Source organism: Lampetra planeri, unplaced genomic scaffold, assembly GCF_965212315.1.
Source record: "Lampetra planeri unplaced genomic scaffold, kcLamPlan1.2.h2 scaffold_103, whole genome shotgun sequence".
Lineage (NCBI taxonomy): Eukaryota > Metazoa > Chordata > Hyperoartia > Petromyzontiformes > Petromyzontidae > Lampetra > Lampetra planeri.
The window spans coordinates 494,194-566,282 of NW_027613739.1; the positions used below are offsets into that span (position 1 = coordinate 494,194).

Here is a 72,089-nt window from a genome sequence, read left to right on the forward strand (position 1 = left end):
GTCGCGGTGTTTGCTCGCGGGTTCCGCACAAACCCAGCCCACACAGCCACCCTACAGTCCAACCAGACACAGGAGAATTCCTCCTATTTCACGGCCCTATTACCTATGGCAACTGTAGGGTCCGCGAAATATCCTTATCCGTTGCCCGATGTGGGTGGGTGCGGTTCTGCTGCTCACGGCCAACACCAGTGACGAAAATGTGGACCGGTCATGGGCCTCCCCAAGGTCGACTCTAACATTGCCATTAGGGAGACAAAGGTGGTGGGGCCTGGTGTACCGTGTCGGCCCTAATAGGTGTTTGCTAACATCACTTTATAGCAAAGTCTGTTAAGGCTATATGGGGGATCTTTGTCTTCGTGTGTCTCTACATCCGTCTCTGTTGCTTACACGGAGATACAGACTGACATGTATTTGAAGCAGATACGTGTTCCTTCTGCTTATCACCTGCCATTTCTTCGCAAAAAAATGAGCTGCTTGACAAATCTACCATATTACCCGCAGAGTTAACCGCGGGTACCAGAGGTTACGCACTTCAGTATTCGCAATTTTTTCAAGGATAAGAGGAGTACTGTGGAAAATCCGTCCTATTATTCAAGGGTTATTCCGCGAATTGTTACCCCGTGCATAAGAGGTATAAAATCGCGGATACCCCCACAGAAAATATAAACTGCAATATTGCTTCTTCATATCACTGCGGATGAGAGCTGTTCTCGTGTACATAACATAAACTAATCCTAAAATCACTACCATTTAATCAATCCAGCCTACCTGCTGATAAGACACTTTGTCCAGAGTTTGCTTGCATTGGTCAAAGTTGCTAAAATTATGTATCCTTAGAAGGCCGTGGGGCCAATGGTTTATATTTAAAAAAACATTTGGAGAGAGCGATCAATCTGAAATAAACATTTGGAACAACCAACACTCGGTCAAATTTTCTTATTTTTTTAGATGCATCCAAATCAGGAACAAATATCTGGGGGGTACGGATACATAGCTGTATCATCTCCCTTATGTAACTGTGTACAGGTGTGTGGGTTCAGACACACTGTGTAGCTGCTGATAGCCTACAAACAATTGGGAGAGACGCTCCGATCAGATCAACATGACTGATTTATTTCAGAATATATTGGAGGGTTTTTGTGTTTGCCAATGCAGGACGTGAACCTATTCAACACGAGGCCGGAGTGCGCACAAGCCTGTGTTATTTACAACACCACGCTGGGTCTGAGGGTCAAAGTAATGCGTTACAAACAGTCCCCTTATCGGGAAGCCGGTGTGCAGGTAAGTTAGAGACTTTCCGACAGTCGCAGTGTTGCTACCTCGCCTGTTCCTGAGAAGCCCAGCCCACACAGCCGCCCTGCCAGTCCGAGCAGATACAGCACAGTGCGTGTGGGCATGACCACCCCCTTATTAATCTGACGAAACGTGTGTGCAGTAGAGACACACAGCATCGCTCTTTGAACTTCCGTATGTACCTGCATATACAGTGAGGGAAAAAAGTATTTGATCCCCTGCTGATTTTGTACGTTTGCCCACTGACAAAGAAATGATCAGTCTATAATTGGAATGGTAGGTTTATTTGAACAGTGAGAGACAGAATAACAACAAAATCCAGAAAAACGCATGTCAAAAATTTTATAAATTGATTTGCATTTTAATGAGGGAAATAAGTATTTGACCCCTCTGCAAAACATGACTTAGTACTTGGTGGCAAAACCCTTGTTGGCAATCACAGAGGTCAGACGTTTCTTGTAGTTGGCCACCAGGTTTGCACACATCTCAGGAAGGGTTTTGTCCCACTCCTCTTTGCAGATCTACTCCAGTCATTAAGGTTTCGAGGCTGACGTTTGGCAACTCGAACCTTCAGCTCCCTCCACAGATTTTCTATGGGATTAAGGTCTGGAGACTGGCTAGGCCACTCCAGGACCTTAATGTGCTTCTTCTTGAGCCACTCCTTTGTTGCCTTGGCCGTGTGTTTTGGGTCATTGTCATGCTGCAATACCCATCCACGACCCATTTTCAATGCCCTGGCTAAGGGAAGGAGGTTCTCACCCAAGATTTGACGATACATGGCCCCGTCCATCGTCCCTTTGATGCGGTGAAGTTGTCCTGTCCCCTTAGCAGAAAAACACCCCCCAAAGCATAATGTTTCCACCTCCATGTTTGACGGTGGGGATGGTGTTCTTGGGGTCATAGGCAGCATTCCTCCTCCTCCAAACACGGCGAGTTGAGTTGATGCCAAAGAGCTCCATTTTGGTCTCATCTGACCACAACACTTTCTCCCAGTTGTCCTCTGAATCATTCAGATGTTCATTGGCAAACTTCAGACGGGCATGTATATATGCTTTCTTGAGCAGGGGGACCTTGCGGGCGCTGCAGGATTTCAGTCCTTCACGGCGTAGTGTGTTACCAACTGTTTTCTTAGTGACTAAAGTCCCAGCTGCAATGAGATCATTGACAAGATCCTCCCGTGTAGTTCTGGGCTGATTCCTCACCGTTCTCATGATCATTGCAACTCCACGAGGTGAGATCTTGCATGGAGCCCCAGGCCGAGGGAGATTGACAGTTCTTTTGTGTTTCTTCCATTTGCGAATAATCTCACCAACTGTTGTCACCTTCTCACCAAGCTGCTTGGCAATGGTCTTGTAGCCCATTCCAGTCTTGTGTAGGTCTACAATATTGTCCCTGACATCCTTGGAGAGCTCTTTGGTCTTGGCCATGGTGGAGAATTTGTAATCTGATTGATTTCTTCTGTGAACAGGTGTCTTTTATACAGGTGTAATGCGAGCAAGGATTGAGGGGGGCGGAGTCTGGGTCACGTGAGGAGAGGGAGCAGTTAGGGTCACGTGGGGGAGATAATTTAGGGAGAGGAACCGGAAGGGATCGGAGAGTTAAGACGGAGTGAAAACGGGAGGAGGCCACGCTGGGCAGTACTGGGAGGGTGGCGGGATCGCCACGTGTTGGGAGACCTCGGCACCGTCGGCCATCGGTGTCCGGGCGCAGGGGGGCTAGCGGGCTGTGGAAGGCTGGCCGTGAGCGAGGAGGAGCGGAGCAGCAGTGTGGCTGCAGAGCGGAGCAGCAGTGTGGCTGCAGAGCGGAGCAGCAGTGTGGCTGCAGAGCGGAGCAGCAGTGTGGCTGCAGAGCGGAGCAGCAGGATGACTGCAGGGCGGAGCAGCAGTGTGGCTGCAGAGTGGAGCAGCAGTGTGGCTGCAGAGCGGAGCAGCATGGTGGCTGCAGGGCGGAGCAGCAGTGTGGCTGCAGAGTGCTCGACGGAGGAGACGCGGGCCTGAGCGAGGACGCCGTGGGAGCGAGAATTACACGAACCCAAATAAAGGACAACGGAGATCGACACTGTGAAAGAGTCCTTTATTACACAGGTAGAAGCTGAGATTAGGAGCACTCCTTTTAAGAGTGTGCTCCTAATCTCAGCTCGTTACCTGTATAAAAGACATCTGGGAGCCAGAAATCTTTCTGATTGAGAGGGGGTCAAATACTTATTTCCCTCATAAAAATGCAAATCAATTTATAACATTTTTGACATGCGTTTTTCTGGATTTTGTTGTTGTTATTCTGTCTCTCACTGTTCAAATAAACCTACCATTAAAATTATAGACTGATCATTTCTTTGTCAGTGGGCAAACGTACAAAATCAGCGGGGCATAAAATACTTTTTTCCCTCACTGTAGGTGTATGGGTACTAGGGTGTACAGGAACATAGTGTAGCTCTGTGTACTCTCTAATATACCTGCGTATAGGTGTATGGGTACTAGAACCCAGGCACAGCGGTGAGTTATACACCCTATGCAAAAGCATTATGCCACTGCTGACAGCACTCATCTTAAAGGTTTGAGGCAAGAAATGCTGCAGTTTCTGTCACGGCGAGTATAACGTTACCCGGCTGTCGACTTCATACCTACGCATGTAATTTCAACAATATCCGTCTAACCTATGGCGGAGGTGTTTAAAATATTAGAAATATAAAAAAGAGTGAACGCATCATGTAGCCTGTACATGATGCATGGTGGAAAATTATTTGTTTATTCCCAAAGAATGTCGTGCCGCTCCCCACCCACCCTCCACCCCAGCTACGTATTTCGCGCAAGGCGATAGCAGAGGGAGGTGCGGGAGGGAAATAGAGGAGGAAGAAATGGAGAGGAATGGAGAGGAGTGTGGAGATAGTGAAAGGGCGTGAAACGGAGAGGAGAGAGAGGCAAAGCGACAAGCAGTGGGAGTGAGGATTAGGGAGAGGCAAGAGACATTGAGATGGGAACGGGAGAGGTGGGAATGACAAGAGCGAGGGTGAGAGGTGAGTAAGAAGGAGAAAGGTAGGAGAAAGAGAGAGCGAGATAGTGAGCGAGAGAGTGAGCGAGAGGTGGGGGTTTACATAAAACAAAGTTATTATTAAAAAAAAAAATAGGAAATGATGAACGAAGCAAAGTTTCGACTACACCGAGCATCTTCTTGTTTCCACTGATCGTAAAAAAGGAGAAAGAGAGCGGGGAGAAAAGTGGTGACAGTGGAGGGAGGAAAATAATTTAGGAGAGGTAGAAGAGGGGCAGGAGAAGAGAGAATCTGATTGATCCAGAGACAACGTGAGACATCTATATACATTGTGAATTACAGTACAGGGAAGGCACGTGAACGGTGGAGTGAGATGTGGTTCTATGTAAAAATCAAAGTTTTGCTGGCTAGCTGGCTAGGAGGGACGTACAGACGGTCACCTCCAAAAGACGTTGGGGTTGCTAGTTAAATATGGGTTCTGGGGCCCATCAAGTGAGGACATGTTCGATAATTCATAGGGCAAGTACCAGGTACCATGTTGACATAGTCATGGATTCATCAGGAAGGAAGCTTTGATAAGAGAAGTGGCAAGGCTTCTGGAGATTGGAGCAATTTCAGAAGTTCCAGGGGAAGAGAGGGGCTTGGGATCCTACTTGAGGTTCTTTACGGTCCTCAAGGGATCAGGCAGCACAGGGAGAATTTTGACCTTTGGTGATTGAACAAATATTTGTCATTTTTCATCTGGATAATAGTCTGGAAGAACATTGTAGAAAAAGATTGTGCTTCTGCGCATTTTATTTACCAATAACATTTAAAATAAAATAAAACTTTACCCAAATATTATAATTTGCAATGTTTATTTTATTGTGAATGACAATCGCTTGAGTCTAGTCTTTAATATACTGCCTTATATATTTTATCGACAATTTGGGCCGTTGCATTGGCAATATTAATGGAGTTATGGGCAAGGACTAGTCTACGATATGGTCTCAACATCAATTGACAACCAGGTTACTTTGGATGTGCTATGAGATATAAGTTGAGAACTTTTAATATAAGGTCTCTCAGGTTATTGGCTCCATAATGTGCACAGTCAGTCGTGCACCTAGTGCTGGAACACAACTCGTTTTCTCAGCACACATCCCCGTTCAGCATATGGTGTATTACAGACACACGTGAGAGGGTGAGGATAGGGGCCCACCACAGTCCACATACAACACCAAGGAGATCAGTGACATTTCTTCACCCCGTGATGTCGTGTTATTACCTCTCCACCTAATGTCCTTGTGACAAATGTGGACTTTGTCATGTGGGTTTACTTTAAATGAGTTGTTAAATGTTTGACGCGTTTAGGGTATGTGGCAAGTGCACTTTCCACACGAATGTTGTAAAGTTTGAGTGGTCATACAGGGCTAAAGAGGATGTATTCATTGCTGTGATGTTGCTATCTCGAGTTAATCCATCACGCGGTTTATCTGCAAATCCATCTTTATGCATTGATGATAACGTGCCTGTTCAATATGTATTTGGTTATTTTCGTAATTCATTTGAGTAGAGTTCCATTTCCTAATGTGTTTTATTATGTAGCTACACACAATGGTATTTGATTATAAGTAGTCTGTCCCAGAATAGAATTAATAGTATGTATGTGGTCGATGGGAAAGAAACCTTTCCTGAACTCAGTTTGTAAAATTTAGGTCAACAGAGAAATACATCTGGAAAACAATTCGAGTTTGAATACCTAGGACAGTTATTGAAAATTTGATCTCATGCTGAAAACTGAGAAAGCATGGAGATAGGCATTTAAAATAATAAATGAATGAGGAGACAGGAAGTGGACCATGTGTATTCGAGAAAATAAGAACATTGCGTGGATTGGGTAGGACAAATCAGTGGAAGGAATGCTGGCTGGTGGCCGAAACTAATTATGGAGTGGTAACGAAAGGGGGGAAAATGCATGAAAATACGTCCATCGTGGAGATGGTGCAAGGATATTGCATCGTGTGCAGGACCTAAATGGATTGTTGTATTGGAAGACCATGAGAGATGGTCACGGATTAGGGAGGCCTTCATTCAGCTGTGATCATGCATGACTGATGACTCATCTTGAAATCATAATAATAATTTTAGCTTGGTGACTGTCTCACACGCAACAGCTCTGGTGCTCTAGTCTTGCCTTGTAGCCCTGTTTCCTGTATCCTACCATTGCTTTGTCGTGGTACAGGAGCAGGCTGAGATGGTAAACGTTGATGTGAATAAATACACATAAATAATAGCCCAGATCTGTCCGTCTGTCAATCTGTGACTGTAATTAACGCCCCCGGATTGGTTGAAGTGCGTCACGTGACTTCGTGTTGTGTTGCACCCCGCACCTCGGAGGCCCGAGAAGCAGCAACATGACGGCCACAGCGCCGGAGACGCAGCCACGGAAAGCTGACGGTCGATCCACTCACACACGGCTCACTCACTCACACAGCTCACTCACTCGCACACAATTGCATGCACCTCAGAGGAGACGGGTGAGTGAGAGTGAGGCAGAGCCGTGCTCCGTCCACTGCTGCCCTGAGGGACCCCGTGCTCTCCACTGCTGGCTTGAGCGAGCCGCGCTCTCTCCACCAGAGGTGTGGACTCGAGTCATGTGACTTGGACTCGAGTCAGACTCGAGTCATGAATTTGATGACTTGCGACTCGACTTGGACTTGCATAACAATGACTTTGTCCCACCTATGAGATGTGGACTCGAGTCATGTGACTTGGACTCGAGTCAGACTCGAGTCATGAATTTGATGACTTGCGACTCGACTTGGACTTGCATAACAATGACTTTGTCCCACCTCTGCTCTCCACTGCTGCCCTGAGGGAGAGCCGTGCTCTGTCCATTACATTAGTACTCGAGTTTTTTTGGTGCTTAAATCCACTGCTGGATGAAGGCCCACCGCACGTTGTGTGAGTGGATCGTAAGGATTTACTTGACCAGTCTGTTGGGGGCCGCCGCAGGCGCCTTAGGCGCCCCCCAACAACCTCGTAATTGTAGAAACATTGAGTCATGAAAGCAGTCGTCATCACGCAAGCTATCAACCAATGCGCTGTCAAGGACAATGCTGCCACCTGCATTCTGTTGCCCTAAGTCTGGTCTTACAAGGTGAGGGATCGGATATGGAAGCCGGTAGCATGGTCTGACAAAACGTACTGCAAAGGAAAATAAATCACACAATTAGACATGGGAAATGTGTAATGTGAACCTTACCACTGGTTTAAACATTTCAAAATGTCCACATTACAGCAATGCCCTTTACTCAGTCAATTTTAGCTGGGCATAGACAGGAATTGATCTGTCTACTGTATCCAAGCGCTCTCCGTGGCAAGTGACCTCGTTGTGTGCCGGTGGCATGGTCTAGATTTGCCAACTTTGCAGGGTTTCCCACAGGTTGCACCTTTCGGGCTGCAGGTGGCAATAAAGCCTCCTTCTGCCAAAACTTGGCAGGACCCTGCTGAGAAAGAGTCATGAGACTCATTGAGGTTTTTCTGGGTAAACAATCATAACAATTAAATGAAGTTACTGCGAGGTCTTTAGTGTAGGACATGAAACCCCTGTGGCGAGTTTCTGTTTGAAGAGTGTGATTTTCATGCGTCAAAGTACTCATGTTAAATTCACAAACCATTTTGGAGTGTGACCATTTAAAACAAACAGCTGCGAGAGAGAGAGAGCTAATTTAGCGTCTAGAGAACGCCCAGTTACCCACACGCAGCATCGCATGCTTCGCTTATTCACGAGTGGTAGAAGGCTCGGCTGTGGGCCACGGTCACAGGACGTCACTCACAAGTGGAAGCTTGCCAGCTCAAGCCCCAGCTGGGCGGGTCAACGCATTTCGGTTCAGGACCCATAAAATTACTACCACGTTGCGGGAATCGAACAGTAGTAAACCCATTGAGAGGCTGATTCTCCGCCATGGGAACGTGGAATTTCTAGAACCGCCACATGACCACTCCGTTGCTCGAATGAGCAGGGATACACTTTGGTTTGACAATGACCCTGACCAACCCCATCCCTAGAATCATGAATGTGAGTCAGCTTTGTCACTGCTCTCAATGAGATGAGTGCGGCATTGATTACATCAGTCAGTCAAGTGTATCAACCGCAGCAGCGAAGTGAATGCGTGTAGACATCCCCGGCTGTGGTGAATGTGACTGTGCTGCTAAGAGTAAAGGAAATTGATAGAGGACATTGTGCATGTGGAATGACGACTTGACACACTTGTCTTGAGATGGTTTCTTTTATTGAGGAGATACATTCCTTCGAACAGGCGGAAACCCCACCAACAGCCCCGAGTCCCCTGCGCATCTCCCTAAAATACAGACAGAGGCCACGCCCCCATTTACACATTTTCTCGCTGGCTCTAAACGCTCGCTCCACCATCACACTCTACCGTCGTCTTTAGTCACCTGGCCACGCTTCTATTTTCGACCATTCCCATAACCACCAGTCCCTTCGTACTGCAAGCTGACACCACTGTCATTACCTCCCATAGTCACTAGTCCCTTTGCACTAGAGGCTGTCTCCCCTGTCATTACCTCCCGTGGCCACTAGTCCACTCACACCGCAGGTTGACTCTACTGTCATTACACATGTACAGCCGTTTTGTCAGTCCACTTGCTGGTAGATGACCATCCCAAGCTGTGCACATTGTGGGGGTTACCACGCTGGTTAGCGCGATTTCACGGGCAATGTATATTTATAACAGAACTTAATTGGAATACAAAACAATTAATGGAAACCCGGGATACAAAGGGGCTTAGGGGGACAATGCCCCCATCCTGAACATCAGTGCCCCCCATTCATAGCTCCTTGGGTTGGCTGGCGAGCCACTGAACTTCACGTTATGAGGTTAACATGGCTCCCGCTAGATAAGTTAACACGGGAGCAACCCCCCCCCTCTCCCGTATTTAAGCCCTGCCCCCCTATCTACTGGTGCGCTGGGATCGCCGCTGGGTGGCAATGTTGACGCGCATGCACCCCGCACCTGCGGGGGCTGCGCTTGGTGGTGATAGAGCCGCGACTCCGGCATTGGCGGTGCGCGTAGGGCCCCTGCAGGGAGCATCTAGTTCGGTGACCCCGACCGCCCGGCCACGCGGCACCGAGTGGCGGGGGGGGCAAGTCGCGCACAGCACGTGACTTGGGGACTGCTGCACGCCGCACCGACGCAAGACGTCAATGTGTGGGGGTCACCGCCTCTATTGTCAGACTCGAGATCTTCATTTAGACCGGAAGAATCCGATGACTTATGAAGCTCTTTTTCACAGATGTTCAGGAGGGGAGGGATCAGAAAGTTACAACAACAAACAATACACAAACTGTTAGGAGTGCAAAGTCTAGGAAAGCTAAGCAAGTCCATGAAATATAAATAAAATCAAAAGTACAAATTGCACAAGTACATGAATTGCTGCGACATTTTCAACACCAAATGCAAGCTTGGCAACAAAACCAAAAGAGTCACAGACCCCACCAAGACAACGCAGTCCTTCAACACAATTGCACATTCAGATTGAATTATCCATATGTAGTGACTCACTCGGAAACGATAAGACTTCGAGGCACTTCTTTATTTAGTGAGCACCATCGGGATTAACACACTTTATATTCAGTCCATCTAGTATCGGCTACACGTATTAGTTTGAACAGTTGGTAGGCTGTCTGACTAGCGGCGCCCCGAGATGGTGAAGATGGTGAAGACGACGAAAAGAATGGCGAAGATGGACTTGAACAGGCACGACGGGGGTCCCACTCCAACAACAGTCCCGAGGTCCCCCACAGAGCAGAGCGGGCAATGCTCGCAGCCACCACCGTGGGCACAAAACACAAACAACCCCCGGGTAGCCTCCGTAGCTACTGGGAGCAAGTGCGTTAAATAAACACAAGGCGGTGGTGCGACGAGCACTTCGAAGGGCCGCCTTTGAATCACAAGTACTGGTGTACACACGAACAAAATGACTTGGGAAAGCTCGAAACTGAGGGGCAAATAAAAGCCCCCAATTACAACTGAGATTGGTCATGGTCACGAAGCGTCGGGTTGTTCAGCCAGGTAATGTGGGTAATTATCGTGCCAAGGGGCCGTCCATAAATGACGTCACGCGAGTTTGGACGATTTTTGACCCCCCCCCATCGTCACAAAAAGTCAGACCCCCCCTCAAATATGACGTCACAAATCTCTACCCTCCCCCCTCCAAAAAATAAAACATGTTTCAAATCGCTTTAAATTATTGTCATTGTAATGCGTATTTAGAGTGGCGCTGCACTCTGATGTTGTAGGAAAAAATATTTATTAAAAAGTCTATTTAATTAAGTAGAACGTGTTGTCTATATTTATTTAAGGTTACGCATTGGGATGTGACGTCACATTTCTCCCCCCCCCTCCTCGTCACACATCATCACAAATGTCTGACCCCCTCCCCCTAGGTGTGTGACGTCATTTATGGACGGCCCCAAGCACTGAACAGACAACGCTGTGTTCAATATCCAGACAGCCACTTTCTATCCACTGCTGGATGAAGGCCATGCCATGCTGTCACCATCCCTCCTGGTCTCGATGTCTATCTCGCTCCCGCACAGCCCCTGCGCTGATTAAATCGCCGTCCCCGGGTGATGGTTTTATCCGTCTGAGCCCGGCCACCAATGGCTACAGAACAAGCGCCGTGATTTCTATTTGGCTGATCCCAGCAGCCTCTGTTGGCTCGGAGCGCCACGTGGTGCTGAGGGCTCCCGTGCTGCCATTGCCCCAGGAACATTCCATGGCGCTGTGCGAGGTTCCGCATCAATAATAATCACGATACCGTAAGAACACTGCTACTTAGTTACGATGGCCTCACCGAGTCTCAAGATGATTTACCAAGAGGGTCTTCGACTGGGATGTTTAACCAACCACTCCAGAATGAATGTTTAGTGAGTGAAAACCCACGCACAGGTGGGGATAACCCTCAAAAGTCCACACAGACGCGTTCACTAACTAACCTACTTTCTATATTAGAGGCCGTTCATAAATGACGCCCGCACCTAGGGGGGGGGGGGGGTCAGACATTTATGACGATGTGTGGCGAGGGGGGGGGGTTGAGAAATGTGACGTCACATCGAAATGTGCAACTTTAAATAAATATAGACAACACGTTCTACTTAATTAAATAGACTTTTTAATAAATATTTTCTCCTACAACATCAGAGTGCAGCGGCACATTAAATACGCACTACAATGACAATAGTTTAAAGCGATTTGAAGCATGTTTTTTTTTTGGGGGGGGGGTCCAAAATCGTCCAAAATCGAGTGACGTCATTTATGGACGGCCCCTTACAATGTCCTGGAGGGTTTTAGAGGTTCGCCAATCTGTGTGATCCACCAACCCTCGTTTCAGAAGGTCGCCTCTTAGCCTCGCAGAGGTCGACGATGAAGTCCGCCGTGTTCGTGTCTGCGCCTCTGCAGTGACTGTGCGACGGCTCTACAGGGGCAGCCCCCTCCCTCTCTCCCTCCCACGCCGTGAAGCCCGCGGGGCGCTGCTGCCCGGCGCTGTTGCGCAATTGGAGACGGCGACCGCGCAGCGCGCCGAGCGGCTTCCTGGAGACGGACGCACCGCACAGGCGCGGGGTGCCGGTCACGGCAGGCTCGCTGCTCATTTCCTTCCCACGGCTGGGCTCTACAAGGCGGCAGCAGCAGCATCGCACTGCGCACGCCTCGTGAGGTGCTGGAGGGGCGGCAGTCCCCGACCCCACCGGGCAATCGGCCGAGGTAAGAACGCGCGCGAGGCGTCGCTGGTTGCGGACGATCGCGACGCTGGCACCGGCGTTAGGCCTCGTCGAGTCCACGCGTAGAACGAGCTGGTGAACATCTTCTGTGTTAAACCTCGGCCTAGGACCCTTTATCACGCGACGGGTTTAACGGGCGCTGAGTCCAAGTCTAACTTCACGTGTTACGCAGCTATTGACTGGCGCTTTTCATAACGCCAGTGGAGAGCACGTGAAGTCCACTGCCAGTCATGATTAGAGGACACAACGGGGATTGTGATGTGAATCCAAATGATGTTCTCGAAGGGTTATGGAGCCTGAATTTGGCACAAGCACAGGCGAGTCTGCTTAAAACTGTCAATCAAGCTCAACACAATCATTTCGAGATTCGCCTCCCAAAAATGACAGACTCGAGGTAGATGGGTTCCAGTCCAATGAGCAGAATCAGTTTAAAGTTTTACACTGTTTAAAGTTCTACATTGTTTAAAGTTCTATATTGTTTAAAAATCTACATCGTTTAAAGTTTCGTGTTAAATACTTAAAAAACAATTCGCCTGCCGAGGGGTGTGACGCTAAAGCCGACAGAAACCGGCCAAAGTCATGGTTATGGTAACACAGTATGCAGTGTGTGATAACACGGTATACTGTATATAGCTTATTCTATCACTGTACAGTGTTTTCTAACATAGCATTGTATTATTACACATGGTGTATTCTAACAGATTATGCAGTGTATTCTAACAGTATCTTATGGGCCTAAGCTACTGACTGTTAAAACATGATAATACAACAAAAATCATGTTATTTGTCCATGAACAGCTGAGTCAAGATTATTTTTTCAGGAGAGTCCTGCATGTGGTGATTGGCAAATTCTCTTCTGGGGAGTGGTTTGGTTTCTTAACACCCCCAGAAACCCCAACGCATACAGCCGACAACACTCGCGGGTCTGCACGGATGGGTTCATGAACCCATTTGCTGCACTATCATCTCTCGCGGCGCAGGGTTTTTGGGAGTTTAATAATTATCTCTGTAATGCACCAACCCTGGCCTCCTCCCACGCTCCGTTTGGTCACAGGCGTGGCCCACCGCACCCCGCTGAGTGTCGCACGAGGAACAGCCAAAAGAACATTCAGAGAAATGTGACTCAGCCATCAGGACGCCTGCCCTGTAGGTGTCAATGTCTGCAGACACACAGTTAGGCAGAAATGCATCAAAGGCGTTGTTTTCACGAGAGCCCTGCACCGGATGCACGAGTCATTTCCTCTCTGGGAAACGCGCGCGTGGGAGGGAAACGCAGTGCACCGCATCGAAGGCACCGACACGAGACGCCAATGTTAGGGATACAAAATCAAACAATTAATTACGACGTATTTCTATCTCGAATTGATGTTTACAGGGCTGATGAATATTCGGCCAATTTCTTTTTCGTGGAATTCCATGTGAAATGGAATAAAATGTTTAGAGGTTGTGGTTCACAAGCACGACTAACAACACATCTCACCCATTCACAATCAACACGGCCCACGCGTGTGCAAGAAGACGCAGCACGTGCACCCCTCTCTGCAGGGTCACACCGCGGCGAGACTGCTTGAGCATGAGAATACAAACACAGCAAATACAAAGATTCCCCGTCTAGCCTGAACTGACTGTTGGGGCAAGTGGTGTTAGTGAGCACCTATGAAGTCGGGCACAGAACACGGGGGCGTGGGGGCTAGCACCACGCCTTCTCATTGCTGATGTTTTCACATCACACCTGGTATTCATTTAGGGCTGAGTCGACCTAGGAGAGGACCAGAACTAGTTCAAATAGTTTCCGCTCTTACTGATCGTGAGCGGGAATCGAACTCAGGTCACAGGGTTCATAGCGGAGTGTGCTTACCACTGTTCCACCGCTCCGCGCATGAGATAACAAATGCAAAGATAACCCGTTTAGCCTTAACATACTTGGGGCAGGTGCTGTTCGGGCACACACACATAGAATGCGTCTGTATAATTTGCCATGGAGAGGTGGTGAGCATGGCAGACTGCGCCAAAATGCCAACCAGAGTTCGATTCCCAGCCATGGCTTATGCCAGTGGGGAGCACGGTGGTGTATCCTGCAGACAGCATGATCTGATCTACCGTGCCTCCTACTTAACGTTGATTCTAGGAGGGGGCCCCCTAAAGCTGTGGCTTAATCGGTGCACGGGAATGGGTTCTCTGAAAGGACCGAGCCTTTCCTGAGCCACTGCTGGAAATTCCAGCGTCCCATTCCAAGTGCAGTCCACACACTGCTCCACAGGCGCTCAGCGTTGCCGAGTGAACGCCTGGGACACCCGCTCCACGCCCTCTCCTCCCTGGCCGAACGAGTTTTGCTGACACCGCTCACTCGCCCTCGAGCTAATTGTCTAGGTGTGTCCCGTGCAGACACTCACATTGAGGGGGGGGGGTAGCCTTGAGACGTGGCTTGTGTGCCGCACGATGAACGCAGTGTCCTGAGTTCAATTCCCGGCCTCTGCCAACATCAAAGGTGATTGACATCTGAGCCGGTTCTGGCCATCCCCAGTCATTCACCGACCACACTGACCAGTGTGAAGTATGGTCAAACAATCCTCATAACCATCACGGTGTTGAGAGGCCTTCATCCAGCAGTGGATAGATGCGGGTCTGTGAATAATGAACATGTTTTTAAATCCTTTATATTAAGTTCGCTTGCTTGCTTAGGACCGTGCAAATCTTTCGGTCGTTTTTTAACCCATTTCCAGTGATCCGATCGAGCTGACATTTTGCACAGACTCGTTGTGCGTGACAATGCACTTTCGTGAAAAATTTTACACTGTTTAGGGAATTTTTTTTATATTTAATTACCAATTGTTTAATGCTGCCAGACAATCATCTGACCCATAGGTGGCAGCCATCTCAAGCCAGAGGACGAGAGGACTCTAGCCGCCCCGATGCCACGCATATAAAGGATTTATAATGAAAAACTTTGTTTTTACGGGTTTACTTGTTTTAAGGTCGCGCTAAAATGAACCACAACACCTTGCTGATCTCGTCTATGAACATAATCCATCACGCGAATTCCGGTCATCCTCACAGCGGCCTTTGGCTGGCCATCGAACAAAGAAGGCCACTGCGTTGTGCGCTTTCAGATGCGTTTCTGCAGCCGTCTAGAACGCTCTTCCTTCCGATATTAGGAAGCCGCTGGAGATGTGCACTTTTACATTTCGATTGAAAACTCCTTGGAACTGTGTTTTGTGTTTAGTTTAGTAATAGGTTTTTACCCTTTCAACTGGTACAAAAACTGACACCTTTATATAAGGCATCATGTTTGCAATAACCACAACACAAGCAGTCAAACAATCCTCATGACCATCACGGTATGCCTTTTGGCGTCATCTGGTCCAACACCAATGGAGACTAGGCTCTAAGAAAAGCTGTCTCGGGTGTGGACCAATCAACTTCAAGGACAGTGCATATCATTATCATCATCAGAATTGATTCTTTTTGTTTGCATTTTGACTGCTTATGTTGTGGTTATTGCAAACATGATGCCTTGTATAAAGGTGTCAGTTTTTGTACCAGTTGAAAGGGTAAAAACCTATTACTATATTTTGCCACTGGTAAAGGAGGTCTCATTGTGTTTAGTTTGTTGTTCTTCCCCCGCATCTCCGATTAGCACGGTTGGCTACATACAGTGCGAAAGACGTTTAACATACATAGCATGACTTTTACCGCGCATGACAGCAACATATCAGCAGCGCCAGTCTAAAGTTCAGGTATCACTTTGGCTCCGAGCGGCTTCCCCAGCGACGACTTCTCCCACGTGCCACCGCTCGTCTCGCAGGCGGCGCGTGGCCGCGTGGAACCCCCCGCCGCCCCGCCCCGCGGTGGAGACGGAGCTCGCCGGCGCGGGCGTCGACGCGGGGATGATGGCAGACGCGGCGCAGCACGAGCCACGGTAAGGCGAGGGCACCGGGCATCAGCGCAATCCGGCCAGGTTACGCGGACGCGCAGTCGGTAGGTACACGGGGCCCAGTTCACGTCGCAGAGAAGTGGCGTCGGGGAGAGTCGCCAAACCCCGCACCGTGATGAACAATCGGCAACACGCCAATAAGCCCACGGGGCAGGCTGTCCATAGAGGCATCGTTTCTTTGACGTCAATCAGCCCCCAGCACTGCACCCTGCAGTTTACTGCGGTGCACGTAGTAGACGTAGTGGTGGTGCGGTGGTGGTAATGCACGGCCCTTTGTCACTGCTGCAGGATGAAGGCCTCCCCACGTCGTGCCGGTCATCGCGGCTGTTTAAACCATCTTCACCACCGTGGTCGGTGTGGGTTGGTGCATGTGGACCCAGGACCAGTCCAGACATCACCACTGATATTGGTCATGGCCAGGAGTCAAACTCAGGTTGCCGGTTACATTCCGGGTACAGTACACGTAGATACTCTGAAATGTTTGTCTTTGACTTCATGCAGGACATTCATAATTAAGCTATTTGAGTGAATGCGGCTATGTTAAATAGCCAAGTAACATTACTGAGCAAGCACTTTGCTGCTCGCAAGCGATAAGCATGGCAGCCAGCAGCCAAGTTGGTGGTTTGTGGTCAGCGTGTGCTGGGACACGGAGAGTTATTGGCGCACGCCTGAGATCCGTGGCTTTGGAGGCGAGGGTTGGTGGATCAGGCACGCTTGTGAAACTCACAAATTATCCGAGCTGCAAGGGGATAAGGAGATAGCAAATCAAGTAAACTTTTTGAATCCATCTGTGCGGAGCTCTGAGAATTGTCCCCTCGTATTTCGGCGTTTTCTCTGTCTACTCTGGTTTCCTCCCACAGACTAAAACTCTCATTAGACGAGTTGGTCAAACATCCCCTCTTGAATGCAGCTCTATTATAGAACTTCAAAAAACCCAAGCCCTTGAATTTGGTGGTGAGATGTTAACTACGTTGCCTGGAGGTTGTGGGTTCGATCCCAACGCTAACGCCTGTATATTTGGATTTTGCACACTCTCCCCGTGGTCACGTGGATTTTTCTCCGGGTCCTCCGGTTTTTCCCTCCACATTTAGAAACATGCGTTGAATGTTTGGCTGCTATAAATTTCCACCTGATAAGCCACTTCGTTGAGCTATCATTCGTGGCCATGTCACTTCTGAAAAAGAGCTATATAGCTCAGTGGGGCTTACCTGGTAAAATAAAACACTTGTGAGCATGTTAGACCTTTTATTCCATCCTCGTCAGTTTCTCTGCTCGTGATCTGTATGTCACAGCAAGTAGTCGACACAAACACTTTATAAGCGTAGTTTTCACTGAATGTGTGGCAAAGTTCAGCCCCCTAGCCCTTCAATAAGCACAAATATAATTAACAGCAGTCCCTCATTGGCTCAGCCATGGCCGTCTCTCTGTGTTCGATGACGCACACAGATGACCCAGCTGGGAGGCGCTGTGCTAGAGCACCACTCCCCTTACAAGCGCCAGCCTCAGGGTGCTGATCCCAGTGTGAGGCTGATGCAGCCCATCATTCCTCTGTGTGTCTGACGCGATAATAATGAAGTGAATACATCAGCCATTGTAATGAATACTAATTATTACGTGGTACCTTATGTTGCGCTGGGTGGCACTGCAGCAGCCAGCTCACATACCTCAGCCCATCATCACTCGATGGTTGCTGAAACAATTGTCAACTGCAAGGTCAACTGCGGTCGCCCTTTGTAAAGACTGATCCCCACGAGGGATGTAGAATTGGAGATGAAGGCCACAGGAAGGCATCTCGACACGGCGTTCTCTCGTGTTGACTGTCGTATAAAAGCTGTAAGCGCCGTGCGCTCAGATTGCCCATTGACACCGGTTTATTAACACTCATGCACCGTACTTTGCCAATCTGCAGCTGAATGAAGGAATCCACATGCTGTGTCAGTCATGGGGATTGTGTGACCATACTTCACCACACTGGTCTCTGTGGGTAAAGTGAGTGGGGGAAGGGAGTGCCGGTGAGACGCTGCTCATGTCTCTGTGTGTCACAGTGGGACGCTACTCCCATCTCTGTGTGCGTCACGGTGGGACGCTGCTCACGCGTCTCTCTGTATGCTGCAGGACCGGCTGCGTGTTCCTGCTGCTGCCCTGCGGTGGCGTCTACACGGTCGAGGTGAACGAGTGCGACCGGCTGAGCGACGTGGTGAGCCGAGCCAACGAGTGCCACGGGCCCCTGGTGCCGAGCGCGGCGACCTTACACCACCAAGGCAGGCGGGTGAGTGAAGCCACGCACTGCAGGCGATGCACTCACTCACTGTGCTGCTGCTGGGTAGCCGGCCTCTCCACACCACGAGGCCTGCCCCAACACCGTCGCCTCTTATGATGCCTCTCAATTGCTCTCTGTGAGCTGCTTCACATTCGTCGAGTATCAATTGTTGGTTTGCCATAAACAGCAGTGAGATGGTGGAGCCCTTCGTCATGAGGGGCTGCTTGCTGAGTGTGGGTGGGTCGTGCTTCCCCATTCATTGCGCATCCCAGATCGAGCACCCTCAGATCTGCCCTCTGAGCCCCTGCTGCCCTCTGAGTAGGCAGCCCGGCAGGCAGCCTCACCAGGGAGGCGGGCAGGGCAGTCGACGGGGCCAGGCTGAGAGTGAGAGCCGGTGCACAGATTGGGCTGTCTGTGCACTGCTACTATGCAAGTTGCTTGTTTGTAGAATATGGTCATGGAACAAGACTTTAACAATTTTAATTGTCATAATCTCCTGCTGGTTACAACACCCACATGCCTTACTGCATGTATGTTGAACTTCTATCACACCGTACATAGCTACTCGTGCTAATCATTCGCACCGTACGTAGCCAACCGTACTGCAGACAAAGTCAGCTGAGTTGTAGAGACGTAGACTGAGTGGCGTGCACTGGGAAGCAGCCTCTGTGGCTGACCATGGCGCTGTTCTCGTCAGTGACACGCGGCTGCCCGTGTGCCACCGTGGCTGCCATGGTGAAGGGTTGTGTGTACTGAGGTGCAAAGTCCTTGCAGGTCAACTCAGGCCAGGAAGTGTAACCCAGACGCCCACAGTCACTCAAACACGTGCACGATAATGATCACACTGAAGGCCACAGCGGTCTGTGGTGTAGTGCAGCTGCCGTTGTAACGTTTCTCTGAATCAATCGCGTGCCGATGTCGCTCCCAGTGTTGCCACGAAGCCTGTCTCTCGAAGCTGCGGTCCGTGTGCACGCTTGAACCACATACGGTGCCTAACAAATGAAAGGCACTACCTAGGAGAAGACATATCACGTGAGCTGGACAGCCGGTAGTGCTGCTGACTAAAAGCCGCCACAGCTCATCATCAATCCACAGCTGGATGAAGGCCTCCCCAAGCCATCTCTCTCTGTCACAGTCCTGCACTGTAATAATCCATCCAGCGCCTGCAGGCGAGCTGATTTCATCGCTCCATCTCCGCTCTGGACGTCATCTCGGGTGCGATCCCCCTCTTGGCTGTTCTTAGTCTCGAGCACGGCCATCGTCCCTTCTCGTGGCATTGTCACCACAACGCAGAAGAAGGTAAACGCCCAAAGTTGGTGAATGCCCGACTAGAGCCACCGAGGCGGAAGTCCATCCCTGCCGTCGAGCCCAGGGGTGTCCCGACGTTGCATCAAGGGCCGCGTTGACGAATGAGCAGAGAGCTGTGGGGCACAGCAATGCAACAAACAAATACAGAGAGAGAGGAGGTGGGATATGAGAGAAAGGATATATTAAGAAGAGTTATCCGAGTGATCGTGATGTCATGACAATACTACAGATTAATTATTATACATTGTGTGTTATACACACAATGTATTATACACATCATGTATTATACACACAATGTACTGAAGGCCACTTGCCATTAACGTCAGAGTTGGGGCCCTGGTCAACTCCATCAGCAGTCACGCATACAAACTGATGATGCATTGTGGTGCAGTCTTATTGGTAATGGTATAAATCAGCCTATTTTCACTTGGTATCTTTACATAAATATTATAAAAGTTATATTCTGAATATATATAAAAGGGGTGATAGGAAATATATAATATTCAGAAGATAGCTACAGTTCAGATGCAAACAAGGGTACATCGAGAGATATGAGATTCACAGATGTATTCAAAACAGAAATTATAAGATATGTGCATTCACAGCAGATGTATGAGAGGCAGACGACGTACAGTATTCAAAAATCATAAAAAGAGATGTAATAAAAAGGTAGAAGATGTATTCACAAGAGATATGAGAGAATAAATGCTTACAGAATAGAGTTATGAGAGCGGATGGAGCTGTGTCCAGGAGGTAGACAAGAAATCAAGTACAGCCATTTGTAGACTGCAAGCAGGGACCATAGAGCATGCACCACAGTACAGTACAACAATGGATTTGGTTTCATTGCCCAGTGGTGACAATGCAGATGAGGGAGCAATTGGAGAGGGGTGCAGAGAGAGGAGACTCTGGGGACAAGCTGGAGAGGCGAGGCGCGAGGCTGCAGCCCCCACGCGCCGCATCCCTGCGGGGCCCTCGAGCTGCCCCACACGGTGGCCTCAATGCCTCCAGGCGCTCTTCTTGTGACGCAGATCGCTTGCTTCTCTTCGGCTTGGGTGGCCACAGTCAGTGAGTTGGCCAGCCAGATTTCGTTTGTGTTGGGGCCAAGGTTTGGGCAGCTCTGGTCTAGTTTGTTTGGAAGAGAACATGCTAAAATGGCATAACTATATCTACACTACATCATTATTTACATGACACTCATAAAAAGGCACATAACCGGAAATGTTACGGGCAGCTTATATAGACAAAGCAAAGTTAAGGTAAAATGCCTGAATATTCACATGCACTATCTGAACATTCACAGAGAATGCATGAACTCTCATATCGACTGCATGAACACTCAGAGAGAGTTGTTGAAAATCCAGGCAGTAGTCTTAAGCTGCCAGAAAATGCAATAAATCTGCCTGAATGTTTCAGTTTTCCCTCAACCGCCTGATTTAACGTGGATATTTGAATACTGCAACGATGATGATCATTTCTCCAGAAGGAACGCTTTGATACTCTGTTACAAAGGGTCCTTTATTGGGCTGCTTGGCCAATAACATCCACGAGTGTTTGGCTTCATGCGGGATGCATCCAGATCACCCAGAAACACCCCACGCATGGCCTGATAGTAGAGTGGCGCTCAGCACTGCCGTCTCCTGGCCTCATCAAAGCCCCATACGAACCACACCTCGGAATCCCTGGTGGCCACCCCTCCCAGTACTCAACCCAGCTCAGCTCCCGAGGTCTGGCGGCATAGATACGATTCGGGTGATTTAGGCAACGCGTGCTACTCACGGCCATGGCGAGCAAGTGACACGCCACATGCGCACTGGACTAGTTTATACCGCACCGAGTCGCAAACGAAGCTTCATCTTCTACATACGTTGATATTCTGTTGCACCGTACGTAGCCAACCATGATAATCAGAGGTGTGCTGTTACTTGCAAGATGCGCACCACTTCCCTACCGTTTCAATAAAAGCCATGAGGCCGGGTGCCACGTTTTATTTGTGCACCGCAGGGTCATTCTCATGCCTAGCGACCGTGTGCATCTTGAATTATTTTGTCATTCTGTGACGTGTCACCAGTGCCCAGTGTGTGTTGGCACTGCACCGTGGGTACAGGAGCATGCGCTACCTCTCCAGAACCGGCGTAGCTTGCCGCCTGCTTGCCAATCGCCTCGGTGGTGACCGTGCAGCTGAAGGCTGCGTACCCCACGTGCATCCCGCGGGTGCGGAGGTGCAGCTACAGGGAACCGGGTAGAACGACAGCGGTGGCTGCAAGTCAGCCGGCAGCTTGAGATGAGTTTTGGTGAATTTGGCTGCGGGACATCTGTGGGACAGTCCTGGTTGAGCCTCCTTCATGGTGTAGAGGTGTGGGGGTGTGTACCGTACTCGCGTTACTGCGTTATCACGTTTCACATACACTACGATGCGAGGCTACATTTCACCGTGTGATAATTATCATGCTATCAGTTTCCCTTGACTTTGGAATTGTATTTCACGTAGTTATTCTGTTTGTGCTTTGTTGTGCTTATCGTGCGAATAAATAAGTATTTACTGCGTATGTGAATGTTGCAAGCTTAGCTGGCAGGTTCTCGAGGCAGTACATCCAACATTGCTTGCACGTTAGTTTACGGACAAGCACAGCCCTTTTGGTTAATCCTAGAAATAAATATGAATTGTGTGGGTTATTTAACCATACTTCACCACGCTGGTCAGTACGGGTTGGTGAAGGCAGGGAGCAAATATGTTGGAGCGTGGGGATTTTACTCCACTGCCCTCTTCTGACAACGCAGCCCCGCAGCAACCTACAGCACACGGGTGTGTGCAGTGGTGGTGGCCCATCCAAGCACGATCCAGGCTCAACCCGGCTGGGCTTCCCACACATTAGGAGTGTTTAGTGCGTGGGCCAGGCGAGCGCAACGCGACACCGCGACGCTCGCTCAAGAGCAAACAGAAACACCTGCCACTATTTGACTTTGCCGTCGAGAAAGGGGCTCACATCTGTAACCTTTACCCTCCTTGTGGTGAACGCGGCGCAGCGCTTCTTGCTGCAAGAGGCTGAAGGGAGCGATAGGAATCGTGAGTGTTGGTAAATGCGACGGGACCAGTTCTGACGCAACACAGGTGCCAACACATTTTACTCAACTCCATTCCTAACATTCCACCAAAGTCCGTCGTCAGTAACCTGTCCTGTCCGCTCTAATGCAGGTCAGGTTGATGTGTATTGTGTACATCTCACGAGAGGTAAACACAGAAGCCTGCACTGCGGTGAGGTGCGAATTAATTACGTTCATCATCAGCTGCCACAGAGACAGCGTAGCACTGAGACACAGTACATTCCACTGTGACACTCACAGCTCCCACAGAGATGGTGTATCACTGATACAACACATTCCACTATGACACAGCTCCCACAGAGACAGTGTATCACTGAGATACAGCACATTCCACGGTGACACAGCTTCCACAGAGACAGCGTAGCACTGAGACAGTACATTCCACTGTGACACTCACAGCTCCCACAGAGATGGTGTATCACTGATACAACACATTCCACTATGACACAGCTCCCACAGAGACAGTGTATCACTGAGATACAGCACATTCCACGGTGACACAGCTTCCACAGATACAGCATAGCACTGGGACATAGCACATCCCGCTGTGACACTCACAGCTTCCACATACAACATAGCACTGAGACACAGCACATCCCGCTGTGACACTCACAGCTTCCACATACAACATAGCACTGAGACACAGCACATCCCGCTGTGACAATCACAGCTTCCACAGAGACAGCACATCACTGAGACAGACCAACAACAACCGCCGCCATTCGTCAATTACTGGCAGTGACATCACCACAGTGCTTGTGCGATGCTAGGTACACTTTGGTCCACGTGAAATGTGCAAAGCTCAGTGGCAGGAGGTCATGGGACAGACCCATGTGCCATTGGTTGGCTGACTGAGATGGCAGATAAACCACCTGTTCCCCTACTTTGCCAACTTGCAGAATTCTATCTGCCCGGCATTCCGCTCATTGTTCTGAGCATCGTTCCTCTGCCCCATTGCTTAAGGGCGACTGCCTCCAACTGCTCAAAAGCGTCCTTCACAAGCCTCATCCAGAGACCAATCTTGACACTGCTGGTACCACTCTTCTGCAATTACAATCAGCTCCACATCCTCCTGTACCACATCACCCCATCACTTTCTTCCATTGCCCTTGCCATGTCTGTTTAGCCCCTCTATCCGGCCAAACAAAAGCTATTTGGGCATGCGATGGCTGGGCATGTGGACTATGTGACCCAGCCAATGCAGTCTTGTATGCCGGAGGAGCTCACTAATGAGACTGTGTCCAGATCTTTCAAGAATCCGTGAGCTCCTCACAAAGTCCTACCTGGTTAAACCCGAGATGCATTGTAGGCAGGCCAACTTGAAAGTCTCAAACAGGCATAGATGTGGCCATAACTGTGGCTGAGAAGATCCGAAGCTTCATGTGGAGAGACATGCCAAGTAGCTTCCACGCAGCATTACGCAACTGATGAAGTGATAATGCTGCTCAACTGACTATAACACACACATTTCCCACAGAGACGGAATAGCAACGAGACACAGAACATCGCACTGTATTGAATTGGACCTGGATCTTGTGTTTGTTTAAGATTTTGGAAATCTTTTTGGTAACACCTGCTATGTATGGTAACATGATGGTTTTGCTCGGCTTCTCAGGGGGTTGTTTCTCCATGGTTGGAGAAACAGCTTGGCGAATAATGTGGTCCGAGTACCCATTCATCTTGAGTGCCTGTTGTACGTGTTCCAGTTCACTGGCTAGGTGGTGTTGGTCGGAAATGCAGTGGGCCCTATGGTGTAGGTTTTTGATGAGGAAATTCTTCTGTGCCGGATGGTGGTGGGAATCAGGTTTCAGATAGGAATCTGTGTGGGTGGCTTTCCTGTAGACAGTGTCCCAACGAGCCGTCAGGTCTCTTCTCAAACAAAACATCCAGGAATGGTAGCTTACCATCCTCCACTTCCATGGTGAATTTGATGGATGGGTGTATGGAATTGATGTGGTTGAGAAATTGGTTAAAAGCTGGCAGGCCATATGGCCAAATGACAAACGTGTCATCTACATCAAAGCTGACGAGAAAATAATCTGGGGACAGTGAAATGTCCTTGATTAGAGAGACCAAGTGAGCTGATACTCTTAGGTTTTTTCGGTAAAATAACGTAAAAATATAAAAATAGAAATAATTATATAAATAAAATAATAAATCACGACGTTTCGGAGGCAACACAAGTCTCCGTCATCAGGTGGGACCATCACAGCTAAATTTACTGTATCAAGTGAGGCAAAATTCCAAGAGACAAGCTCTTAAATACAAGTTAAGGGGGAGGGGGGGTTATTTGAATGTGGTAGCCAGTGAATGGAACGTGTTGGGGGGGGGGGGGGGGTGTGGTCGGGGCTAAAAGAGAACAATCCATGTACCTCGACTTTGGGTTGTAACCGGTGTTGGCTGACAATCCAAATACAAAAAAGGCAGTACTGTTAACCGCTGAGGATATCAACACTCGGTAAAGTAGAATAGTACCTGTCAAATAAGATTGTACAAATATGTGTAGTTAAATCTTTTTTACATGGTTAATAACATCTTTCCAATGATTACTCAGTTTGTACCCATCATCACGGTTGAAGTTATGTCTGTGTTTGTATATCTGGATGGCTTCGTGTACAAACCTTTGATGGTAGCCAGAAGGTTTGCAGAGCACCTTGGTCTCGGAAAAGACAATATCACGAGAGCCCACAGCGTTGTAGCAATGTTTGGCAATGGCGGAAGACTCAATTTTGCCGTGTTTCAGATCTGACTTGTGCTTGCGGACACGATCGGAGACATGACGTTTCGTTTCTCCAATGTAATAATCACCACAGACAAACATAAGATCCAAGTCCGATTCAATACAGTACATAAAAATACGTGATCTAATCCCATCTGTAAAATATGTCATTCCTGACTTGCAATACCCTGGATTCTATAAACTGAGTTGCATTATTTTGATTATTATATATTTTTTACCTATGTGACTTTACCGAAAAAACCTAAGAGTATGAATCATTGCAGTCACGAAAGCTTCAAATCTAGAATCAAGTGAGCTGAGTTACGTACTGCTGAGGTAGTGTTGCCCGTGAATGTGTAGTGCCATAAGAGGGGAGGGGCTGCTGGGGGCTCTGGGACCCTAGACAGATAAGCCCTCGGCGCCAGGCGCTAGGATCCCAGGCACCCCAGACAGTTAAGCCCCTTGGCGCCACCAACGGGGGGGCTGTGTGCTCTGTGGAATATCTGGGGGCGCACACAACCCCACCCCTCGTTGGGGACGAGGCATAAAAGGGAAGCTCCCTGGCCGATCGGGGCCAGTCGCAGCTCAAGACCCAAGACCCGCCAGCCAGCCAGCTTAGGACCCTGGACCCCCTCGTCCCGCTTGTCCTTGTAAGGGCCGGGACGCTGTGAGGGCCAGTGGTGGGACTCTGGGACTCCCGGCTCTACGTCCTTGTAAGGGCGAGTTCCGAGGAAGCCAGAGTCCAGACCCGCACCTTGGCTGGGTCAGGTCAGGTAGCCTCCCCTAGAGTAATTGTAGCCGGAGGACCCCAGAGCGTAGCCAGAGTAGTGTATCTAGGCTGTGTACCCTGGCTGTGTACCTAGGCTGTAACAGAGTATCAGGACTGTTGGAGTGTTGTATTGTAATAAAGAAGTTACCTCTACAAGTGTCTCCGGAACCCATTACAAATGGAAGCAACAGAAAATGGGCCAGTTTGTAGATAGGTGAGTTGATAGTGGAAACGATGGGCCGAAGTGGAATTTCTCCCCCCGAATCCCCAGCTTTCTCGGCCTCCCACTTCCAGCCCTGCCCACTTCCCCCCCCCCAGCCTCACGTCCCCTCTCCTAGCGCTCACGCAGCGCTCCACTCCCCCCCGCCTCTCCCCCCTTGTCCCTCCCCCTTCTTACCTATATAACCTCTTGCCATGGCAGCTCTCTCTCCCACTTCAGTAAAAAAATTATTGCTGTGGTTTTCCCGCCTGATGATGATTGCTTGTGTTGCAATCAAACGTCGTGATTTGTTTTATTTTCATTTATTTCTAACTACGTGACTTCATCGAAAGAACCAAAGAGTATGGATTCCTGCAGTCACGAAAGCTTCAAATCAAGATTCAATTGCAGTTCCAGACTCTTTACAGACATTGAACCAGTTCAGGGAAAATGTAAGACAGAACGGTTTAATAGCGCTTAAAATGTATGAATATTGCACACTCGTGATAGCCTACAGTAGGTCATAAGAGTCGCACGTTGATAAATGCACTTATGCGCATCAGTGAATGACCTTGCCTCGTTTGTTTTCGAAGCTGCCTCCCTCCACGAGACTGTCTACGCACGGGGGCCTCCACGAAGCCAACCTGCACGTGCAGTACCCGCTGAGGGGTGGCAGCTCTCCAGGTGTGTGCACCGCTCTCCCCAACGTCTCTGACATCGTCCACCGGGTCTCCCACCAGGCGACGCACGCACCAGGCGAGGCGCTTCCAGGCCGGGCTGCTCACCTTGGTGCACGCAGCGCAGAGCTCCGTCTTTCCCATGCTGGGCCAGTGAGGGTGATTGTTGGGCCGTGCGAGTGTCAGGACTGTCATTTTCAGCAAGGTCATGTTTAGAAACGATTGCAACAAAGAGAACCCACGCATACGAGAGGGTAGCACGCTCGATCTCTACACAGATAGATTCAATAATCAATTGAGTCTTTGCTGTAACTGCAATCTCCCAGTCACATTATGGCCCAAGCTAACAACACTTGGTATTCACAGGCAGTCTGCTATCCGAGCACTAACCAGGCTCGAACGCTGACATTTACGAGACCGAGCACATTCACGATGCTTGTGCATAAAGACGATCGTACTGCTTCAGGTTTGGGGCGTTTTCAGCAGAGAAGAGCCTCCTCTTGTGAATTATATCTGAGGATCATGAATCTTCAAGATCATGGATATTGCTTGGAAGGCTGCTACCAGCCTTGTCAGAAGCAATGAGAGACAATGAGCATGCACTACTGAGCTTCGAGGTTCAAATACTGGGACTGGGTGTCTCTCTCAGGAAGTTCATAACATCATAAGTTTGGCGAGTTACTTAATTTCCAGCTTTTTATCACAAACCAGAGTACCCAGAGGCAGGGTAACCAACTGCAGATCGGGAGTCTCAAGCAGGTGATGGTCTCCGCATGACCCACCGATACCCACACCAACAACATACGAGAATACCCCTAGAGTCTGCGAGAGCGGGGGCGGAAGATGACTCATCGACTGACAACATGGTAATGACTGGACCGGAAACGACTACGAGTAATGAGAGCACAGCACAAGAGAACACCCCAGCAACTGTCACAAGTTCCGCTGCAACAGCAGGCCACAAACAGATGCAGGTATGTGTCTGTGGTTGGAGGAAAGTTACATCACACCATGGGTTGAGGATCCACCAGGGGAAGAAGGGGTGTTTGGGTAAAGAGAGACAGAGGCCTCGCATTGATTACTTTCTGCGAAAGCGATCAAATCAGTCGAATGAAGCACAGCAACTGGACGCAAACCATAGTTTGCAGTGCATCAGTACCACTGTCATGGAGGACGTAAACTCAAGCACCGAAGTAACAACTGAGGTGGAACCAACAACAGGAGTGGAACTCACCCAGCCTCCGAGACCTGCAATCGAGAGGAGACTACCAGGGCACAGACCGTATGTGAAGTGGCCTGGCGCCAGTGACAAGAAGTTGTGGGAAACAGTGAATACTGACCTTACCTTGACCCTCGAGAAACTTCGAGGCACAGTGGAGAAGAAGTTGGAGAGGATGGGGGAGATCATCTATGAGTACGGGGCAGAAAGCTTTGGAGTGCAAGAGGCAAAAGGCGGGAGAAAGGTTCCAACCCCACCAGTCTCCAGGAGGCAACAAGAAATCAAGCGCCTCGTTCAAGAAAGGAGACAGCTTAAGAAACAGTGGAAGAAAGCCTCGGAAGTGGAAAAGGAGGGCATAGAGGCACTTCAGGCTGACATCAAAACCCGGTTGGCATCCCTCCGTAGAGCAGAGAACCTACGGAAGCGCAGAAGGAAGAAAGAACAAACTAGAACTCGATTCTATAAAGATCCCTTCAAGTTCCTTAAAAGTCTCTTCACGAAGGAAAAAAGTGGAGTTCTAAAAACAACAAAGAAAGACCTAGAAGAGCACCTGAGAACAACAAACTTTGACTCAAAGCGACATGAACATCTGGCCATCCCATCAGATATCCCACCCATTGAACCCCCGGAACATCATATTGAGACCAGCCCTCCGACATGGAAAGAGGTGGAAAACACAGTTCGAAGGGCAAGAACAGCATCAGCCCCAGGGCCAAATGGAGTCCCGTACAAAATGTATAAGAACGCACCAGACGTCCTGAGGTTCCTCTGGAGCTTATGAGAACAGCTTGGCAAAAGAAGATAATACCCAAAGTGTGGCGTAGGGCAGGCGGGGTCCTGATCCCTAAGGAGAAGGATGCAGTGAACATCAGCCAATTCCGCCCAATCTCCTTACTGAATGTCGAGGGTAAAATCTTCTTTAGGGTCATTGCCCAGAGGATGGCCGAGTACCTGTAAAGGAATGCGTACGTCGATACATCTGTACAGAAGGCAGGAATATCAGGGTTCTCTGGCTGCTTGGAACGTTCCAGCATGATCTGGCACCAGATGCAAATGGCCAAGGTGAAGAAAAGGGACCTCCATGTAGTCTTCCTCGACCTCGCCAATGCATTTGGCTCTGTGCCCCATGAACTCCTGTGGTCTGCCTTCAGATTTTTCCACATACCGGACACCATCACAACCCTGGTGAAGTCGTACTTTCAGGATCTGCAGTTCTGCTTCACCACCTCAGAGTTCACCACCTCAGAGTTCACCACCTCATGGCAATGCCTGAATGTAGGTATAATGGCGGGATGTACCATTTCTCCATTGGCATTCATAATGGCAATGGAGGTTATCATCAGATCCTCAATGGGTTGCTGGTGGACAGCGAGTCGACTCTGGTTTTCGCCTCCCTCCACTCAGAGCCTACATGGACGACATTACAACATTGACCACCACTGTCCCATGCACCAGGAGACTGTTCAGAAAACTCGAGGAGAACATCAGCTGGGCCCGTATGAAGATTAAACCATCCAAGTCACGCAGCATCTCGATTGTGAAGGGAGTACTCTGTGACCTGAAATTCTTCATCAGAGATGAACAAATCCCAACAGTGTCTGAGCAGCCGGTAAAAAGCCTTGGAAGGTGGTATGATGCAAGCCTGAAGGACAAAGACCAGGTGCAACAGCTGCACAAAGACATCAGTAGTAGCCTACAGTCCATCGATAACACCCAGCTACCTGGAAAGTTAAAGGTCTGGTGTCTGCAGTTTGGTCTCCTACCCCGGGTGTTGTGGCCCCTAGCAGTGTATGAGGTTCCAATCTCAACAGTGGAGAAGATGGAAAGAGGAGTCACGAGCTACTTAAAGAAGTGGCTCGGAGTTCCACGATGCCTTACCACCATAGGCCTCTATGGAGATGGTGTCCTCAAGCTGCCCCTCACCAGTCTAACCGAGGAATTCAAGTGTGCAAAAACCAGGCTCCAGATGACACTGAATGAATCTCGAGACCCAGTGGTGAGCAACAACGCGCCGACCTTGGCAACTGGGCGCAAATGGAGGCCAGGAAAAGCAGTCCAGGAGGCAACAGCAGCCCTCAGACATGCTGACATTGTGGGTCATGTTCAGCAAGGGAGAGGAGGCCTTGGGCTAACTAGCCGTGCTGCTTGGAGTAAGGCCACTGCACCAGAGCGGCGGAAGATGGTAGTGCAGGAAGTACGCCATCAGGAGGAGGCTGCAAGGTGGGCCAAGGCAGTCTCTCTTGCCAAACAGGGACAGTGGACTCGATGGGAAAGTGTGGAGAAGAGGAAGATCAGCTGGAAGGATCTGTGGGCCATGGAAGCGAGGCGGTTGAGCTTTTCCATAAGAGCAACATATGACGTCCTTCCAACACCAGTTAATCTTCACCAATGGTATGGTGAAGATCCGGACTGTGCCCTCTGTTCCATGCCAGCCAACCTCAGGCACATTCTCACAGGGTGTAAAACAAGCCTCACCCAAGGACGCTACACTTGGCGTCACAACCAAGTCCTTAAAAACCTTGCGTCCGTCCTGGAGGACAAGCGAGCTGCCACCAACTCCCTACCACCCCCAGCAACATCACACCCCTTACGGACGACCTTTGTCCGCGAAGGGGCTAAACCACCGAAGAGCGGCTCTACACTATTAGAGCGAGACCAGCTGCGCTTGGCCCGCGACTGGAAAATGCTAGCTGACATTGGCCGGCAACTTGTGTTTCCTCCGGAGATCGCAACCACCACCCTAAGACCTGACATGGTGCTCTGGTCCCGTTCGCTCAAGAAGGTCTTCATCATTGAGCTCACAGTACCCTGGGAGGACTCAGTAGATGAGGCTTATGAGCGAAAACATCTGCGCTATGCCGATCTAGCTGCCGAAGCACGGCATCATGGTTGAAACACAGAAGTCCGACCAGTGGAGGTGGGCTGCAAAGGTTTTGTGGCAACATCTACAACCAAACTTCTTAGAGACCTGGGAATTAAGGGCCAGAGCCAGCGTTTGGTAATCAGAGCTGTATCAGAGGCGGCAGAAGGCAGCAGTCAGTGGCTCTGGATGAAGAGGAAAGACCCCAGCTGGGCCCCAAAGTGAGAGGGCCAGGAGGTATGCAGTCAACAATGCTTGACTAAGAGAGGAGGACGCCCCTGCCATGCATAGTCCCATGGGATGTTGGCTATCAACAACAAGGCAACTCCTATGACTAATTGGGAATGGGACGCAAGCGTAGGATTGATCACCCTGTCGCTGGCCGCCTTTGGGGAGGGTGTATAGTATGAAAGGCCGAAACACCCTAGGAACCAAAGGTTCACTACTGACGATGCGCTCCCCAAATTTCACCAGGCTCACTGTTCATGAACTCTTGGAAGTGCTTGCACAAAGGATAGTAACATCTCATCCTGTGTTTTTGGAATCTACGTGACCTTACCAAAAACCAAAGGATACGAATTCCAGCAGTCAAGAAAGCTTAAGTGGAAACTTAGTTACATCTCATCCCAGGACATTAAAATATAACTCGAGTAAAACAGCACAATCTCTGTATACAGATAGACAACAATGGTTAATAAACCCTAGGAATATACCTGGTAATAACCATGATAAATCACAAACTGAATATTAATTATTAAGTATTAGAAGCAAGGGTCATCCAGAAGAATAGAAAGGCAAAATAGGTCAACCACGCGCAACTAAGAGAAAATGTATTCCATAGAGAAGCCTTATCTCGGCCTCGCTGTGCGCTGCGTTGCACCGCTAGTCGAGTAGATAACCTTGCGTTCAATAAACCCTCGGAGCCAGGATGAACGTCCAACTCCAATCGTCATTTATTGACTGTAACAGGGTAAAACTGGTGAGAAAACACAGATACAGCATCTGTTATAATCCGGAAACACCCACACAATGAACACCACAGCATCAGAACATTGTCTTAGATAACAATAGATCCTGGAAGGACCAGGCCCCTATATTACCACTGAACAGCTAGATAAGAGCACAAGCCAGTGCGTTGCATACAACCACCTCGTGTATTCATCCCACTGCACCCCAAATGTACAGCATTACACTTAACACTAAACTGTGGATGAGATACTTCGTCATCTTTACTCTCAGGATTGCAACATAGGCACAAGTCTGACTCGACCTACTAAATCACAAGTAACATCCACAATAAGGAAAGTCGCAGGCTTCGTTACTAACTAGGCCTCGTATTTACTACAACAACTTAACGGCACCATAAAGGCATTTACATCACTATAACGGTCATTCCACCATTACAACAGCATTGCCAATATTATAGGAGTATAAACAACTTACAGATAATGCTTCTTAAGCTCCCACAATGGACGAGTGCGGCTGTGGTCTCACTGAGGTGCGATGCGTGCCACCATCTTGAGTTAAACAAAGAGGTCGTGATGCAGGCTGCGTTACTATAGCAACACAGCTATTCCTTACGAAATAATGTCTACTTCACGAGTTTTAAAATGCTTAAATGAAATTATAACATACATTTTGTAAAGAGCACGAACAATTCATCCCGATTATCAACATCGTTGGAAATCGCCGCTTAACATTTTCTCGTCCTGCGCCATACAAACTGTTAAATCACGAAGTGCGATGCGCGTTGGTGATTGTTCACTTTCATTGAGCGCCGTCGTTAAGGGGAGCGCCGTGCACAGTTTGTGTCAAGCTGAGATTGCCTCCGCTTCGGATTTGATGTCACAATAATCCAAGCAGCATGCTGGCCAGTGGATAGGCTGGTCCCTGTCATAGGGATGTGGAATTTCCATTGCGAGCTTAGGTCCATTAACCGAGTAGAGCACCACCCAATGCTTGCTTGAGCAGGCCTGTGACTGGTCGTTTGAATGGGCATGGTTCTTGTCCATGAGCTGCAGCAATGCAACATTATTATATTGGATAGCGAGCAGCTCAGATGCAATACACATCACGGTTTCCCAATATTTAAGGCAAGAGACAAGGGAATGTCTCTCTGTCCAAAGAGACAACATTTGTTTTCACAAAATTACAAAACCCTGAAGCAATCCCTACAAAACGTGAACGCACCATTTACCAACTTTGCCGGATTGAAAGATTTTGTAAAAAAAGGTGGCAACAAAATACATTCACAAAAGGTATTAAAGCCCCACCTCCAATGTTTTTTGATACAATTATATACAGTCCCTAACAGAGTGGAAGCTCTATTGATGTACACATGGTTTGTCAGCTTGTTGGTGCCAGGCAGCCCCACAACACACGATGATGTCACCTGTGGCAGACCCCTCAAGTTGAAATGCGCGATCGAGGCCACTGTGGGGTTCCTGAGATCGACTCGTGGCAGCGTGAGAACAGCCGCAATGAGGGGGAGACGGAATCGCCGCGTCCGTGAGATTCGAAGAACTGAGTGTGAAGCAAGCGGCGAGCGTAAGAACGGCTCCTGGTGCCGCGAGAGTGCAACCCGACTGCGAGACACGTGGAGCAGGAGGCCTGGTGCCCTCTAGGGGGCTCTTTGGAGATCCCTCCAGTGGAGGCTCTTCCTTCACCAGCACACGCATGACCAAATACACAGCTTGTTTCATTTGCTCAGTTTTATTTAATATGTACAAAAATATTGTGAGCTGGATATTATTATTTTCGAGAATCTATGTTGATCGATGAATTATGATATTCCTACCGTGTACAGCGATGCATACCCTGCACATAGACTTGCATAGATAACATTTCGTGTAAAGCAAGGTTTATTATCTCTACTAAAACGCGTATTATAACTAAAGTACAGCTAATGCTACGTGACATAATGTTAATCTACCACAACCGTATGGACTTACACATTTACAAAAAAATCTAACTTATTTGAGGTGGGTTATAATTTAGAACAAGTTCATAAATGAGTCGCTGTAATGTGGGCTTTAGGTGACTGTTGATCAAATTGGACTCACTAAACCGGTTTGTTCTCCTCGAGCTCTCCACTGAAATTTCCGCCAGGTTGGGGCCCCGCTGCTTGACCCCTCCCCTCACCCAGCGCCAGCAGCAGCAGCGCGAGGGAGCGGCCCCCAGCGCGAGGGAGCGGCCCCCAGCGCGAGGGAGCGGCCCCCAGCGCGAGTGAGCGGCCCCCAGCGCGAGGGAGCGGCCCCCAGCGCGAGGGAGCGGCCCCCAGCGCGAGAGAGCGGCCCCCAGCTCACACAGCCGCTAGGACTGCGGCACCGTCTCCTAGCAGTGCCATTACCCCTGCAGTAGCACCGCGCGTGAACTTCCTCGCGCTCCGACGCGTTTGATCGACAATGCAGAGAAGTGGCACCGTGAGGAAGTGATGCTGCTCAATCTGGAGGCCCTTTCTGTGAATCAACATTGGCGATGAGTCACAAAGGGACATTGTTTAGTATTCTGATTAAGGCCAGGATTGTGATTAGACCATTAAGCCTATTATAGATGAGGCCAAGATGACATGGAGGGTTATAGAGAGGCTTAGGGATCAGGGCTAGGGTTATGACTATGGGAAAGGTTATAATGTTAACATGCTGCTAGGCAGAGTCAACTAACCCCCACAATCCGCACCGGCGTAGAGAGGCCCTCATCGAGTCGTGGATTGGCACTGGCTGTACATGCACACGTATACAAATACAGGTGGCGTTTTATTCTGAAACACTGAGTTCAGTGTGCATCATTTTTCACGTCTTGGCATTTTTAAGTAAAAATTTAACACAACGCGAAGCCACAAAATCCTTCGAAAGCCTCGCACCAGACCGGAGCTCTGTGGGAGGGTGATACTGTGACACAGAGCTCGACTCGCAAGCAGAACGCCGCGAGTTACAATCCGATGGTTGACTCAGCCCATAGGCCTCGGCAAGGTAAGGTAAGAGGTAAAAACAACGAACCTACCCTTGCCCTACCTTTTACCTTACCACAATACAATCACTCTACCCTGACCTCTAACCCTATAGCAAGGTAAGGTAAAAGGTCAAAAGCAACGAGCCTACCTTTACCCTACCTTTTACCCTTACCCCATTCAAATTACCCGATGACAGGGTAATTACTGGGGTACTCCACATTAAAAAGGTTTATAACAGGTAAATGCTAGGTAGAGCGCTTTATTCATATAGAATACTCTCGATGATTCCAATTTTATATGGAGGCCACGAACTGCGCCACAGAGCTTTTAGCGAGCGGTAAACAAGGTATTTCCCGGGTAATATTTCACTCTACCTTTACCCTACCGGGTAATTCTTCCGCGCTACCTTTACCCTACCCTTTACCTTAAAGGTAAAGGTGTCGACACCTTTATCTTTACCATTTTACCCGGTAAAAAGGGTAAATTACCTTACCTTGCCGAGGCCTATCAGCCCATCATTGCTCCAGTGTGGTTAAAATGAGTACCGCATTGTGGGACGTCAACAGTCGTCGTTATAGCGAGGTACTGACCACCACCACCACCACAAAAACGTGGAATTTGTTTTCCACAGAGATAAGCACCGCTTGAAGACAGAGATTCTGACATTGAATTAACATTCGTGGGAGGGTTGTCGACCAAAGCCCTCATGGCCTTGCTTGCTCCCACCATTGTATGCATGCCCAGAGGTGATTGTGGTGACTGTAGGGTATCCTTGAGATAGCGTGGTGGATGTACCGTGTCCCACATACAATAGGGGTTTCACGATCCCTTAAAAGTGAACCAAATAGGCGAAATAATGGCGCTCCAGCAGCTCAAAAATATCACGGGGCACGACGCTACCTCGCCTTGAGTTGCATCTCCACGCTGCGCAGCCATGCATCAGGCAGCCCCAGTCAGCCACTGAATTGCCACTGCGCACCCTGCAGAACGTGCTCGTGTTTGCTGTGGTGGTCGCACCGATGTGGTTTTCTTTTCTGTTAGTGCATCACATATCTGACTTACGTCAGACTGAGCTACAGGTGGATTTGTGTGAAGGTCAGATTTGTGTAAAGGTCAGATATGTGAGCATCAATCGAAGATGACCGCTACACCGTGCACAAGCACAGCGCTGGGTGGTTAATTGGGCAAAGTGGATAGATGATGGTCAGATATGCAAGGTTGTACTGTATATACATTAAAAACAATATAAATAACATTTTAAATTAATAATGAGCACATTTGGCCTTAATGGAGAAAAACAGGGTACCCTACACAGGACGCACTGCAGCACCCAACACAGTATGAGTGTTCACGGTTTTATGATTTATGGTCAGACGTCATGAACGCATCTGCTAATACGCAATGAACGGCGCATGCTATTCTGGGGATTAACACCCCCACCAAGAAAATATGTAACTTCATATATCCATTGCAAAACACACTTTTCTTAAATATTACAAACTAATAATCTGACATTGGCTGACCAATATGAATGTCCTCAAAGTGACACGTGCCAGGTAATGTGTAACAGCTTTGGTGACATGTGGGATGTCGCTGTCGAACTCGCAACATCCTCACGATTTGTGCTTGTGGAGGGAAACGGCTGCCAGTGAGAGAGAGGGGAGGAGTAGAGAGGTTGGGGCGAGATGAGAGGGCACAGGGAGCGGTGGTTGACAACTGATAGGGGATGTTGGGTCGCTAGGTGGCAGAGTTATTGAAGTCAACTCCACTTGGAGAAATCCTGTTAATTCACGACAATTAATGCTGCATTCTCTACGTACGTATGCTTAACTTTTTTCGCACCGTACACAGCCAACCGCAATAATCGCAGGACGAGAAGTATTTAATCAGAACTGTAATGGTCTGAGACAATTAGCCTTGTGCCACGAGATGCCACGTGTGGTGAATTGAGATCTAATTTTACGATCAGATCCTGCTGCTTCCTGTGCCGGCTCACATTACCATAACGTCCTCAGTTTGCTTGTAATATTTTTTGAAACATAATGCTGTTGATATAATAATTTATATATTACTGTTGTCGATTGCATGAACAGTAGTAATTTACATTCTATAGCTGTGAGTCTTGGAATCATCTTTAGAGATGCGGTGCTTCCAACGACTACCACACACCGCCCATTGTTCGGGTGAATAACTTCGCGTGGAGGTGACATGACCATTAGGGGGTCAGTCACAGACGTTGACTGCGAGAGGTGGAAAGAGTTGAACGCCAAAGCATCACTGGAGCCCCCACAGTGCCACGGTTAAGGGACCGGTGGCGATGATGGTGCCGATATCCGACATGGAGGCATCCGATGGCATCGTGGTTTGAGAGCTCAACTCACCATGACAGGCCGCAAGTTGAAATCCTGTTCGGGCAGGAACTGAACGAATCTATATTCCCATTGGGGTTTGTAAAATTGGTTTGTAGGAAGTCAGTCGCGGTTGTGATATTGAGAAAGTGCTCCCTGACCTGTTACTGTGGAATTTACAACACTGGCTCAGGAATACCAACAGCAATGAGTGCTGTCGTGTGAGGATGGCAACATTCTAACTCAGACTTGTTATAAAATAAAAATTAGTAAATTTGGGGAACGCTGACCGAATAATATGAAAATGTAAAATTTTACGACAATAAATACAACATACGCCGGTGCCTTAACCTAAAGTTAACAACTAAAATAGTTAAACTCGAGCCTACAACTAAAGACTGAATCATAACAAAACTTTGAAAATAAGTTAAATTTAAACAACACCAACATTAAACCGCAGTGGGAGGAGGCACAGCGTGCTGCCAGCCGAGGCGAGTGGCTGGGACGGTGACTCAGATAGACATCACCACCATGGGAACTTATCCAAGCTCTTGTCTCCTCCTGGAGGTGCGGTGCTCGGTGAGGTTGCTTCTGAAGGTGATGGGCTCGGTGAGATTGCTCCTGAAGCCATGTTTCTCGGTGATGTTGTCGCTGGAAGTGCAGGGGAAGCACCGAATGTCCCGAGCAGTACAGCCTGTCCTGTTCGTGTGTGCACATGCACGTGTGTGTGTGCACATGCACGTGTGTGTGAGTGTGTGTATCTTTGTGACAAAGACACAGAGCGGCAATGCAACATCTGCGCTACAAACCAGGTGACTCAAGTTCGATTCCTGCTCACGGCCAACACCAGTGATGATCTGAACAGGTTCTGGGCCTCCCCTATGTCGACTCAGCCTCAAAGAAGTACCTGGTGCGGTGTGTAAACATCACCACTATGGAGACAAAGGTGTGGTGCTGGCCACCCACCCACCATTCGTGTGCCATCCCAGCCTTCATAGGTGTTCGCTAACAGCACTTGCTCCAACAGTCTGTTAAGGCTATACGGGGAATCTATGTTTTTTGTGTGAATACATCTGAAGCGCTGGTTCTCACGTCTTTGCAAGTAGAGGATGAGCAGAACCAGTACCACCGGAACCACCAGAACGAACACACACACAGAGTGTCAACACCCACAGAGTGTCAAAACACACACGTACATTCACACACACAGAGTGTCAACACACACACACAGAGTGTCAACACACACAGTGTCAACACCCACACAGTGTCAACACACACACAGAGTGTCAACACACACAGAGTGTCAACCCACACACGTACATTCACACACACACAGAGTGTCAACACACACACAGTGTCAACACACACGCATTCACACGAGCGCACCACCGTCGCGGCCAGAGTCGTTTTAAAGGGGGAGGGGCCCGGCGTGAGCCCCGCCCCACGCGCGGTCCCCGCTCAGCGCCGTGCAGCGACACTCGCCCTGCACTCTCCACTGCAGGGGAAACCGTTCCATGCAAGCGAGGAGTGGCACATCGACCATGGCAGTGAACAGCGCTTTGTCCGTCCACTGTTGGATGAAATGACCCCTGCGCCGTCGGTCACGGGGGTTGTTTAGCCATACTTCACCACGCTGGCCACTGCTGGTTGAATTGACGGGAAACCCAGTGCCGGGTCAGATGCCGCTCGCCACCGATGTTAGCCGTGGCTGGAAATCGAACTTGCCGGGTTACGTCGCGCAGTGCGCTAACCACTGCACCGCCACTCCACCTCTATACGCACATAATTTGGCTATATGACACTTCAACGATTCCCACGCGAACGCTTCCACGTGTGTGCAGAGAGCACAGTGATGGATCCTGTTCGACGAATCGTGAGCATTGACGGCGCGTGTTGTGTGTACTCGTGCTTGCGTGCGCTCCAAGTCGCGTGTGCGTGTGTGCGCACTCGTACCCGGCATGCTCGCCATGTCCAGGTGCTTGCAGGCGGCGATGTCCAGGGTGCAGTTGCGATGGTCGCACTCTGCACCGATGGACAACGACACCAAGAAGGAGACAGCACGAGCACGCGGTGAGGCACGACCACCGCTCAGCCACTCACTCCAGGCTTTCATCCTGGCCCGGGTGCTATGCTTAAGAACGTGGCTTAAGTTTTTAAAAACAAATACTTGGGTGTTGTCTGTGTGTCCCGCGTGGGGCTCGCGGTGCGGGACTCACCGAGTGGGTAGTCGGTGGAGACGAACGCGCACAGCGTGAGGTTGAACACCCGGTGAGACGCTACACACGAGGCACACACACACACAGGGCACCCAGTGAGATATATCCACACACACACAGGGCACCCAGTGAGAGATAGCCGCACACAGACATATTAATATATAAAAACACGAATTGTTATGCAAGCATATCGTGAGCATTAAGAGTCAGAATGAATCGATGGATTGACGCGGTGTATCTACAGCCCTAATCAGTCCCCCTGCCCTACACGGGAATCGCGCTCTCAGTCCCCAGGGCACTCACAACACGGCCCAGCCTCGGCTCACGGGGGAGGAGGTGGGGGGAATGGGAGCTGTGGAGGGGTGGGTGGAGGGTAGCGGGGGGAAGGAAGGACCCTCCCTGCTCACCGGGGTTCTGAGCGAGCTCGTGGTGGTAGTTGTGGAAGCACTCCGTGTTGTTGAAGCAGCTGCTGAGCGCGCATTCTGCACAGTGGACGCACAGAGACGCGACTGAAAAACGCTCACACACAGAGGCACTCACAGCAATGATAGCGCGCTCTCGAAGAACAGTGACAATTATTCAACCCAGGTAAACCTTGCTCAGTCTGGCGCTTATTCTTTAGGACGGTCCTGCTTTGTGATGTTAGCTCATTTCAAAACAATAATCCAATATCTGTGTACAATATCTCACAGACATAAATGTCCGTGACTCTGAAGCACGGGGGTTGTTATTGGTCAGGTGAAGTTTGGGAAGTGCTTTGATGGTTTTGGCGATGGTGGTGAGTTTGTTCAGGTTAAATAAACAGGTCCCTGCGGGGTGGGTTGGTAGGAACGAATAACCAAAGAATATAAACATAATGTATTATTACACTTGTTTAGCCAGGAAAGCCTCACTGAGTCTAAGGGTTTTGTAGGGTCCTGCCAAGTGTTTGCAGTAGGGGGCGATGTTGCTACACCTAATCGGACGATACGAAGGGAGAGTTTGAGGCCTAGTTCTAGGCTTTAGGCCTAGCTGTAGGCTTTAGGCCGCTGTGAGTAAATTTTTAATTTAAATGTTTTAATTATTAATGTAAAAGCTTTAAATGTAAATGTTTCTATTTAAAAACATCAGGGAATGTAACATTGTTAAACATTAACTCCCTTTCACACACGCGGGGGTATGATGCGAAGGGAGAGTTTTAGGCCTAGTTCTAGGCTTTAGGCCTAGCTGTAGGCTTTAGGCCGCTGTGAGTTAATTTTTAATTTAATTTTTTAATTAAAAGCTATGTCAGGGAATTATAAGGGAATGTTACACTTGTTTAGCCAGAAAAAAATTTAATTAAAAGTTATCTCAGGGAATTATAAGGGAATGTTACACTTGTTTAGCCAGGAAAGCATCACTGAGTCTAAAGGTTTTTGTAGGGTCCTGCCAAGTGTTTGCAGTAGGGGGCGATGTTGCTACACCTAATCGGACATCGGACGGACGGACGATATAATCTATTGTAGGCTGGTTCACTTCGTTCCTACCAGTAAGAGACCAACTGTCCTCTTGGCTCCTGTAAAAGACACTCGAGTTGGCCAGTGGTGGCCTTTACCAAGTTGTGGCAAGAGCCAGTTGCCTCTCAAGGCTTTTTTATTATGGTGGAATATGGGCCTGGGCAGTTGAGATGGCATGGGAACACCAACGGATGGGTCATGCTGGAGACACGACAGAGGAGGTGTGGATGGGTGGGTGAGGGTTGGTCAGCCGTAGTGGGATTGGAGGAGAGATACTCACCCACAAGGTCGTCGGAGGCGTGCGGCCGCTTCAGCAGGGCTTCAGCTGCATTGGGAGGAAGGGAGAACCACAAGCCACGCACCGCTAGTACAGCCGCCTATGAAGGCTGACGTGTCACATGAGTGGGTCGTGTGGCTCGCCAGTGCTGATGTTTACACATTGAACAACGGAGGCCCAGAACTGGTTCAGAGATTACTCCCCACTGATTGCTCCCGTGGTCGAGCATCAGTCTCAGGTCACCAGGTTCAGAGCACGGTGCGCTAACCACTGCACTATCACTCATCCAAACAGCCAGGCACCCCCGGTCTCACCCATACCCCGCTGTGACCCCATCTCCACTTCCACGTCCGGTGGGGCTCCCCTCCTCACACTGACCCACACAGCTCAGGCTATCACAGCGCGATGCAGTACGATACACGAGCGTCTCCTTGGGCAGTGGAACACACACCGGGAGTGCGTGCCGCTCTACTGCACGGTGCCTGACAATTTGCCTGAAACGCATGGGGAGCGGTGCTTCAGGCCGTATGGGAATTGTTCAAAACCCCTCAGTTCCTTGCAAGCCTCGCCAGAGCTCACGCAGCACACACATTGTGTTCACAGGAGCTACTGAATATGAATGCAACCCGTGTGGTGTTTTACATTTCACAGCAGCAGATGGAGTGGCACTTTTTGTTGAATCTCACAATGGCGAAGAAACACATTTTATCAACCACCATATTGTATCGACTTTTCTTATTCCTAAAGTACTTTATATAATGAACTTCAAGACTGTACTAATGACGACCCCTACGTAGCTGTGCGAGTTAACGACTTTATTTTATGGGAGACACAATTCAGGCATTACTGGGCATCATTTTGCGACATTCACAGTGGAAGGCTCTGTAATTAAGGGGGAGCTGAAGTGGATGCAAAACAATTTACAGTCAATTTGTGGACAAAGGTCTCCCCACGCCGTGTCGGTCATGGGTGTTGTTTGACCATACTTCACCACCCTGGTCATTGTAGGTTCGTGAAGGTGCCAGGACCGGTTGAGATGCCACTCGCCGCCGACGTTCGCTGTGGCGTGGGAATGGACCTCGGGCCGCAGAGTTCACATCGCGGTGGTGCGCCGATCACCGCTACGGCTACGACTACGCGCTGCGCCTGTGGCTATGGACAGCAGCGGCTTCTCCCCTGCGAGGGAGCGAGGATCACGCCGGATTGGCCCTGAGCGGTGCCACTGGGCAGCCAGCACATGGAGCACACTGACTATAGCGGGGGATCAGCCCCTCAATGCGTTTACTACTGTTCAATTCCCGCAACGTGGTGGTCATTCTATGGGTACTGAACTGAACTGTGTTGACCCGCCCAGCTGGGACTTGAGCTGCCAAGCTTCCACTTGTGAGTGACGTCCTGTGACCGTGGCCCATAGCTGAGCCCTCTACTACTCGTGAATAAGCGAAGCAGGCGATGCTGCGTGTGGGTAACTGGGCTTTCTCTAGACGCTAAATTAGCTCTCTCTCTCACGGCTGTTTTCTTATTTGCTTGTTTGAAATGGTCACGTCCCAAAATGGTTTGTGAATTTGACATGAGGACTTTGAAGCACGAACATCGCACTCTTCAAACAGAAACTCGCCACAGGGGTTTCATGTCCTACACTAAAGACCGTGCAGTAATTATAGATTTGAAGCTTTCGTGACTGCAAGGATTCATATTCATAGGTTTTTTTCGGTAAAGTCACGTAGGTAAAAAAAATATTAATAATAAAAATAATAGAAATAATAATAGAAATAAAATAATAAATCACGACGTTTCGGAGGCAACACAAGTCTCCGTCATCAGGTGAGACCGTCACAGCTAAATTTACTGTATCAAGTGAGGAATAATCCAAGAGACAGCTCTTAAATACAAGTTAAGGGGGAGGGGGGGGCTTATCTGAATGTGGTAGCCAGGGAATGGAACGATGGGGGGGGCGAAGGGGCTAAAAGAGAACCCCGAGTCAATGTGCACCATTGTTCTCTTTTAGCCCCCCCCCCCCCATCGTTCCATTCCCTGGCTACCACATTCAGATAAGCCCCTCCCCCCCTCCCCCTTAACTTGTATTTAAGAGCTTGCTTCTTGGATTTTTCCTCACTTGATACGGTAAATTTTGCCGTGACGGTCCCACCTGATGACGGAGACTTGTGTTGCCTCCGAAACGTCGTGATTTATTATTTTATTTCTATTATAATTTCTACTATATTTATTATTTATTTTTTATTTTTTACCTACGTGACTTTACCGAAAAAACCTAAGAGTATGAACCGTGTAGTAACTTAATTTAATTGTTATGATTGTTTACCCAGAAAAAGCTCAATGAGTCTCATGACTTCTAGATTTGAAGCTTTCGTGACTGCAAGGATTCATATTCTTAGGTTTTTTCGGTAAAGTCACGTAGGTAAAACATTAAAATTAATAAAAGTAAAATAAAATAAAAAATCACGACGTTTCGGAGGCAACACAAGCTTCCGTCTTCAGGTGGAACCGTCACAGCCACGACAGCTGTATCAAGTAAATGAGAGATTGTGATGCCGCCGCCACAAAGCCGTTCGGCAGGCGCCCCACCCCCGACCTCGCCACCACCAAGCAACGGAGCCAACCCCTCGTCCCCCTCACCTCACCTCACATGAACACACCCGCACGCATTCCCCCCCCCCCCCCCCATAGAGCTGGAAGGGAAGGTCATCTGATCGACCGGTTTTTATCCGAGAAACCCTTATCGGGATTAACTCTCATGGTTTCCGGCGATCAGGGAATTGGACGACCTCCCCCGACACTACTTTGCACCGCGGCGCTGCGACTGGCCTTAAGATGGTATGGCCACGGCGAGGGGCATTCGGCCACCGCGGTTGAAGCGCATCCCCCACACACACCACCCACGTGTCAACGGGGCAAGCAGGGGAGGGACGGGACAGCATGAATAGCGGGACCGCAGGGGCTCTTGCGCATAGTCATGGAGGGTTGGGATAATTATGCTTGAGCGCGCAGGCACCATTGTTAGGGGGGGTAAGGGATTAATTAGGATTTACGCCGCGCACGCCGCACATTGATTAGCATATCAAAAGCGCCCGGAACTGCCGTGCGCGTGCTAGGGGGCGCGAGCCAATTGTTAAGGAAAAACTCAGAGCCGCATCCCTTTGATGTAGGGAGGATAAATAGGGGGCGCAAAGGGGAAATCGCTCTCTTACTCCAGCGCCAGAGGACCAGACGCAGCTCCAGCCAGCGACCCGGACGTCCGTGCGACGCACCGAGGTACGCTGTTAACACAGGGAGCAGCAAACCGCCGTGGGCACCCAGCAGTGAGTAAGGAGGTGAAGTAGGGTCATAACCGATAAATAGGGAAATAGTACAGGTTTAGTGGAATAGGCCAGCCTCGTCGACTCACTGATTTAACATTAATTACCAGGTAGCAGATAATAAATCATTAATAGCGAATCGTGGCCTCGTGTGATCTCGTGAGCGGTGTGAACGCGTGTAGTGCTGCGGCTCGCCTCGGGGGAGCGCTGCGCAGAGCGGCTCGAGAGTGGGTGTCGCGTGTGGAGCTGCGTGTGTTCACTCCGTGTGTGATACAGGTGCGCGATCATAACGCGAGTATTCAGTGGTGAGTGAGTGCCGCGGGGAGCTGTGTGCGTGAGTGCGCATACGTTCGTTACGTGTCGGATACGGGTGCGCATTGGTAACGTGGTTATTCGACGTGGAGGTGAGTGCCGCACAGGGCTGTAGACGGGCACACGCTCGCAGCGTGCGAGAGCTGTACGTAGCGGTGTAAAGAGGGGGAGTATGGCGTTTGATTGATGATGCTGTGCGCATGTATGCTCGCAGCGTGGGAGCGCGGCGCGAGGCTGTAACAGTAGGGGCGTCGCGTTCGAATGCTGGCGAAACCGTAGCGGGTAATAGGGCGGTGCAGCAACGCAACCGGAATAGGGGATGCGTGAGGGAGAGACCCCGGGGGCCAACGGCCCCCACAAGATTGCAGGAGCTACCACTCCATTTATATAATGGTTGGAGAAGGGGGGGGGGTAAGGGCCAAGTACAGCACACTTTTTATTAATATGGTAAGGTGAGGCTTAAGAGGGTGAGCCTTTGTTATGGAGAGGTACGGTTTGAAACTCAACCTGTGACAAGGAGACAACCACTAAACATGGTAAACCTGTAATAGTTGTCTGTCAAATAAGATTGGCAAATAAGTGTAGTTAAATCTTTTTTGCATGGTTAATCACATCTTTCCAATGATTACTCAGTTTGTAACCATCATCATGGTTGAAATTATGTCTGTGTTTGTATATTTGTATGGCTTCGTGTACAAACCTTTGATGGTAGCCAGGAGGTTTGCAGAGAACCTTGGTCTCGGAAAAGACAATTTCATGAGAGCCCACCGAGTTGTAGCAATGATCGGCAACGGCCGAAGAATCAGTTCTGCCGTGTTTCAGATCTGACTTGTGCTCGCGGACACGATCAGAAACATGCCGTTTCGTTTCTCCAATGTAGCAATCACCACAAATGCAACTCAATTTGTAGACTCCAGGATACTGTAAGTCAGGAACGACATCCTTCACAGATGGAATCAAATCACGGATTTTATGCACTGTACTGAATTGGACTTGGATCTTATGTTTGTTTAGAATTTTGGAGATCTTTTTGGTCACGCCTGCTATGTATGGTAACGTGATAGTTTTGGTCGGAGTTTCATGTGGCTGTTTCTGTGTGGTGGGAGAAGCAGCTTGGCGGATAGTGCGGTCAGAGTATCCGTTCATCCTGAGGGCCCGATGTACATGTCTTAATTCACCGGCCAGGTGGTGTTGGTCAGATATGCCATGGGCTCTGTGGTATAGCGTTTTGATGAGAGCATTCTTTTGAGATGGGTGGTGGTGGGAATCCGGTTTCAAGTATTAATCTGTGTGGGTGGCTTTCCTGTAGACAGAATGTCCCAAGGATCCGTCAGGCCTCCTCTCAAACTGAATATCCAAGAATGGTAGTTTACCGTCTTTCCCCACTTCCATGGTGAATTTGATGGATGGGTGTCTAGCCTATCATTAATCTCGGAGAGAATAAGGTTACTCCGATCTGAACTCGATAATTTAGACAAGACTCTCTTACAAACACATTTAATGTTAACACAAAAAATGTCACCTTCCGATTGGAACCACGTTGATAACATGACTTCTGCTTCTGCTGACTCAATATCAGCCAAATGCAAAGCTAACCTGATTTCTCAATTCAACCTCCTATCTAAGAAGAAACCAGAGCCACACATCGCAAAGCTGGATGTTAACAAGACCGTGATTAATCAGAGTAACATCCCAATTTCTGACAATCTAAAAACGGTACTGGCCAAAGGACTAAATTTCGCCGTCACCCCTAAATATATACCAGTAGAGGATATAATTTCTCAGATTGATGTAGCCCTCAGAGGCATCGGACACATCCATGCGGATGTAGCAAGAGCTGAAATAGCTACTATTCTTAAGAATGTTAAGAAACCCACTAGTAACATCAGCAAAAACGAACGCTCTGAACTCGCGGACCTAAAAAAGAGAGATGATATAGTCATCCTCTCGGCAGACAAGGGCAATGCCACGGTCATCATGGATAAAGATTCATACAACAACAAAATCCTGGACCTTCTTAATGATGGGAGTTACTCCAAAATTAAAAACGATCCCACTAAAAGCCTAGCGACAAAAACCAACAGTATCATCACGAGTTCGACTTCCCTAATCGAACCAAGCAAACGTCCCTCTCTAAAACCATCGGCGGCTAGACCTCCCAGACTCTATGGTCTTCCCAAAATCCATAAAGAAGGCACCCCGCTACGACCCATCGTGTCGACGATAAACTCTCCTACGTACAAACTAGCCCGTTTTTTATCAGATACTCTGCTCCCCTTCACAGGCAAGACCTCTTCGGCAGTACTCAACTCAACCCAATTAGTCTCTATGGTTAAGAACATGGTACTATCTCCTGATGACATCCTCGTCAGCTTTGATGTAGTATCTTTGTTCACCAAAGTCCCAGTACCGGACACCCTAACAATAATTGAGGACTTAGTCCAACATGGATTGAATTTTGATGTACCTGCGCTGGTTAGGCATTGCCTCACCAACACCTATTTTACCTGGAATGGCACCTTCTACAAACAGAATGAGGGTACCCCTATGGGCTCCCCCTTGTCACCAGTTATAGCCAACATGTTCATGGAAAAGTTTGAATCAGACGCCATCCAGACATCCACCCTGCGTCCTTCCCTGTGGAAGAGGTATGTGGACGACACTTTCGTCATCTGGCCACATGGCCTCCCAGTATTGAACCACTTCTTGGACCACATCAATTCTAGACACCCATCCATCAGATTCACCATGGAAGTGGAGAAAGACGGTAAACTACTATTCTTGGATATTCTGTTTGAGAGGAGGCCTGACGGATCCTTGGGACATTCTGTCTACAGGAAAGCCACCCACACAGATTCCTACTTGAAACCGGATTCCCACCACCACCCATCTCAAAAGAATTCTCTCATCAAAACGCTATACCACAGAGCCCATGGCATTTCTGACCAACACCACCTGGCCGGTGAATTAAGACATGTACATCGGGCCCTCAGGATGAACGGATACTCTGACCGCACTATCCGCCAAGCTGTTTATCCCACCACACAGAAACAGCCACATGAAACTCCGACCAAAACTATCACGTTACCATACATAGCAGGCGTGACCAAAAAGATCTGCAAAATTCTAAACAAACATAAGATCCAAGTCCGATTCAGTACAGTGCATAAAATCCGTGATTTGATTCCATCTGTGAAGGATGTCGTTCCTGACTTACAGTATCCTGGAGTCTACAAATTGAGTTGCATTTGTGGTGATTGCTACATTGGAGAAACGAAACGTCATGTTTTTGATCGTGTCCGCGAGCACAAGTCAAATCTGAAACACGGCAGAACTGATTCTTCGGCCGTTGCCGATCATTGCTACAACTCGGTGGGCTCTCATGAAATTGTCTTTTCCGAGACCAAGGTTCTCTGCAAACCTCCTGGCTACCATCAAAGGTTTGTACACGAAGCCATACAAATATACAAACACAGACATAATTTCAACCGTGATGACGGTTACAAACTGAGTAATCATTGGAAAGATGTGATTAACCATGCAAAAAAGATTTAACTACACTTATTTGACAGACAACTATTACAGGTTTACCATGTTTAGTCGTTGTCTCCTTGTCACAGGTTGAGTCACAAACCGTACCTCTCCATAACAAAGGCTCACCCTCTTAAGCCTCACCTTACCATATTAATAAAAAGTGTGCTGTACTTGGCCCTTACCCCCCCCCCCTTCCCCAACCATTATATAAACGGAGTGGTAGCTCCTGCAATCTCTCATTTACTTGATACAGCTGTCGTGGCTTTGACGGTTCCACCTGAAGACAGAAGCCTGTGTTGCCTCCGAAACGTCGTGATGTTTTATTTTATTTTACTTTTATTAATTTTAATGTTTTACCTACGTGACTTTACCGAAAAAACCTAAGAATATGAGTCTCATGACTTTTTCTCATTAGGGTCCTGCCAAGTTTTGCCAGAAGGGGGCTTTGTTGCCACCTGCAGCCCCAAAGGTGCAACCTGTGGGCAACCCTGCGGAGTTGGCAAATCTCGACCATGCCACCGGCACACAACGGTCCCCACTCGCACGCATGACCCCAGGGGATTCCCAACGCCCGCCGTGCAGCAGACGGTGCGTAGCGTTTGTTTGGTGCATGTGTAGCGCCGTAGATGGGCTGCACTTGCCTGCAATGGCAGACAGCTCAGAAGCGGTTGGGGGCTGTGGGGGGTTCTAGGATCCCCCGAAGCCCCTCCCAATGGGTGGGGGATGCAGGGTGTTCTACGATCCCACAGAGCCCTGCCCCTCGGCTGAGAAGTGTATATAAAGCGGACCTCTGGAGAGGTTCGTGGCAGTTGAAGTTGAAGACCGAAGCCTGAAGACCTGCTGGTGTAGGACCCTGGACCCCTAGCTCCGCTGTCCTTTTAATGGCCGGGGCTCTGTGAGGCCAGTGGTGGGCCCTGGGACTTTCTTACCTGATGTCCTTGTAAGGGCCGGGTCTGAGGAGCCGGTGGTTGGACCTGTACCTTGGCTGGGTCAGGTCAGACAGCCTCCCGTAGGGTATCATAGCCGGGGGGCCTGGAGCGTAGCCAGGGTAGGCACGCTACGTAGGCGGCGTATGCTAGGCTGTGTGGAAGAGATACGTGAGATAGGCTGTACGAGTAGTTAGCGTACAGTAGTTAGTGTGGTGTGTGTAATAAAGAACGCTGCCTCTATAAGTGTCTCCGGAATTCACTACACATGCAGCGGGGCAGCCACGAACCTCCAGGGCGGCCTGCGATGCGAACCGCGAACCTCGGCAGCGATCCACCTTGTTAATCCCTGTGTAGTGCCTATTTACACATGGGTACTCCCTTGCTAGTCACTGTCTACGCGTTGAGAATCCCTGTGTAGTGTCTAAATAGACGAATGTGTATCCTTGCTAGTCACTGTGTACTCCTTTTAAATACTGTAGCTGCGTAGTGTCTAAGTAGTTACGTGTACTCGCATGATTATCGCTGTGTACGCCTTGTTAATCCCTGTGGAGTTTCTATGTAGTCCCATATACTCCCTTGCTAGTCGCTGTTCGCCCCTTGCTATTCCTCATATATGTTCTATATAGACACAAGTACTGCCCTGAAGCCGCTGTGTACGCCTTGTTAATCCCTGTGTAGTTTCTATGTAGATGCGTTTGCTCCTTTGCTACTTACGAGCTGTCTACTCCTGGTTAATCCCCGTGTAATTATTATCATTAGATAATAATAATAAAATTGCATGCATACGGTGCTACACATTGCATGAGTGTGATCATCGTGGTGCTTGGCAGGGTGGATTTTTTGCTAGAGCCCTCAACTCACCAATGGGCGGTTGAGAGTCCTCATCCGGGTCAAGGTGTTGCCTCATCACCCTCAAAGGTCGATAAAATTGCTATCACGTGGTAGAAAGCCAACAGTGGTCGTCTTTGGATAGACTGGCCATGGCAATAATGTGAGATTCCCGCTGCTGCTACTCACAGTTGCTGGTGTAGAGGAGCAGCACTGAGATTCAGCAAGAAGACCCCGACTATTCCGTATCAATGTGTGCTTTCGTGTTATTGCATGCACACAGAAACTTCAGTTGGACCCAAACAATAATTTCAAGTGACCGCACAACTTTACGATATGATGAGGTCACTTGCCACGGAGTGAGCTTGGATACAGTAGACAGATCAATTTATGTTTCTGCCCAGCTAAAATTGACTGAGTAAAGAGCATTGCTGTAATACGGACATTTTGAGATGTTTAAACCAGTGGTTTAAACATCCCATGTCTGATTGTGAGATGTATTTTCCTTTGCAGTTCGTTTTGTCAGTCCATGCTACCGGCTTCCATATCCGATCCCTCACCTTGTAAGACTAGACTTATGGCAATAGACTGCAGGTGGCAGCATTGTCGTTTACAACCACATGATTGATGACTGTCCTGATGACGACTGCTTTCATGACTCAATGTAAAACAATTATTTAGTCTCAGCCTGCTCCTGTACTACGACAGAGCAATAGTAGGATACAGGAAACAGAGCTACAAGGCAGGACTAGAGCACCAGAGCTGTTGCGTATGAGACAGTCACCAAGCTAAAGTGATTATTATGATTTCAAGATGGGTCATCAGTCATGCATGATAACCGCTGGATGAAGGCTTCCCTAATCCGTGACCATCTCTCATGGTCTTCCAATGTAACAACCCATTTAGGTCCTGCACACAATCCAATATTCTTGCTCCATCTCCACGATGGACGTTTTCCCATGCATTTTCCCCCCTTTCGTTGCCACTCCATAATTAGTCTCGACCACCAGCCAGCATCCTTTCCACTCATTTGTCCTGCCCAATCCACACAATGTGCTTATTTTTTCGAATACACATGGCCCTCTTCATGTCTCTTCATTTTTTTTTAAAAGCCTATCTCCATGCTTTCTCAATTTTCAGCATGAGATCAAATCTACAATAACTGCACAAGGAATTCAAACTCGAATGTGTTTCCAGATGTATTCCTCTGTTTACCTAAATTGTACAAACTGAGTTCCCATCGACCACATACATACTATTAATTACATTCTGGGACAGACTACTTATAATCAAATACATTATGAAAATGGAACTCTAGTCAAATGAATTACGAAAATAACCAAATACATATTGAACAGGCACTCTATCATCAATGCATAAAGGCGGATGCTTAAGGATTGCAGATAAATCACGTGAGGGATTTACTCGAGACGGCAACATCACAGCAATGAATACATCCTCTTTAGCACGGTATGCCCACTCAAATTTTACAACGTTCATGTGAAAAGTGCATTTGCCACATACCCGAAACGCGTCAAACATTTAACAACTCAATTAAAATAAACCCACTTGACAAAGTCCACATTTGGCACAAGGACATTAGGTGGAGAGGTAATAACGCGACATCACGGGGTGAGGAAATGTCCGTGGTCTCCTTGGTGTTGCATGTGGACTGTGGTGGGCCCCTATCCTCACCCCTTTCACGTGTATCTGTAATAAACCATATGCTGCACGGGGATGTGTGCTGAGAAAACGAGTCTTGTTCCAGCACCAAGTGCACGACTGACTGTGTGCACATTATGGAGCTAATAACCTGAGAGACCTTATATTAAAAGTTCTCAACTTATATCTCATAGCACATCCAAGGTTACCTGGTTGCCAATTCATGTTGAGATCATATCGTAAAATAGTCCTTGCTCATAACTCCATTAATATTTCCATTGCAACGGCCCAAATTGTCGAAAAAATATATAAGGAAGTATATTAAAGGCTAGACTCAGGGGATTGTCATACACAAGAAAATTAACATTGCAATTTATATAATATTTGTGGAAAATGTATTTATTTTAATGTTATTGGTAAATAAAAAGCGCAGAAGCACAATCTTTTTCTACAATGTTCGTCCAGACTATGTACCAGACGCAAAATGACAAATATTTTTTCAGTCACCAAAGGTCAAAACGCTACCTGTGCCGCCGGATCCCTTGAGCACCGTAAATAATCTCAAGTAGGATCCCAACCCCCTCTCTTCCCCTGGAACTTCTGAAATTTCCCCAATCTCCAGAAGCCTTGCCACTTCTCTTATCAAGGCTTGCTTCCTGATGAATCCAGGACTCTGCCCACACGGTACATGGTATTTGCCCTATGAATGATAGAACATGTCCTCACTTCATGGGCCCCAGAACCCATATTTAACTAGCAACCCCAACGTATTTTGGAGGTGACCGTCTGTACATCCCGCACAGCCAGCCAGCAAAACTTAGATTTTTACATAGAACCATATATCTCTTCACCGTTCAGGTGCCTTCTCTGTACTGTAATCCACAATATATCTAGATTTTTCACGTTGTCTCTGTCTATCAGCTTCTCTCTTCCCCTGCCCCCTCTGTACTGTAATCCACAATGTATCTAGATTTCTCACGTTGTCTCTGTCTCTATCAGCTTCTCTCTTCCTCTGCCCCCTCTTCTACCACTCTATTATTTTCCTCCTTCCACTGTCTTACCCACTTCCCTCCCAGCTCTCTTTCTCCCACCTTTCTCACTCTTCCTCACCTCTCACCCTCGTTCTTCTCATTCCCACCTCTTCCGTTCCCATCTCAATCTCTCTTGCCGCTCCCTAATCCTCACTCTCTGTTTCACGCCCTTTCACTCTCTCCCCACTCATCTCCATTCCCCTCTATTTCTTCCTCCTCTGTTCCCCTCCCGCACCTCCCTCTGCTATCGCCTTGCGTGAGGCACGTGGCTGGGGTGGAGGGTGGTGGGGAGCGGCACGACATTCTTTGGGAATAAAAAATAACATTTCCACCATGCTCCATATACAGGCTACGTGATGCGTTCACTCTTTTATATATTTCGATTATTTAAAACACCTTCGCCACAGGTTAGATGACTATATTTTTGAAATTACAGCCAAAACTCATGCGTGGGTATGAGGTCAAAATTGGTCGAACCTTTAAAACAAGTCCTGTCAGCAGTGGCATAATGCATTTGCACAGGGCGTATAACTCACCTCTGTGCCTGGGTTCTAGTACCCATACACCTGCACGCAGGTACATGAGATAGTCCATAGAGCTCCACGATGTTCTTGTACCCAAGGGTACCTATACAACTCCATTCAGGTACATACAAAAGTTCAAAGAATTACGCTCGGTATCCGTGCTGCACACACCTTTAGACAAATTGATTCGCGAGAGGTCATGCCCACACGCACTGTGCTGCATCTGGTCGGACTGGCAGAGCGGATGTGTGGGCTGGGCTTCTCAGAAACAGGCGAGGTAACAACACTGCGACTGTCGGAAAGCCCCGAACTTACCTGTGCACCCGGCTTCCCGATCAGGGGACTGTTTATAACGCATTACTTTGACCCTCAGAGCCAGTCGTGATGTTGTAAAGAACACAAGCTCGTGGGCACTCCGGCCTCGTTTTGAATAAGTTCACGTCCTGCATTGGCAAACACAAAATTCCACCAATATATTCTTAAATAAATCAGTAGCAGTGTTACGGTGGAGACTGACTACCACTCTAGGAATGTGGAATTTCCACTGCTGGCTCATGGCCACAAATGAAAATCAGTGCCACCGCAGTGCTCGAATAGAGAGGCATTTTTGACTTTGGCTTTTTGCTCTTGAGAGTTTCAACTGCATACCAAGGAACGTAAATCTGTCTTTTGCCTTGGTGACTCATGGCGACGCAAATACCCCAAAACTCGCTCTCAAGATATTTGTAATGTTTCTAATTTTAATTAATTCTGTAATGTTCGAGCATGACAAACGCATGCAATGTACGAGGTGTGCACAATGGTATTAGTAAATGACATTGCGGGAGAAACTATAATTGTTACTTATTTATCCAGGATATCCACAATGAGCCGTATAACTTTTTTTCAGGAGGATACTGCATTTAATTTTTATTTTAAGATGTTTAGGAAATTGACGAATGTTTATACACATTGGAAGACACCAGAGCATCAGGAGAAAAGCCACACGCACGAGGGGACAACACTATCCCTGTACAGATGGAAACAGATGGCGGTTAATCCACTTGCTGTACCGCCTTTTACTGGCGAGACAGGGTATGGCACCTTGACGCCCACGGGAAGGGAGTCTCACGACACTTGTTTGCTCCACCAACCCTTACCTCCGCAGTGCTAGATTACAGGCTGTCTAACTAAGATGTCCATCATCACCATGACAGAGACACTCGTCTACATGACAGTATCATACAGAAATATTTGTCATCCACTTTAATAATCGTGGAAAATGTTATAAATAGAATAAAAAATTATATATTTTTAAAAAATGTGCACGTCGAGTACCAGAAATTGTAGTAAATTAAAATATTTGATTCATGAAAACAGCCCAAACTCAACAGCGAACCGTGGTGCAGTCTTAGAGTCGCCACATCGCATGGCTGTCGACCCCACTCAAGGGAGCCATTGGGTGGCGTTGTGGTACAGTAGTCAGCGCACATTCACGTGAGTTCAATTCCAATACACGGCTAATATGAGTGGCGTGTGATATCTAAACCATCCCGAGGTGTCTCCTTCACAAACCCCACTGACTAGCGCGATGAAGTATAGTTAAAACTCCCTACGACCACATGGCATGGGGAAGCCTTCATCCAGCAGTGGATTATGCAGATAAGACTGTGTATCTCTACCCAAAGACAAAGATCCCCCATATAGCCTTAACAGTATGTCAGGGCGAGTGCTGTTGCTAGCATCTATGGGGCCGTCCATAAATGACGTCACGCGATTTTGGACGATTTTTGACCCCCCCCCCCCCTTCGTCACACGGCGTCACAAAAGTCAGATCCACCCTCAAATATGACGTCACAAAGCTCTGCCCCCCCCCCCCCCCCAAAATATATATGCTACAAATCGCTTTAAACTATTGTCATTGTAGTGCGTATTTAATGTGGCGCTGCCCTCTGATATTGTAGGAGAAAACATGTATTAAAAAGTCTATTTCATTAAGTAGAACGTGTTGTCTATATTTATTTAAAGTTGCGTATTTTGATGTGACGTCACATTTCTCACCCCCCCCCCCCCCCCATCGTCACACATCGTCACAAATGTCTGACCCCCCCCCCCTAGGTGTGTGACGTCATTTATGGACGGCCCCTGTGACGGCCAGCAAGGCACACGAGGGGGTTGGTGGCCAGCACCAGGTCCGGCCGCCTTTGTCTCCCGAGCCGCGACATTTTTAGACACCGCACCAGGTGCTCATTAGATGCTGAGTTGACCTAGGGGAAGCCTAGGGCGGTTTACATAATCGTCAATGATATTGACCGTGAGTGGAAATCAAACTCGGGTCGCCGGGTTTGTAGCACAGCGCACTAACCTCTACACTACTGCTCCCCACTGTGTATCTACCCACACACCTGTACACAGGCACATAAGAGAGATCATGCAGCTTGTACCCCATAAAGATGTGTTCCTGATATTGGATACATGCAATAAAATCCGAAAATTGAGCCGAGATACAAAATTTTGGTTGATCCAAATATTTATTTCAAATTGGTCGGTCTCTCCACGTAAAAATATACATTTTAAATTACACAACCCATTTGTCCCACGGCTTCTGAGAATATATTATTTCAGCAACATTGAAAACTCTGGACCGGTTTTGACAAAGTGTATCAACAGTAGTCAGGGTTGATTTCATCAGTGCTGGTGAACTCAGAATTATTTTATATTATGTCCAGGAGAACTCCTCTTATCTGTGAGGATGTGCAGCAGCAATATTGCAGATCTTATTATCTGCGGGGTAAAAATTCGCCGATAACGCAGCAGGGCGAATATACCGCATAATTCCTATCTGTCACTTGTTATAACATGACTAGTGACGTAACGTTCGGTACCCATTGGTGAGTCTGCAGATAATAGGATGGATTTGTCATGCATCTCCAAACATCTCAGATAATAGGAGATTTTAAAAGCAACAATGCGGTGCTTCAAAACCCCACGGCTGTCTCTGTATCTCCGAGTAAGCAACTGAGACGGATATACAGATACATAGATACATACAGATACAAAGAGCCAAAATATAGCCTTAACATACTGCCAGGGCAAGTGCTATCAGCAAGCACCAATGAGGGCCAACACGGCACAAAAAGGGGTGGGGGGCTACCAGCACCACCCCCGTGTGCACTTTGTCTCTCCAGTGGCAATGCTTATACACCGCACCAGCTACTCAGTTGAGGCTGAGTCGACCGAGGCGCGGCCCATGACCGGTTCAGATATTCATTAGTGGTGTTGGCCGTGAGCGGGAATTGAACTCGGGTCGTCAGGTTTGTAGGGCAGCTTGCTGAACCGCACACACATACATACTATGTATGATGGGTACACTATGGGTACAATCATAGATAACCATGGATAACAGTAAGACATCGGGCAACGGATAATAGGATAATAGGGCCGCGGATAACAGGAATTCTCCTGTGTCTGGTTGGATTGCAGGGCGGCTCTGTGGGCTGGGTTTGTCCGCAACCGGCGAGCGAACAACGCAGCGAATGTCGGAAAGCCCCGAACTTACCCAGCGCCTGGTTTCCGAGCAGTGACTCAACGCGTGCTATAAATACCCCACGCGGAATGTGCCAGCAGGCAATAAAGCAGATAGATACCCGGTAGGCGCCCGTGGGCACTGCGTGTGACATGGATCAAACCCACGCGTATGAGGGTGATCTCTCAAAGCTCTGCGCAGATGGATTAATCCACAGACTCAATCAACTCGGTGGACCCGATCTGTATGTGGAGTCTACTTGGTGCTGCACTTCACGAGCCTCGCAGTCCCTATTTCAGAACCCCAGGCAAGCCCTTGTGGTCTCCCACCCGAGCGCTAAACAGGCTTCAACCTGCTTAGACTGCGAGATCCGACACGATCGGGTGTATAAAGGTGATTGCTGGAAGACAAATGGCGATGCAAATGCTGCTGTTGAGTATAAATCTAGAAGCGCAATAGGCCGTTGGCCGAAGGGGCCGTCCATAAAGACGTCACGCACCTGGGGGGGGGGCGTCAGACATTTGTGACGATGTGTGACGAGGGGGGGGGGGTTGAGAAATGTGACGTCACATCAAAATGCGCAACTTTAAATAAATATAGAATTGTTATAACAACACTCCTACAACATCAGAGTGCAGCGCCACATAAAATTCGCACTACAATGACAATAGTTGAAAGCGATTTGAAGCATGTTTTATTTTCAAAATGGAAATATGGTTTGGGGGGGGGGCAGAGCTTTGTGACGTCATATTTGAGGGGGGGTCTGACTTTTTGTGACGCCGTGTGACGAGGGGGGGGGGGGTCAAAAATCTCCAAAATAGCGTGACGTCATTTATGGACGGCCCCTAAACAAAAACAATACATGTTTTGATATTGAGATATTTGCCGATGTACTTATTTTATCTAGAATTCTCCATGACGTGCATAGCGAGTTTTAATGTGAATAGTCCATACATCGTACAACGAAGCAATGCCCGATCTACAAATACGAAGGAGACATCACAGCGATACACTCAACTGCTCCTGACGCGGTTATCTGGTTTGACCACCCGAATGTGAATTTGCAGTTGTTGCTCTGCATCTACATCAGTCATAGAAAAGAAGCAGAATGGGAATAGTGTGGTAGCAGGGGGCACTCCGTAGCGCATCCATTGCCTGAAAATCAGGCATACACGGGGCTGCCTCATGTGGCTGCCGTGTTCATGACTGTGGTGTCCGTGTGCGAGTAAAATGGTTCACGTGTCCAAGGACAATCCGACAGCCCGCGATGTTTGGTGGATTTATAAACCCGCCGTGACGTCAGTGAATTACCTGGTGATCCAATTGTGATTGTTTATTCAAGTAGCACTACACAAATGACATCATAAGCACGATACTCCTTTTACTTAATCCACTCAATCCATTTCCTTCATACATCGTACGACAATTATTAGTAAGACACTATCTATCATGCTAAATCTCTTTTTTTTTCAGTTTCACCTCATATTCAAATTGTGCTGTTGGCGTCATGAGATGGGAAGTTTACTGGAACGAGGCAATCGGCTCGCTGGGATGGAGTCCACGCGTGTGCTGTGCTGTATTCTCCTGGCACCTCAATGCCCACGGAGAGGGATGTTCCACGATCTTTGTGCGATCCACCAATCTTCACCTCCACAGTGCTGGATTATGGGCGTGCAACACTAACGTCTGGCAAATAATATACACTTGACTGGGAATAATTCTAGATTTTATGAGGAATTTCATGTATGATTCACCATGTTTCATGTACAAGCTACATTAAATTTTCACTCGCGATTTTACTTTTTTTAAACTAAAACCACCTTCGGCACAGGTGAAACGAATATTAATGAAATTGTAGCCACACCACATGAATTGGTATGGGGTCAAAATTGGTCGACATCCAGGTAACGTTTGACTCGCCGTGAGATAAGTCTGCAGCGTTTCTTGCCAAGAACATTGAAGACGAGGTCTATCGGCAGAGTGGCTGCATGCATTTGCATTGGGCGTATAACTCGCCGCTGTGAGTGGGTTCTATAACTGCACGCAGGTACATGACAGAATCCACAGAGCTACACTATGTTACTGTACCCCCGGGTATCCATACAACTCCATGCAAGTACATATGGAAGTTCAAATAATTACGCTGGGGTATCCGTGCTGCAAACACCATTAGACATTGATTCAGGAGAGGTCATGCCCACACGCACTGTGCTGTATCTGGTCGGACTGGCAGAGCGGCTGTGTGGGCTGGGCTTCTCAGGAACAGGCGAGGTAACAACACTGCGACTGTCGGAAAGCCCCTAACTTACCTGCGCACCCGGCATCCGGATAAAGGGACTGTTTGTAACGTCTGACTTTGACCCTGAGAGCCAGTCGTGGTGTTGTAAAGAACACCAACTCGTGGGCACTCCGGCTTCGTGTTGAATAGGTTCACGTCCTTGCATTGGCAAACACAAGATCCCACCAATATATTTTTTTATGTGTGTATGTCGAACTGGTGTCGCACTGTACATAGTGAACCGTGCTAATCGGAGGTGCGGGGGAAGGACAACAAATAAAGCGGTGATAGTTTAACACACAGGGGGCTTTGGCGACCACTATCATCCATAATTTATAATCGAGGTTTTGTTTGGGTTAGATCGCATAAATATGTGTCGTTAAAACCCGCCACCACCCGACACAGCCAACTAGTAAGGGTTGTCACGTAAACAGAACATGTCAATTGGTCACTAGTGCAGGACATCGGTGTGTTGGAGAGCCAAGCCACAACATTTATAATCTGAGTACGACGTTTCGCCAGTAATTACAACTAGCTTCATCAGGCGACAGCCAGATTTGTGAAGCCCTCCTGTTTTGTTTCCACGCTTATGCGCTCTTGCACAATGTGGGGGGGGATTACTGAGGCAACGCACATTATGCATGTGCATTATGCGAGCCTTTTGATCTTGTCCTTCCTTTCCATTTTGTGTATTAAAATAGCCATACCAACAGAAATCCCTATTGAAGTATGGTGGCCTGTATAGGCATGCCTATTATTGATAAATCAGTCATGTTGGCCTGATCAGAGCATCTCTCCCATTTGTTTGGAGCCTCTTATCAGCAGTAGTGTTACGATGGAGACTGACTGCCACTCTAGGAATGTGGAATTTCCACTGCTGGCTCATGGCCACATGAAAATCAGTGCCACCGCAGTGCTCGAACAGAGAGGCAATTTGACTTTGGCTTTTTGGTCTTGAGAGTTTCAACTGAATACCCTGGTGACTGATGGCTATTCTCGCTTCCTACTAAGCTATGGAAGCGCTTATAAGCAGTTGTTTTTGAGGCTTGCCCCCTCTTTTCTCTCCGCCTGATAAAGACCGCTTCTGTTACGATCAAAACGTCGTGGGTATTTTGCTTTTATTTTTATTTTTTATTTTATTTAACTTCAATTATTTTTTAATTTTCTATCTACGTGACTTTACCGAAAGAACCAAGAATATGTTTATAATCTTCATTAATTCTTTAATGTTCGAGCATGTAAAAATCTTGCACTCGGTGATGTGTGCACAATAATATGAGTGAATCACCTTGCAGAGAAACTATAATTGTGACTTATTCATCCACGATATCCATATTAAGCCGTATTACCTTTTTTCCGGAGGTTCCTGCATTGGATTTTAATTGTAAGATGTGTAGGAAATTAACGATGAGTGTTTATACAAGTTGAAAGACACCAGAGCATCCGTAAAAAAGCTACACGCACGAGGGTACAACACTCTATCCCCGTACAGATGTAAATAGATGTCGGTTAATCCACTTGCTGTACCACCTTCTCCTGGCGAGCCAGGGTATGGCACCTCGACGCCCACGGGAAGGGAGTCTCACGACACTTGTTTGATCCACCAACCCTTACCTCCCCAGTGCTGGATTACAGGCTGTCTAACTAAGACGTCCTTCATCATCACCCTACATGACAGTACTGCATCTTCCTCAAGTATTTGTTATCCACTTTAATAATCGTGTCAAATTTAAATACGGAGCTATATTCTCACGTATCAGAATTTGCGGTCAATTGAAAACGTTGATGAATGAAAACAGCCCAAGAACGATTTAACTCAACAGCGAACCATGGTGCAGACTTAGAGTCGCCACATCGCAGGACTGTGCCGCACCTTCACTCCCGGAACTGAGCCGTTTTGAAGAATAAACCTGAAATCAACCTCAAGTTGACATTGCGTGACTGTGGTGGTATCACATCGAACCATTGCGTGACGCTGTGGTACAAGTCAGTGCGCTTCACGACGAGTAACCCATTAGCATGAGTGCAATGCCAATCGACGGCTAAAATCAATGGCGTTGTGACATCTGAATGAGTCCGAGGTGTCTCCTTTACAACCGGCCAGCGTGATGAAGTATAGTCAACCTCCCTTTGACCACATGGCACGGGGAAGTTTTCATCCTAACAGTGGATCATGCAAAGATCCTCTGTGTAACCTCAACAGGCCGTTGAGGCAAGTGCTGTTTGCGAGAACCTATGAAGGCCGGCACGGCACACGAATGGGTGGATGGCCGGCACCACGCCCGGCCACCTTTGTTTCTCGAGCAGCGATGTTTTTACACCGCACACCACGTACTCATTGTGTCTGTACCTAAAAACTTGTACACAAGGGAGACCATGCAACTACACTGTGTAATTGTACCCACACACCTGTACACAAGTACACAAGGGAGACCATGCAACTACACTGTGTATCTTTACCTACACACCTGTACACAGTACACACCTGTACACAGGTACATGAGGGAGATCACGTATCTACACTGTGTATCTATACCCACACACCTGTACACAGGTACACAAGGGAGATCATGCAGCTTCACTGTGTATCTGTACCCACACACCTGTACACAGGTACACAAGGGAGATCACGCAGGTATACTGTATTTGCACCCCCTAGGGATGTGTTCCTGATTTTTGTATCCATCCAAAAATTTGGCCTCCATACAAAATGTTGGTTGATTTAAATGTGTGTTTGTTTCAGATTGATCGGTCTTTCCACGTTTACAAAAACAAAATTTTTACTCAAATAATTGGCCCCATGGCCTTCCTAAAATACATAATTTCACCAAAATGTATCTAATAAAAGCAAACTCTGGACATAGTGCCTCATCAGCAGGCAGGCTTGAATGAATCAATGCTGGTGACCTCAGGATTATTTTCTGTTATGTACAGGATAATTCCTCTCATCCGCGGTGATGTGAAGCATGGTACACGAAGAGGAAGGTGGCCAGCACCACGCCCGACCACCTTTGTCTTCCTAATGATAATGTTTAAGTCGACCTCGAGAAGGCCCATGACCGGTTCACATTTTCGTCACTGGTGTTGGCCGTGAGCAGGAATCTAGCTCGGGTCACTGGGTTCGGAGTGCAGCACGCTCACAGCACGAACCCAGACACACACACAATGTATGATGGGTACACGACGGGTACAATCACCGATAACCAGGGACAATAGTAAGACATTTGGTAACGGATAATAGGAGTTTTCGCGGACCCTCCAGTTGCCACGGGTAATAGGGCCGCGGATAAGAGGAATTATCCTGTGTCTGGTTGGACTGCAGGGCGGCTGTGTGGGCTGGGTTTGTACGGAACCCGCGTAGCAAACAACGCCGCGACTGTCGGAAAGCCCCGAACGTTACCTGTGCGTCTGGTTTCCGTGCAGTGACTCAACGAGTTTCATGCATTATAAATGCCCCCTGCGGAATGTAATGGCAGACAATAAAGAAGTTACCCAGGTAAGTACCCATGGGCTCTGCACGTGACATGGAGAAACCCCAAGCAGATGAGGGGACAATCTCAAATCTCTGCACAGACTGATCAATCCACCGACTCAATCCAGTTCGTGGATCAGGTCTGTATGTGGAGTTTACTTAGAGATACACTTCACAACCCCTGCAGTGCCCAATCCAGAACCCCAGGAAAGCGCTATGGTCACCCATCCGAGCGCTTACCAGGCTCCCCCTGCTTGGCCTGCGAGATCCGACAAGAGCAGGCGTATAAAGGTGATTGCTGGAAGGTAAATGCCGATGCAAATGCTGCTGTTTAGCATCAACCTCTAAGCTCAATAGGCCGTTGGCCTAAACCAGGGGTCGGCAACCTGCGGCTCCGGAGCCGCATGCGGCTCTTTTGAACCTTGACCGCGGCTCCGGGGCGGATGCTAGCGAGGGGAGGAGGCGCACTGTGACACCTGCTCTGGCGTTGCCGCTGCTGACAGGTCGCCGCTCCGCTCCACACTGCCCGCCCGGTGACAGGCAATAACGTTGCCGTTGCTTTGTCACATGTTTGGAAGAAGTAAAAACCTTCCTGGGCAGCAAAGAGCTCACCTTTGCTGAGCTGGAACAGCCAGAGTGGCTGGAAAAATTACATTTTATGGTAGACATGACAGCACATCTAAACACACTAAATACAACCCTTCAGGGGAAAGGAGGCACAGCCCTGCACATGCTGGAGGAGGTTTTGGCATTCGAGCGCAAGTTGACAGTGTTTGTCAAAGATTTACAGAGAGGTACACTGTCTCACTTTCCCTCTTTGAGAGAGTTCAAACAAAGTCATGATACGATAAATTTGGAATATTTCAAGTCTGCAATCACCACAATGCAAAGTTCGTTTGGGAAACGATTCTGTGAGTTCAGAGAGGAAAAAACGACATTATCCTTCCCTGTCACTCCCCTGGCGATCGATCCATCCCTATTGAATATGACTGCATTTGCAGGTGTAAGTCAACCTGATCTTGAGATGAAACTGGCCGATATAGCCGACAAAGATATATGGGTGTCCAAGTTCAAATGCTTGACCGCTACTCTTGAGGATGTTGCCCGTCAGAAGGCCATTCTGGCTCAGAATCATAAATGGAGTGATGTTGAAAACCTTCCCAAACAGGACAAACTTGTATTCGAAACATGGAATGCCATCCCCAACACTTATATAAACATGAAAAAGTATGCATTTGGAGTCCTGTCGATCTTCGGCTCCACATATGTATGTGAGCAGGTCTTCTCCAACATGAACTATATTAAAAACAAACATCGATCACGCCTCACAGATGACAGCTTGCAAGCCTGTGTGAAAATGAAGGTGACGTCTTACAGCCCTGATGTGCAGACACTGTGCACTGAGGTTCAGGAGCAAAAATCCCATTAACCAGGTAATTTAGCTATTAATTTGCAAAAATATATTTTACATTGTTAAGTGAAAAAGTCCTTTTTTTATTCAGATTGACAGCTGACTGCACGATCCTGTATATAGCAATAAGGTAAGAAACAATATATACAGTGTTATATTTGTTTTAATAGTTGCAATGGTTTTGCGGCTCCCAGTTTATTTTTTCCTTCGGAAACGGGTCCAAGTGGCTCTTTATGTCTTAAAGGTTGCAGACCCCTGGCCTAAACAATGAAAATAATTATACACATTTTTAGATTGAGATATTAGGCCAATTATGCATTTTATTGACTAGAATTCTCCAGTAAGTGCACAACCAGATTCAATGGTAATAGCATGGTAGCAGGAGGCAGTCAGTAGGGCATCAATTGCCTTGTACACAGGGTTGCCTCATGTGGCTGCCATGTTTATGAATGTCTGCGGTGTGCGCGTAAAATTGTTCACATCGTTCAGTCGACCATTCACGTGCCCTAGGACAACCCGATAGCTCGCGATGTTTGTGGAATATATAAACCCACCGTGACGTCAGTGAATTACCTGATGATCGAATTGTAATTGTTTATTCAAGTAGCGCCACACAAATGACATCATCATGAGCACGATACTCATTTTACTTCATCCACTCAATCCATTTCCTTCATTAATCGTACGACAATTATTAGTAAGCAATTATCTCTCATACTAAATCTTCTTTTTTTCAGTTCCACCTCTTATTCAAATTGTTCTGTTGGCGTCATGAAATGGGAAGTTGACTGGCACGAGGCCATCGGCTCGCTAGGATGGAGTCCACGCGTGTGCTGTACTGCATTCTCCTGGAACCTCAACGCCCACGGAGAGGAATGTTCCAAAATCTTCGTGCGATCCACCAATCCTCGGTTCCACAGTAATGAATGATAGGCTTGCGACACCACTGACCGGCAAATACTATACACTCGACTGGGAATAATTCTAGATTTTATAAGCAATTTAATGCATGATTCAAAGATAAATGCACACATTTATTAGTGCATTTGAAAATAATGTTACACCATATATCATGGACAATCTACGTGATGTTTTCTATCATGATTTCACTTTTTCGATTATTTAAATCACCTTCGACACATGGAGTCAATATTGGAGGACAGCCAGGTAATGTTAGACTCGCCATTACATAAATCCGCAGCATTTCTTGCCAAGAACATTGAAGACGAGGTCTGTCGGCAGAGTGGCTGCATGCATTTGCATTGGGCGTATAACTCACCTCTGTGAGTGGGTTCAAAAACTGCACGCAGGTACATGACAGAATCCACAGAGCTACACTATGTTACTGTATTTTTGGGTACCCATACAACTCCATGCAGGTACATATGGAAGTTCAAAGAATTACGCTGGGTATCCGTACTGCACACACCTTTAGGCAAATTGATTCGGGAGAGGTCATGCCCACACGCACTGTGCTGTATCTGGTCGGACTGGCAGGGTGGCTGTGTGGGCTGGGCTTCTCAGGAGCAGGCGAGGTAACAACACTGCGACTGTCGGAAAGCCCCGAACTTACCTGCGCACCCGGCATCCGGATCAGGGGACTGTTTGTAACGCCTTGCTTTGACCCTCAGACTCAGTCGTGGTGTTGTGAAGAACACAAGCTCGTGGGCACTCCGGCTTCGTGTTGAATAGGTTCACGTCCCGCATTGGCAAACACAAAATCCCACTAATATATTATTAAATAAAGCAGGCATGTTGGCCTGATCGGAGCGTCTCACCCAATTATTTGTAGCCTCTTATCAGCAGCAGTGTCACGATGGAAACGTACACACCTGTATAGGTACATTAGAGAGACCATGCAGCTACACCGTGTGTTTGTACTCACACACCTGTACACAGCTACATTAGGGAGATCATGCAGCTACACCGTGCGTTTGTACGTACGCACCTGTACACAGCTACATTAGGGAGATCATGCAGCTACACCGTGCGTTTGTACGTACACACATGTACACAGGTACATTAGGTAGATCATGCAGCTACACCGTGCGTTAGTACGTACACACCTGTACACAGGTAAATTAGGGAAATCATACAGCTACACCGTGCGTTTGTACCCCAGAGATGTGTTCCTGATTTTGGATGGATCCAAAAAAGATTAAATAATTGGGCCGAGATACAAAATGTTTGTTGATCCAAATGTTTGTTTGTTTCAGATTGATCGGTCTCTTCACAAAAACAAACATTTTTACAGAAATCATTGGCCCCACAGCATTTTAAGAATACATCATTTCAGCAACATTCACCAATGCAAGCAAACTCTGGACAAAGTGTCTCAGGCAGGCTTGATTGAATCAATGCTGGTGACTTGAGGAGTATTTTCTGCTATGTACAGGATAACTCCTCTCTTCTGTGGTGATGTGAAGAAGCAATATTGCAGTTTCTATTATCTGCAGGGTTATCCACTGTTTTACTCTTATGCACGGGGTAAAAATTTGCGGATAACCCTTGGATAATAGGACGGATTTTCCACATTACTCCTCTTATCCTTGCAAAAATTGTGAATAATGAGTTATGGTGTAACCTCTGGCACCCGCTGTTAACTCTGCGGATAATATGGTAGATTTGCGAAAAAAATCGCAGGTAATATGCAGAAGGGACACGTATCTGCTTCAATGACATATGTCTGTCTCTATTTCCGTGTAAGCAACAGAGACGGATATACAGACACACACACAGATACGAAGACAAAGATACCCCATATAGACTTAACACACTTTTCTAGCAAGTGATGTTAGCAAACATCTATGACGGCCAACACGGTACAACAGGGGGTAGGTGGCCAGCACCACGCCCGACCACCTTTGTCTCCCTAATGGCAATGTTTGAGTCCACCTTGGGGAGGCCCATGACCGGTTCACATTTTCGTCACTGGTGTTGGCCGTGAGCAGGAATCTAGCTCGGGCCGCTGGGTTCGTAGTGTAGCGTGCGAACCGCACACACTATGTACTGTATGATGGGTACACTATGGGTACAGTCACAGATAAACATGGATAACAGTAAGACATCGGGCAACGGATAAGAGGATATTTCACGGACCCTACAGTGTCCACGGGTAATAGGGCCGCGGATAAGAGGAATTATCCTGTCTGGTTGGACTGCAGGGCGGCTGTGTGGGCTGGGTTTGTCCGGAACTCGCGTAGCAAACCACGCCGCGACTGTCGGAATGCCCCGAACTTTACCTGTGCGTCTGGTTTCCGTGCAGTGACTCAACGTATTTCATGCATTATAAATGCCCCCTGCGGAATGTACTGGCAGACAATAAAGAAGTTGCCCAGGTAAAGTACCCATGGGCACTGCATGTGACATGGAGAAACCCCACGCAGATGAGGGGACAATCTCAAATCTCTGCACAGACTGATCAATCCACCGACTCAATCCAGTTCGTGGATCAGGTCTGTATGTGGAGTTTACTTAGAGATACACTTCACAACCCCTGCAGTGCCCAATCCAGAACCCCAGGAAAGCGCTATGGTCACCCATCCGAGCGCTTACCAGGCTCCCCCTGCTTGGCCTGCGAGATCCGACAAAAGCAGGCGTATAAAGGTGATTGCTGGAAGGCAAATGCCGATGCAAATGCTGCTGTTTAGCATCAACCTCGAAGCTCAATAGGCCGTTGGCCTAAACAATGAAAATAATTATACACATTTTTAGATTGAGATATTAGGCCAATTATGCATTTTATTGACTAGAATTCTCCAGTAAGTGCACAACCAGATTCAATGGTAATAGCATGGTAGCAGGAGGCAGTCAGTAGGGCATCAATTGCCTTGTACACAGGGTTGCCTCATGTGGCTGCCATGTTTATGAATGTCTGCGGTGTGCGCGTAAAATTGTTCACATCGTTCAGTCGACCATTCACGTGCCCTACGACAACCCGATAGCTCGCGATGTCTGTGGAATATATAAACCCACCGTGACGTCAGTGAATTACCTGATGATCCAATTGTAATTGTTTATTCAAGTAGCGCCACACAAATGACATCATCATGAGCACGATACTCATTTTACTTCATCCACTCAATCCATTTCCTTCATTAATCGTACGACAATTATTAGTAAGCAATTATCTCTCATACTAAATCTCCTTTTTTTTCAGTTCCACCTCTTATTCAAATTGTTCTGTTGGCGTCATGAAATGGGAAGTTGACTGGCACGAGGCCATCGGCTCGCTAGGATGGAGTCCACGCGTGTGCTGTGCTGCATTCTCCTGGAACCTCAACGCCCACGGAGAGGAATGTTCCAAAATCTTCGTGCGATACACCAATCCTCGGTTCCACAGTAATGAATGATAGGCTTGCGACACCACTGACCGGCAAATACTATACACTCGACTGGGAATAATTCTAGATTTTATAAGCGATGTAATGCATGATTCAAAGATAAATGCACACATTTATTAGTGCATTTGAAATTCATTTTACACCATATATCATGGACAAGCTACGTGATGTTTTCTATCATGTATTAATTTTTTCGATTATTTAAATTACCTTCGACACATGGAGTCAATATTGGTGGACAGCCAGGTAATGTTAGACTCGCCATTACATAAATCCGCAGCATTTCTTGCCAAGAACATTAAAGACAAGGTCTGTCGGCAGAGTGGCTGCATGCATTTGCATTGGGCGTATAACTCACCTCTGTGAGTGCACGCATGTACATGACAGAATCCACAGAGCTACACTATGTTACTGTATTTTTGGGTACCCATACAACTCCATGCAGGTACATATGGAAGTTCAAAGAATTACGCTGGGTATCCGTGCTGCAAACACTTTTAGGCAAATTGATTCGGGAGAGGTCATGCCCACACGCACTGTTCTGTATCTGGTCGGACTGGCAGGGCGGCTGTGTGGGCTGGGCTTCTCAGGAGCAGGCGAGGTAACAACACTGCGACTGTCGGAAAGCCCCGAACTTACCTGCGCACCCGGCATCCGGATCAGGGGACTGTTTGTAACGCCTGACTTTGACCCTCAGACTCAGTCGTGGTGTTGTAAAGAACACAAACTCGTGGGCACTCCGGCCTCGTGTTGAATAGGTTCACGTCCTGCATTGGCAAGCACAAGATCCCACCAATATATTATTAAATAAAGCAGCATGTTGGCCTGATCGGAGCGTCTCCCCCAATTATTTGTAGCCTCTTATCAGCAGCAGTGTCACGATGGAAACGTACACACCTGCATAGGTACATTAGGGAGATCATGCAGCTACACCGTGTGTTTGTACGCACACACCTGTACACAGGTAAATTAGGGAGCTCATGCCGCTACACCGCGTGTATCCGTACCCCCAGAGATGTGTTCCTGATTTTGGATGAATTCAAAAAAAGTAAAAAGATTTGGCCGAGATACAAAATTTTGGTTGATCCAAATGTTTGTTTGTTTCAGATTGATCGGTCTCGCCACAAAAACAAACATTTTTAAATCCTTTATATTAAGTTCGCTTGCTTGCTTAGGACCGTGCAAATCTTTCAGTCGTTTTTTAACCCACTTCCCGTGATCCAATCGAGCTGACATTTTCCACACAGACTCGTTGTGCGTGACAATTAATGTTCGTGAAACATTTTTTTCCAAAATTTTACACTTTTTAGGACAAAAATATTATATTTAATTACCAATTGCTTAATGGTGCAATGCAATGATCTGACCCATAGGTGGCAGCCATCTCAAGCCAGAGGACGAGAGGACTCTAGCCGTCACGCATATAAAGGATTTATAGTGAAAAACTTTGTTTTTACGGGTTATACTTATTACAAAAATCATTGGCCCCACGGCATTCTAAGAATTCATCATTTCAGCAACATTCATCAATGCAAGAAAACTCTGGACAAAGTGTCTCAGGCGGGATTGATTGAATTAATGCTGGTGACTTCAGGATTATTTTCTGTTATGTATAGGATAACTCCTCTCTTCCGTGATGATGTGAACAAGCAATATTGCAGCTTCTATTATCTGCGGGGTTATCCACGATTTTATCCCTCTTGTGCACGGGGTAAAAATTCGCGGATAACCCTTGGATAATAGGACGTAGTTTCCACATTACTCTTATCCTTGCAAAAATTATGGATAATGAGTTGTGGTGTAACCTCTGGTACCCGCTGTTATCTCTGCAGGTGATAGGGTAGATTTGAGAAAAATAGTAAGCAGAAGGGACACGTATCTGCTTCAAGGACACATGTCTGTCTCTATCTCCGTGTAAGCAACAGAGACGGATATACAGATACACACACAAATACAAAGAGAAAGATCCCCCATATAGACTTAACAGACTTTTCTAGCAAGTGATGTTAGCAAACATCTATGACGGCCGACACGGTACACCAGGGGGTAGGTGGCCAGCACCACGCCCGACCACATTTGTCTCCTTAATGTCAATGTTTGAATCGACCTTGAGGAGGCCCATGACCGGTTCACAGTTTCGTCACTGGTGTTGGCCGTGAGCAGAGATCTAGCTCGGGTCGCCGGGTTCGTAGTGTAGCGTGCGAACCGCACCCACACACACTATGTATGATGGGTACACTATGGGTACAGTCACAGATAAACATGGATAACAGAAAGACATCGGGCAACGGATAAGATGATATTTCACGGACCCTACAGTGTCCACGGGTAATAGGGCCGCGGATAAGAGGAATTATCCTGTGTCTGGTTGGACTGCAGGGCGGCTGTGTGGGCTGGGTTTGTCCGGAACCCGCGTAGCAAACAACGCCGCGACTGTCGGAAAGCCCCGAACTCTACCTGTGCGTCTGGTTTCCGTGCAGTGACTCAACAAGTTTCATGCATTATAAATGCCCCCTGCGGAATGTACTGGCAGACAATAAAGAAGTTACCCAGGTCAGTACCCATGGGCACTGCACGTGACATGGAGAAACCCCACGCAGATGAGGGGACAATCTCAAATATCTGCACAGATGGATCAATCCACAGACTCAATCCATGCAGTTAGTGAACCATATCTGTATTTGGAGTTTTCTTAGTGCTGCATTTCATAACCCTTTCAGTCTCTAAGGGGTCATCCATAAATGACGTCATGCACCTACGTGGGGGTGGGGGGGGGTCAGACATTTGTGACGATGTGTGACGAGGGGGGGGTTGAGAAATGTGACGTCACATCAAAATACGCAACTTTAAATATATTCAACACGTTCTACTTAATTAAATATACTTTTTAATAAATGTTTTCTCCTACAACATCAGAGTTCAGCGCCACATTAAATACGCACTACAATGATTATAGTTTAAAACGATTTGAAGCATGTTTTTTTTTCTTTGAGGGGGGGGGGGGGCAGAGCTTTGTGACGTCATATTTGAGGGGGGTCTGACTTTTTGTGACGTCGTGTGACGAAGGTGGGGGGGGGTCAAAAATCGTCCAAAATTGCGTGATGTCATTTATGGATGGCCCCTTATTCAGAACTGCAGGCAAGCGCTGTGGGTCACCCATTCCGAGCACTAACCAGGCTCTATACTGCTTAGATTGTGAGATCCGACAAGATCAGGCGTAGAACGGTGATTGCTCGAGGCAAATTAACGATGCAAATGTTGCTGTTTAGCACAGAAGCTCAATGGGACATTGGACTATATCATTATAACACATTTTTGAATGGAGAAACTATTCGAATAATGTTTTAGAATTTTCTAGAACCCTCCATTACGTGCATAAGGAGTTGTTCAATGGTAAGTGTGGTAGCAGGGGGCACTCAGTAGCGCATCAACTGCCTGAAAATCCGGCCACACGAGGCTGCCTCATGTGGCTGCCGTGTTCATGACTGTGGTGTCGGTGTGCGAGTAAAATGGTTCACATCGTTCACTCGCGGGTTCACGTGTTCAAGGGCAACC

The 72,089-nt window shown here is 48.0% G+C and overlaps 1 protein-coding gene and 2 long non-coding RNA genes across 4 annotated transcripts; 1 reads left to right on the top strand and 2 right to left on the bottom strand.

Annotated features, from left to right (window-relative positions):
* The first annotated feature begins 11,588 nt into the window (after window positions 1–11,588).
* On the top strand, window positions 11,589–28,706 carry LOC144738503 (uncharacterized). 2 transcript variants are annotated; one of them, XM_078621520.1, is made up of 4 exons: window positions 11,593–12,053; window positions 15,876–15,989; window positions 18,120–18,273; window positions 26,958–28,706. In XM_078621520.1, exons 2-4 carry the CDS (start codon window positions 15,958–15,960, stop codon window positions 27,255–27,257), a joined length of 486 nt encoding a protein of 161 aa, XP_078477646.1. In that variant the 5' UTR covers window positions 11,593–12,053; window positions 15,876–15,957; the 3' UTR covers window positions 27,258–28,706. The 2 variants fall into 2 exon arrangements, with proteins under 2 accessions (XP_078477645.1, XP_078477646.1); XM_078621519.1 differs by having other exon boundaries at window positions 11,589–15,989.
* LOC144738504 (uncharacterized) lies at window positions 17,236–22,206 on the bottom strand. Its single transcript, XR_013589275.1, has 2 exons — window positions 21,693–22,206; window positions 17,236–19,685 (listed from the first exon to the last, which is right to left on the bottom strand). It is a non-coding gene; the product is annotated as an uncharacterized LOC144738504 (long non-coding RNA).
* Window positions 28,707–38,108: 9,402 nt separating the features above from the next.
* LOC144738508 (uncharacterized) lies at window positions 38,109–41,614 on the bottom strand. The gene is made up of 4 exons (XR_013589277.1): window positions 41,392–41,614; window positions 40,044–40,118; window positions 39,637–39,696; window positions 38,109–39,442 (listed from the first exon to the last, which is right to left on the bottom strand). It is a non-coding gene; the product is annotated as an uncharacterized LOC144738508 (long non-coding RNA).
* Window positions 41,615–72,089: the final 30,475 nt, after the last annotated feature.

Excerpts from the sequence above, each read along its gene's own strand:
- LOC144738503 (XM_078621519.1), top strand. The coding sequence starts at position 15,769 with ATGACAGCAACATATCAGCAGCGCCAGTCTAAAGTTCAGGTATCACTT. Across the intron at positions 15,990-18,119 it reads GCGGCGCAGCACGAGCCACG|GACCGGCTGCGTGTTCCTGC; the intron begins GTAAGGCGAGGG and ends TGTATGCTGCAG. Across the intron at positions 18,274-26,957 it reads TACACCACCAAGGCAGGCGG|CTGCCTCCCTCCACGAGACT; the intron begins GTGAGTGAAGCC and ends TTGTTTTCGAAG.